This window comes from Onychomys torridus, unplaced genomic scaffold (assembly GCF_903995425.1).
Source record: "Onychomys torridus unplaced genomic scaffold, mOncTor1.1, whole genome shotgun sequence".
NCBI lineage: Eukaryota > Metazoa > Chordata > Mammalia > Rodentia > Cricetidae > Onychomys > Onychomys torridus.
Window position 1 is genome coordinate 1,270,921 of NW_023412870.1, and position 69,786 is coordinate 1,340,706.

Consider the following 69,786-nt stretch of genomic DNA (forward strand, 5'->3'; position numbering starts at 1 on the left):
TCAGAGTTTAAGAACAATCCTGTTTCATGTAGTGTGGTGGCCCATGCCTTTAACTCAGGAGTCAGAGGCAGGTCTGCATGTCTACATAGTGAGTTCCAGGATCGCTAAGGCAGTTTAAAAAACCACTCCCTTCATCAGGCCCACTTAATATCCACCATGCCTTTTCAGTTTCTGAATCACAAGCAAATCTGTTTAATGTCACTGTGTAATGTAATAAAGAAGTGCTTCTGTTCAATAACCCCAGACCAAACCTTAAACTTCCTACTTTATTCTTTAGAAAAAAAGGTTTTGTTTCATTTTTAGTTTTAGTCATATGTTATTCTTTGTGTGAATATATGAACATGAGTACAGGTGTCCTTGGAGTCCAGAGGAGTTGGATCCCTGGAAATGGGTTCCATGTGGATATGAGGCACCCAATGTAGGGGCTAAGAACAGAACTCTGGCCTTCTGTAAAAGCAGCATGCACTCTTACCTATGGAGCCATCTCTTCAATCCCATATTTCCTACTTTCTTTCCTTCATGGAACTCCATCTAGATTCCAAACTTTCTAAGGAGAATGCTATCTCATAGAAATTTCACCAAGCTCTAGGCTTCAGAAGTCAAGCAGCCCTTTGCCTCCCAGATCCATCCAGTGAATGTTTCATGCTGATTGGACCCTCTTAAGGCAGGCATGCTCCAATGCTCCAGTGCAGTGGTATCAGCCGTCACCTGCCTCAATTAGGGTTTCTATTGCTATGAAGAGACACCATGACCACGGCAACTCTTCTAAAAGAAAACATTTAATTGGGTACTGGCTTACAGTTCCAGAGGTTTAGTCCAATATCTTCATGACAAAAAGCATGGTGGGATGTAGGCAGATGTGAGCTGAGAGTTCTATATTCTGATCCACAGGCAACAGGAAAAGACTGAGCCACTAGGCCTTCCTTGAGTGTCTGGGACCTCAAAAGCTGCCCCCACAGTGAAGCACTTCCAGCAAGGCCACATCTACTCCAACAAGGCCACACCTCCTAATAGGCCACATACTCCCTATGGGCCTCTATGGAGGCCATTTTTATTCAAACCACCACACCACCCTAATTGGCAAAGCCTCTTACTTACTCTAGAATCTACATTCACTCTGATGTTCTTCATGATTTACTGATTCCTTGTAACTCTATAAGACTCAGCATCTGTATGTCAGTAGGTCACTGTCAACAAGGCCTATGACAAATTCTCCCATCATCTTGTGGCACTTTATATACAATTATACATTTACTTTTCCTTGATAAACTGAGATTCCTCTTCCCCATCACGTCATTTGCATTAAGGAGAAATCAGTCTAGAGAATTTTCAGAGAGCAACCATTGAGGTAATTTCCTTGTGTAAATTGCTTGCAGTATCTTTCATCTGAAGCTTAGCCCAATGGAAGAGAAAACAGCATGTTTCCCTCAACATCATAACTCAGGACTAATGATATTTCCCCCCCTTTCTTTCTCAGGCAAAAACAAACAAACCAACAAATAAATAACTTAAAAAAACCATATATACCCATATAGAACCTTTCCCCATTATATTTGCTGTACTTACTATTAACATCAGTGGCCTCCAATCTTGTTCAAAAATATTCAGGCCTCTTTCTAGATCCATAATTTAGATTACACATCATGGAGGCCAAGACTTGCTCCCTGCCCCTTTTTTTTTATTATTATTATTTTTTCCAAGATAGGGTCTTATTGTGTACCTCTGACTACCCTAGGATTCACTCTGTAGACCAGGTTGGCCTCTAACTCACAGAGATCCTCCTGTCTCTGCCTCCTGAGTGCTGGGATTAAAGGTGTGCACCCCTATGCCCAGCTCCTTCTTCCCCCATGCTGGCTTTTGAACCCACTATGGAGCTGTGATTGTTACTCCTGTCAGCGTGAATAGATTTAGAACACCTTAGGAGATACAGTTCTGGGTGTCTGTGAGGGTCTTTCTTGTGAGGATTAATTGAGTTGGGAAGACCCTCCCTGAGTGTAGATGGCACCATCCTTTGAGCTGGGAAAAAGGAGAAAGCCAGATGAGAAGCGACATCCCCACTCTCTTGCTGTGGATATCGCTCTGTGTAAATAAAGTTCTGATTGGCCAGTGGCCAGGCAGGAAGTATAGGCAGGACAAGAGAGAAGAGGATTCTGGGAAGTAGAAGGCTGGGGGGAGACACCGCCAGCTGCCGCCATGAAAAGCAACATGTAAAGACACTGGTAAGCCACAAGCCATGTGGCAAAGTATAGACTAACAGAAATGGGTTAATTTAAGATAGAAGAAGTAGATAACAAGAAGCCTGCCACGGCCATACAGTTTGTAAACAATGTAAGATTCTATATGCTTTCTTGGTTGGGTCTGAGTGACTGTGGGACTGGCGGGTAAGAGAGATTTGTCCTGACTGGGCCAGGCAGGAAAACTCTAACTACACTCTCTGCTTCATTATCCTCTGAGATACAACATGTCCCAGCCACATGTTCCAGCTGTTCTGAACTCAACCATGCTTTCTCTGTCATGGTGGATGGTACCGTCTCAAATCATGAATCAAAACAAAAAAAAAAAAATCTTTTAAGTTGCACCTGTCAGGCATTTTTGTCATAATAATGAGAAAAGTAATACAGAAACCTAGATGGACCTTTTGCCCCATTCCTATGGGTGTGGAGGCATGAGCTATCACATAGACCTCAGGAACGAGGCCATAGTGAGGATGACTGCCTGGGGGGCTCTGTGTCTACATACTGGCATCTGTGTGACGCCATCAGCTTCTATACCAGCTTTGTTATCAATTCAGAGAACTCAGGCTCTGCACCACAGCTCTCGGATCGTGTTGAGATGTCCAGGGGACTCGGGTCTATGGGCCTTCTAGACACAGTCCCAGAGCTGTGTGTTCTACTTCAGGTTTGTGCTCTGATGAGTGGACTGAACACTGAACCAGCAGCATTCAGTCCTTGTTCCCTTTCTTTTCAACAGCTAATCATTCACTTTATGATGTCACTCATCTCCAAGGCTTCAAGTATCATTGAATACCAATTCCCAAACCTACTTCTCCAGTTCAGACAACTCTCTCAATTACCAACATGACTGTTTTTCTTCCTGTCAGTTTACAGCAATTCTAAATTTTAAATTTTCAGTGTTATATTTAGCTCAGTTGTCCTGGAATTACAAACATACACTGTCATGCCTGGAATTTATGTAGATACTGTGATTCTAAAGTCCTCATATTGTGCAGCATTTACTGTACCCACTGAGCCATCTCCCCAGTCTTCCTCCCCTATATGAAAGTCTGTCTAGATGTAAAACCCTCTGAAGAGAGTGATGTCTTACAGGAAGCCTGGGCTTTACACTCATGTGAGGCTGGATTGCTACTGACCACAGAACCCACAGCTATGGCCCTGGAAAAGACCAGACCTTTCCCTTTAGAGGAAAGTTGCAGAAGGGACCTGCGGTAAATTCCCCCTTTCAACAGGATCTCTGTTTCCACTTCCTCTCCTGTAAGCCCAATCTAGTCAATAAAGGAAGAAGCAGATTGGATCCAGAAATAAAATTTGACTTACATGAAATTTAACTGCCATAGTTCTTTGTATATCCTCACAACAATGTGCCCTGGTTCACAGCACAGCCTCTTCACATCTTTCTTTTACATTCTGTTACTTGCTATTTCTCTCTGGTTTATGTTTAGACAGAGAAAATCTAGATTGACATATCTCAAGGCAAACTAAAGCAGGACAATTGTAGAGCCATCCCTATAGGTGACTTTAAAGAGTGCCAGGGCCAGTTCCCAAACACCAGAGACGGCACACCTGAAGTAGACAGACGTTTTCCAGGATCATGGATCAGGAACCTACTTCTATCTACTTCCTTCACATATTGTTTTTATTTTAAGCCTCTCTCGTGAGAAAGAGATGAAACTTTTAAGTACTCACCTAAAGTTCTTCCTTCATGGATCACTCATTGATTTTTCCCTCCCTCTCTACACAAGACCAAACTGGTCTTGAATTCAGCTGAACTGTCTTATATGTCAGAAAGCCTGTCAGCATCATAGACAGACTTTTGTCATCTACTTAAATCCTATTCATTGTTCCAAAGAAAATAATTTTCAAGTGGATCCATCCTGTGAGTCCAAGAGACTTTGTCCCATGTCAACTGTAGTTCTCCAAGCTCGGAGTTCCTCTAAAAATAGTTTACTGTTCACAAACATTCTGTGTTCTTCCCACCCCCATCCCCTAGAAAGGGGCACAGAAGCTTGTGTACATGCTGGGTTGTTCTCAACTCACAGCAATCCCGCAGCTCCAGGCTCCTGAATGCTGGGCATAGTGACTAGTGCCATACCTGACTCAGAACAACAGTAGTTGAAGCGTGTTCCACGGACCTCTTGAAGTCACTAAGACACTTTTCATGGGATATATTATGTCAAACTATCTTTATATTTCTAGAATTTGCTTGCCATGTTATTGTGCTGGGCTTCAGAGTGAATCTGTTGGTATCTTGACATGAGTTAAGCTGTGGAAATGAATTATAGTAGCAGTTACTAGTCACACACACTCTCCACTAATTAGTAGCAAGATAAAAAAAAGCAGTTTCAAATTAAAAATGTATTTTCTGTGTGTGTTTCTTCATCTGAGATAGTCTCATTGTAGCTAGGCTGGCCTCATACTTCATATGTAGTTGAAACTGGACTTGAACTCCTGATCTTCCTGCCTCCACCTCCCAAGAGCTGAGATTACAAATGTGTGCCTCTTTGAGCAATAAAAGTTGACTTCATTAAATCAACCCCTGTAGGGGTGGTTGTCTGTGCTTTACCCTGAAGCACCAACCCTAGTGAGGCAGCATGTCACTGCTAGGTACCTGCCCCATCCCCCCGGCCGTGGCCCAGACGGGGACCCTTTAAGACCTTCGAGGAGTGTGAGCTCGCCCTTCACTACCTTGTGGTCTTGGATGTTGGTGCTGAGAATCAAGGCAGAGGAGAACCGCATTGGACTGCACCACACCCCTCCTGGATTCCGCAACCAACTCAATTACTCTTGTTGTGAGTTAAATCCTGAATAAATTTCTTCGACCTTCAAATAGACTCAGTGGAATTTCCCCATTAAACCCCTTGAGCGCACATCATTGCAGTATCTTTGGTGGTATATGAAATACATGCAGTGAATTCTGCTACATTCTAAGATGCTGGTCTCAAGGAAAATAACTGTTGGACAGAACTAGCTGTCTTGTACTGGTCAGGTGGCTCAGTGGGTAAAGGTAAGTACCTTTATCAATCAAACCTGGAGACAAGAGTTCAACCCACAGAACTCATGTAAAGGTAAAAGGAGAAAAGTGACTCCATGAAGTTATCCTCTGACTTTCACAATTGCACCATGTGCATCTACATACATCACGTATGTACATCATCATCATCATCATCATCGTCATCATCATCATCATCATCATCATCATCACCATCATCATCGTCGTCGTCGTCAATAATTAAACCTATACTGCTACAGTCAGTTGCTTTTGGACAAAGATGCCAAAAACCTCTCCTGGAGAAAAGACAGGCTCTTCAACAGATAGTGCCAAGAAAACTGGCTATCTACATGTAGAAGGATGAAACTAGATCACACTCTGAGTATAAAAAGCAACTGTAAATGAATCAAACAGATCAAATACTTTAATGTAAGATCCTAAACTGAAACTGTTAGAGGGAAAATACAGATATGCAAGGACAAAGGAAGGAAGGAAGGGAGGAAGGGAGGGAGGGAGGGAGGGAGGGAGAGAGGGAGAGAGAGAGGGGAGGGAAGGAAGGAAGGAAGGAAGGAAGGAAGGAAGAAAGAAAGAAAGAAAGAAAGAAAGAAAGAAAGAAAGAAAGAAAGGAAAAGGCAAGACTTTTTTTTGAGACAGGGTTTCTCTATGTAGCCCTGGCTGTCCTGGAACTCACTCTGTAGACCAGGTTGGCTGAGAACTCAGATCTACCTGCCTCTGCCTCCTGAGTGCTGGAATTAAAGGTGTGTACCACAAGGCCTGGCTCAGAAATTTCTGAGCAGAACTCCAGTTGCCTAGGAAATACTGCCTAAAACTGAGAAATTGGACCTCATGTAACTGCTGCTTGTAAGGGCCAGTCCTCAGCAGCTCAGGAATTGAAAGGGAGCCATGGAGTAGGTGGACTAGTCACACAATTGACTTCTATCTGAGGGAGAGAAACATAATTCTTTGGGGCCAGCCAAAAAGGGAAACACACACACACACACACACACACACACACACACACACACACACACACCTTTTCAAGGTCTCTCTATCTTCTTTCTATCATCTCCTTCTTTGTTTTTCAAACACCCTTTTAATATTCCCCACACCAAGTTCATTACAAAGAGGATTTTTCCCATAACCAAAAGTTGTACAGTTAACTATGTATGTAACCAGTGTAAAAATATTTTTCTGGGGGCTGGAGAGATGGCTCAGCGGTTAAGAGCACTGACTGCTCTTCCAGAAGTCCTGAGTTCAATTCCCAGCAACCACATGGTGGCTCACAACCATCTGTGATGAGATCTGGTGCCCTCTTCTGGCCTGCAGTCATACATGCTATATACAAAATAAATAAATAAATCTTAAAAAAAATATTTTTTCTGGGCTGGAGGGATGGCTCTGTGGTTAAGAGCACTGCTTGTTCTTCCAGAGGTCCTGAGTTCAATTCCCAGCAACCACATGGTGGCTCACAACTACCTGTAATGAGATCTGGTGCCCTCTTCTGGCCTGCAGGTGTACATGCAGGCAGAACATTGTATACATAATAAATAAATAAATAAATCTTTAAAACAAAATATTTTTCTGGAACAAGTCAACCCCAATACATTTCTTAACCACATCTTTACAGATTTTCTGAGAAACTCATACTCATTTAAACATTTATCCTTTAGACTTCTCATGAATCAGGAGCCTTTCAGCCATAACTGTTTACATAGGGAGTAGTTTTTATAATTGCCAGAAAAACAGGCTATTAGTTTCACTTTTCATATTTAAAGTTCTGTCCAATTACCTTAACTAACCATCCAATTATTTGTTTTCTAGTTACATAATGTCATTATTTAAAGCTCTGTTTTACCTACAATGCACACCAAAACCCGTGAATACATCTCCCAACATTAAAGATTGAAAGGACTCAAGCCTGGTTCCTGGGACTCAACTGTTTTTCTTAATCATTAACCTAAACCACAGTCTATAAGGCTTCTCAAGAAAAACTCATAAGTCCTAGCTGTTGACACTTCCTTGTTCCAATTTTCCATCCTCTGAGGCCCCTGTTTTACCTTTTACCTATATTAATTTTCCCACTAAACTAACTTCTATCACAATCCCTTACTACATTTGTTAAAAAACCTCTAGAATCTAGAGCACCCACAATGCTAGCACTCCTACAGGGAGATGGGAGGTGGAGGCAGGAAAATTACCTGAAAGTTAAATGCCCAGCTAGCCTATGCATCTAAGAACAAAAAGAAACCCTGTCTATAACACTATAACAAGGTGAAAAGTAAGGACTGATACCTAAGGTTCTCTCTCTCTCTCTCTCTCTCTCTCTCTCTCTCTCTCTCTCTCTCACACACACACACACACACACACACACACACACACACACACACACATTAAATAAAATATATGAGATACTGGCTAGGATGTGGATAAAGAGAGCATATATAGTTCTGATAGACATGTAAACCAGGCTGAGGATGTAGTTTGTTTGGAGGAGTCTTGCCTAGCATTCAGAAAGCCACAGGATCTATACCCAGCACAGCATAAAACAGTAATTCAGTTGGGTATAATCTCAGCACTTGGGGACATGGTGACAGAAGGATCAGAATCTCAAGGTTGTCTTACGTTTGAGGCCAGCCTGACTACAGAGACTGTCTCAAAAAAGGAAACAAAAATAAACTAAACTAAAGATGCATATACCATAGAACCCAGTTACATCACTCTTGGATATTTATCTGAAAGGCCCCAAGTCAACATACCACAGTGAGACTTTCACACTAATATTTATTGCAGCATTATTCACAATAGCTAAGTTATGAAACCAACACAAGTGTCCAAATTAGAAGATATAAAGAAAATGTGATATATAAATATATACACAAAGGGACTTTTTCAGACACAGAGAATAACAAAGTTATGTAGCTTGCAAGAAAACAGTCAAATGAAGACAATTATATTAAGTGAATTTAAGCTAGTTTCAGAAAGATAAATTTTCATCTTTTCTATCATTTGTGATCTCTAGATTCTATATAGATAGATAAAATCACAATGTATATATGAAATGAAAACGAAAGGGAACAAAGGAGAATTACAAAAAGGTGGAGAAAGGGGAAGGTGGTGGGGAATGTGTTCCAGCTACACTATCTGCTGGAATGAAAGTATCCTCAGGTAACACATATATACAACGAATACACACAAGGAAAAAAATCTTAAAAAGTGGAAAACTACTTTAGCTTTTTGTTGTTTTGAGTTTTGCAAATTTGGAGTTTGTTTTGTTTGACACAGGTTCCCTGTATCCTAGGCTAGCCCCCAATTTTCTGTGGGACCAATGATATTCCTTTCTTTGTTTTTTTCAAGACAGGGTTTCTCTGTGTAGCCCTGGCTGTCCTGGAACTCACTCTGTAGACTAGGCTGGCCTCGATCTCAGAGATCTGCTGGCCTTTGCTTCCTGGGTGCTGGGATTAAAGGTGTGCACCACTATCACCCAGCTTGGAACAGATGATATTCTTAAACATCCAATACTTTGGGAATCACATCCTGTGAGAAAATTATTGATATGTGTCATCATATTTGGCTTTGTGTGGTGCTGGGGATTGAACCAAGGGCTTAGGACAAGGTAGGTAGGCACTCTACCAACTGAACTATATCCCTAGCACTGTGTGCTCTGTTCTGTTTTCCTTTTTGTGGTTTCTTTTTCTTCTTTTTTTACATTGTGTGTGTGTGTGTGTATGTGTGTGTGTGTGTGTGTGTGTGTGTGTACCTGTCCAAGTATGCCAGTGTAAGCCAGTGTAAGCACCCTCACCTACTTACTGGGCCAAGGTTACTTGATAAGCCTGCTCCGGGAATTAACCTTGGGTTGGAGGAGTCACAGCAAGACTGAGGCTGTGATAGTTTTTGAGAGCAATTAGACTTTTAATATCATTATCAGGAACAGAATACAGTGTCAACTGCTAGGATCAGTACAGTGGTATATGCCAGGATACAATGAAGATTGCAAGCTGTATACAAGATTAATGCCCAAGACCAAATGTCCTGTCAACCTTCCATGCTTTTTTGACTTCTAAGGGAACATACAGAGGAACAGAGATTGGCCTGAATGCTTCACTGCCTGAGGGAGTACCTTGGGAATGGAAAGGCACATTGTGCCTCCGGAGCCATGGACTCAAACCTGAAAAACCTATGATGCATGCCTCTCGAGGCAGCTAGACCAGGCCAACTTCATGATTCCCTGCACCAGAGTGTACATGCGAGGTCAGAGGACAACTTTGCAGGAATCCATTCTCTACTTCTTTTATGTGAGTTCTTAGGATCCAACTCAGGTATTACTATTTGGCAACAATTGCCTTTAACTGCTGAGTCATCTCCTGGCCCCCCCTTTTTTGAGACAGGGTGTACTACAGACTGGCTTGGAACTGTGACAAGCTTCTTGTCTCTGACTCCCAAGAATTGTGGGTACAGTCCTGGACCACCACACCCAGCCTGTCTTAGTGTGTGTTCTCTTGCCTTGAAGAGACACCATGACCACTGCAACTCTTATAAAGGAAAGCATTTAATTGGGGATGGTTTACGGTTTCAGAGACTTAGTCCATTATCATCATAGCAGGAAGCATGGCTGCATGCCAGCAGATGTGGTGGAGAGGTAGCTGAGAATCCTACATCTGGATACACAGGCAACAGGAAGAGAGAGCCATTAGCCATTAGGCCTGGTTTGGTCTTTTGAAACACCAAAGCTCATTATCAGTGACACATATCCTTCAACAAGGCCACATCTACTCCAACAAGGCCATGCCCTCTAATCCTTCTCAAGTAGTGCTATTTCTTGATGATGAAGCAAATATATGAGCCTATGGAGGCCATTCTTATTCAAACCATCACATGGTCTATATTTTACGTTTTTACAGTGGTAAATGCTGATCGATGTCACCTACATAAAATCCCACTGAGGATCTATTTTGTAAAGCCATATAGAGATCCTAAAACTAAAACACTGAGAATTTCTGACTGGCACAGCTCCTAAATGGGACCCAAGGAGACACTGATAAAAAGTACAAGGTACAGGAGGAAGGGGGTGTTGGTAAGGTCCTTGGTCTCAGGTTTTGTCTTTCAGGGTTGGGGATTTCCATCAGCCCTGGATTTCATTTCTCCAGCTCACTTCCTGTGCCAGCTGCCAGGTTCTTCTGCCTTAAACAAGCATTCTTTCTCCCATTGTATGCCCAAATTCTGGAGAAAGCCAATCAGAGTCACCGTGGTCTCATCCCTCATGCAGTGCTATAAAATCCAGAGAGAGGAACAAGGACCCAATTTCTCCAGGCCACTGAAACACCAAGGATGGGAACCCCAGCTCCCCGAGGCTCCCTCCTGCTGCTCCTGGTTGCCCTGGCCCCAACTCTGACCCAAACCCGTGAGTACAGGATCTGGAAGGGAATGGCCTCTGCTGGGAGGAGTGTGAGGATCCCCTGGGTGGGCAGAGGAGGTGGGTGGGCAGAGGAGGTGCCGCACTTGGGAAGTACTGTTGTGTGATATTTTGTTCGTGTTCTGATAAATAAAGCTTGCCTGGAGATCAGAGGGCAGAGGTAGCCACTAATCAACTATAGAGGCCAGGCAGAGGTGGCACACACCTTTAATCCCAACACTTGGAAGGAGGAAGCAGGAAAATCAGGAGTTTCAGGCCACGCTGGGCTACACAAGATTGAACCAGTCAGAAAAACAAACAAACAAAAAACACAGAGCTGGGGTGGTGGTCATGCCTTTAATCCCAGCACTAGGAGGTGGAGGCCAGAATATAAGGTGGGTGGAGACAGGATATCCAATCCCCCAATCAGTCTGAGGACTGGTAAGAAGTTTCTAGTGGCAGCTGCTCTGATTCTCTGATCTTTCAACTTGCACCCTAATATCTGACTTGACTCCAGGTTTTTAATTAATAAGACTGATTAGGATCGCACTTCGGCATTCCTATGGCTGGGCAGCCTCTGCCCCTAGGGTCTCCATCCCCATACCTTGCTTCCCTCTATGCACAGGGTCCCTGGAGAAGGGAGGAGGCTTGGGTTCTTATCATGCACACTGTCCCCAGGCTCACACTCACTACAGTATTTGGACATTGTTGTGTCCCGGCCTGGCCTCCGGGAGCCCCAGTACATCTTTGTTGGCTACGTGGACGACATACAGTTTGTGCACTTCGATGGTGATGCTCAAAGTCAGAGAATGGAGCCACGGGTTCCATGGATGGAGCAGATATCGCCAAAGCGTTGGGAGCAAGAGACACTGGGAGTCAACAAACATAAAGCCGGAGAGCTCCTACAGGTGGCAATCCACGAACACAATCAGAGCCAGGACGGTGAGTGACCCTAAGTCGGAGATCACAGCCCATCCAGGTCCCAGTACCCGCTCTAGTTTCTCGGGGTTCCTGGAACCTAGATTTAGCCTTGAGGTTGTAGGACACATGGAGATCCTCAACTCGGGATTTGAGGACTGTGACTACGTTTCTGTAGTTCAGATTAGGTCAAAATCCCATCCCATGGGTCTGGGCAAGGTGGAAAGAGCTAACTGCGGGGGTGGGGCCAGTTTCTCATACTTTACAGTGCTTGACTGGCTGCGCCATCGGGCCGGACCGGCGCTTCCTCCGAGGGTACAGTCGGCACGCCTATGATGGCCAGGATTATGTAGCCCTGAACGAGGACCTGAAAACGTGGAGGGTGGCTGACTCAGAGCCTCAGATAACCCTGCAAAAGTGGAAGAATTCTATTCCGGCGGAGTTCCTTGGGGCTTATCTTGAGGTGGAGTGCGTGCAGACCCTCCTCAGACAACTGAAGATGGGCAAGGATATACTGTTGCGCACAGGTACATTGGGGCCAAAGGGGCCATTGGGACACTGCCCTTGGACTGGGGGTTCGAGTCTCTCGAGGAGAGAGGAAAATGGATCAGCTGGAATATTGCCTCTCTCTGTCATTGGGAAGGGGAAGTGCTTCTGGGTGTCCAATGTTTTGGAGCCTGACTCTGGTGATGCTGAGTCTCTCAGTCCCCACCCAGTGGGGATCCCAAGTCCATTTTTGCCAGTGGAAGACCTGGAGTCTCCTGGGCTGGTATAACCTCGTTCTAGAATTTGCCAAGGAATAAATTTCCAGATGCCTGGAGCTGGGCTACTGTTCCCGTGTGTACTCCTCATCCACCCGAAAGTTCTCCTGCACATTGCCAGGATGGTCTCATGAGTACAACTGCATTATCTTAGTAAGAACACAAAATGTGTGAACTTTCCAATTCTTCCTCTAAGATCCCCCAAAGGCACATGTGACCCATCACCCCAGACATGAAGAGGATGCCACCCTGAGGTGCTGGGCTCTGGGCTTCTACCCTTCGGAGATCACCCTGACCTGGCAGAGAGATGGGGAGGACCTGAATCAGGACATGGAGCTGGTGGAGACCAGACCTTCAGGGGATGGAACTTTCCAGAAGTGGGCAGCTGTGGTGGTGCCTTCCGGGGAGGAGCAGAGATACACATGTCATGTGGTCCATGAGGGACTGCCCAAGCCTCTCACTCTGAAATGGGGTAAGGAAGAGAACAGGCATAGAATCTGTTGCTAGAAAAACTAGAATCAAGTTTGAAGACCTGAATAGGGTCAGGGCTGAAAGCTGACATCAGGCCTTCACTCTTCCTTCCTTCCCTAGAGACACCTCAGCCCACCACCCCCATCTTGGGAATCACTGCAGGTCTGATTCTCCTTGGGGTTGTGGTTACTGGAACCGTGGCTGCCATTGTGATGAGGAAGAAGAGCAGAGGTAGGGAAGGGGTTGTTTTCTGAGGGTTTTTTGTCTTGCTGGGGAATTTCAATCCCTAGCTAAAATGTGCCTATTTCATATTTTGTTACTACAAGGCACACATGTGCATGCATCTTACGCAATCTGCGACCATGTGTACTCACACTAGCTTTTTGTAAAGCACGTGTGAGAAGAAAGGACAGAAAGTTCATATTGATGATTCTGGAGACTCTTATCAGTGAAGAATCAGAGAAATGTCAGCTAAAGGGACAGCTTCATGAGGGCATTTTGGTCCTCTTCCTGCCCACAAGTCTCTTATTTCCTGACCCTGCTGTACATCTGTAGCCAAACTTAGAAACCTGCCTAAAGTCTAGCCATCAGAGTATTCCTAGGATCCCATAATACTGTGTACTCTTGGCCATTTTTCTTCCCATAGATGGGAATGATATGTTTATGTGCAGATAATGTCTCCAGGAACTGACTTTCCTCATTTTACTTTCAGCCTTTGGCCACAAGTCCCAGCACTTAACTCTCTGCACATTAGGGAATACCCCGCTCACAGTCTAGCAAAGGGGCAAAGCCCAGGTCTCTCCATCACTTTCCCAAACATTCCTGCAGTTGGGGACAGCATGAGTCTTCAGGTCCACAAGCTGAAGGACCACATGCTGGACCTTAACTCTGCAAAATGTGGTAAGGAAAAACTGGAACTGCAGAGAATACATTTTGGGAAGGATGACGTTGTCACATACAGTTTTCAGTAACAGCAGGGAAAGCTCTCCAGGATACAGAGACCAGTGCTCGGGCATCAGTGGTATAATCAGTCGTACCTGTGCCCCATGGATCTTGTGTGGAACCTGGTGTTGATAAGACTGTGGGTTCTGTTTCTAGCATGATGTCTCAAGCTTGATTCTTTGGCTTGTCCCAAAACCAAGTAAGCCCCAATATCATATATAAAAATGTCTGTGTTTAAGTAAGAATATGGATTCCATTATTTCTGCCAAGAAGTAAGTAACCAGTTTAGAGAATTTTCTGATAACCATCCAGAGACTTTTGTTGTGTAAATTGCTTCCTAAATCTTCCATCTGAGGCTATACCCCCTGGGAGAAAAAATCTGCCAGCATAAGAACTCAGGATTGACAGCATGTTATACCTTTATTTTCTCTTAAAAATTATTTAAATGTCCACCCTTCTCCACAAATATTGTTTCAAAATTCCCAGACTCATAATTTCAATGGTGGGTCATGGAGGCCAGAACTCACTTTTTTTTCCCTGACACAGGGTCTCACACTATATCCCAGGCAGGCTTTGAACTCACTGTGTAGCTGTGATGTTTAACCTTCATCATCAACTTGACTGGATTTAGAATCTCATCAGAAATGCATCTGAAATGTACTGTAGGGGGTTTTCACCCAGGATGAACTGAAGAAGGAAACCCCACCCTGATTTGGTCAGTACCATCCATGGCCAGAGATCCCAGACTGAATAAAACAGGAACATTGAGAGAGCCAGTATTCAACCTGATTCCTGATCAGTGGAGATGTGAGAAGTCCCAGCCACATATCCCTAAATGCCATGAGCTCTATCGTATGCCAAGATGGTCTGTACTTTCTAAAGTTGTGAACTAAAATAAATTCTTAAGTTGCTTCTGTCAGGCTTTTGCCACAACAGTGAGAAATTAACTAATACAGAAACCCAGGCTGGCTTTGAAGTCCCAGCAATCTTTCTGCCTCAGTTTCTAGAGTGTGGGGAAATCATTAATGTAACAAGATATAATGGATAATGGATACATGGCCTAGTAGTTCCTTGTCTACATCAATCTTTCTATGTGATCTGAAGACCAGCAGCCTCTGTCTCAAGCCGATTATAAATACAGAGTTTCAGTTCTGCATCAGACTTCCTGAATCTTGTTGAGATATCCAGAGGACTCCTGTGCATAGCAAAGTCTGGGGCTTTCAGGTCTATAGACCTTCTAGATATACGGCTTATTCATATATCTGGAAGTGTTTTTCCCAGTGTTTTCTTCTAGCAGTTTCAGAATTTTGTGTTACATTAAATTCTTGATCTATTTTAAATTGATTTTTTAAACAGGGTAATAGCGATGCAGTGTTATTTTTCTATACCAATTGTCGAACAAGTTTGTTTTTCCAATGTATTTTTTGGCACCATTGTTGAAAATCAAGTGGCTATAGGCAGGGATTATTTCTGCATCCTCTTTTTCATTGGCCTAAATGCCTGCTTCTGTGCCTGTACCATGCTGGCTTTGTTAATTTGAGATAGGTACTGTAATAATTCCAGCATTGCTCTTTCTGCCAAGAATTACTTTGGCCATTCAAGGTCTTTTGTTCTTCCATATGAATTTTAGCATTACTTTTTCTAGTTCTTTGAAGAATGCCATTGGAATTTTTGTGGGAATTACACTGAATTTCTAGATTGCTTTCAATATTATAGCCATATTCAGAATATTAATTCCATATATTCATGAACATCTTCTAGTATGTATCTGTGTGCTCACAAAGGATCTTCCAGTGTCTTCTTCCATTTTTTTTTTAACTGTTTTTGCTTGCTTGCTTGCTTGTTTGGTTGGTTGGTTATGTACACCAGACTGACCCCAAAGCTTTGGCCTCCCGAGTACTGGATTACAGATAAACCACCATGTCCAGGGTTCTTTGGTGCTTTACATATAGATATCTTTAACCTCTTTAGGCCTATTCCTAGGTATTTAGTACTGTTTCATATCAACTATGAATGAGATTGTTTTCTTGATCTTCCTCACTCTGTTTCCTGTTACTTTGCTGAAATTATTTTTATGTATTTTCAAATATAAGATCATGTCATCTGCAAGTAAAGATCATTTGATTTCTTCCTTTACTAGTGTCCTGGTCCCCCTGTCTTACTACCCTGGCTAAGATTTTGGAAACTACCTTAAATACGAGTAGAGAGAATAAGCCAGGCATGGTGACCCATGGCCTTAATCCAGCACTTGGAAGGCAGAGGCAGGTAGAGCTCTGTGAGTTCAAGACCAGCCTGGTCTACAGAGTGAGTTCTAGGCCAACCAGGGCTACAAAGAGAAACCCTATCTTTTAATAAAAAGTGTGTGTGTGGGGGGGGGTAATGTAGCACACATCCCAATGGGTCTTATAACAAAAACCCGGAACCAGATATTGGAGTAAATGCTGAAAAATCAGAGAGACAAAGGAACAAGCCACTAGAGAAACTTCTCACTACTACCGAATCCTCAGGCCAAAAGGGAGGTGAGATCCTGTCTCCATGAATCCTCAGACTGAATGCTCTCGAGTCCTCAACCAAAAGGACGCAGAACTCCTGTCTCTTCCTGCCTTATAAGCCTTTCTCTGCCCAGCCATATCACTTCCTGTCTCAACCTTCCTAGTGCTGGGATTAAAGGCATGTGACTACCAAGTACTGGGATTAAAGGTGTGTGCTACCACTGCCTGGGCCTCTATGTTTAATCTAGTGGCTGGCTTTGCCCTTTGATCTTCAGGCAAACTATTTGTTAAGAGTACAAATAAAATATCACCACTGGGTACAGAGAATAAACGTTCTTTATGTCATCCTAATTTTTAGAGGAAATGTTTTCAGTCCCTACTCCCACTTAGTATAATGTTCTTATGTTTGTTTTATATAGCATTTGTTATGTGGAGATACATTCCTTCTATCTCTAGTTTCTTCAGAACTTAAATTTATCTGAAGGATGTTGAATTTTCTCAAAGGCCTTTACTGCACCCATTGAGATGATCCTGTAACTTCTGTCCTTACATCTATTTATGTGCCATATTACATTTACTGACTGGCCTGTGTTGGGTCATTCCTGTGTCCCTGGAAAAAAGCCACATTTGGTCATGGTATATGACATATTAAAGTGTTGTTTTGATTTGCAAGTATTGTATTGAAAATGTTAACATCCATGTTCACTATGGAAATTAATCTATACTTTTGTTTTGTTGTGTCTTTATCCAGTTTTGGTAGCGAGATAATACCAGTTTCATAAAATGGATTTGGTAGTATTGCTTCATTTTCTACTTTATAGGATAATTTAAAAACACTGATGATAGTTCATCTTGAGATATAGAACTCAATAGTAGGTCTGTCTGTTCCTGTGTTTGTCTTTAAATTTGGAAGACTATATTACTGCTTCAATGCCATTACCCACCACAGGTCTGTTAATGTTGCTTATATCCTTCTGGTAGGTCATATATGTCTAGAATTTACCCTTTCTTCTAGATTTCTAAATTATTAGAACATGGGTTTTGAGGGATGGCTCAGTGATTATGAGCACTGGCTACTCTTGCAGAGGAGACAACCCACATTCAATTCCCAGCACTTACACAATGGTTCCCAGCCACCTCTAACCTGTTTCACAGAATCTGATGCCCTCTTCTGACCTCCACAGGGACCAGGCACACACACAGCAAACAGACATAAATGCAGGCCAAACATTCACACAATAAAAGTAAATAAATATATAAAATTTAAAAATAGAATATGAGTTTTTAATTAACGTACTACTTAATGATACTCTGATTTTGTTACTATCTGATGTAATGTTCCCCCTTCCATCTCTAATTTTATCCATTTGAGTTTTTTTCATTGTTTTTGATAGAGAGAATTACTATGGATCCCAAGCTGGCTTAGAACTTACTATGTAGCCCAAGCTAGCCTTGAACTTCCAACAATTCTCTTGCTTCCACCTCCTGGGTATGTAGGTTTTGCCATTATGCCCAGACTTATTCACTATGGGTATACAACCACAATGGAATGGGAACATAGCAAGCTCTAGGAGCAGATTTGTTATATGAATGAGCAACAGACGCCCTGGAGAAAGTCTTGCACATGAGCTAGACACCCAAGGATAGAATTGTTACTCCTCCTTTTTTCTTTTTAAAAGCATAACTCTAAGAAAAGAGAAATAAAAAATATCAAAAGTGCAAATTATGTAAACAGACCAGGTAATCAGTTTTTAGCATATTCATTTATAGTCCTATATGTCTTCAGGGATGAATTAAAAATATCAATGAATAAAATTTCATTTCCATAAAATAACTGTAAATAGTATCACTTAGGAATACATTCTTGGGTGGCGGACACCATCAAGTCTAGGCATCAACTGCCCTGAATCATAGGTTAGCAGCTGTCACTAGGGGTGAGGGAAAGGGCTGTGAGTACACAGGGTTCCTGGGTGTGATAATGCTCTACTTTTCAGCCTGACCAGTACAGGGTTTTACTATGAAGCCCACTGGCTTCTGGCTCCAGATTATCCTGTCTAAGCACTGGAATTATAGGCATATGTTACCTTACCAAGCTTAAAGAAAATGTTTTCTCTCATGTTTCCTTATCTGAGATCCAAGGCTATGGGTTTCCTCTAGGACTCCATAATCCTGTATCCTCCTCAGTCCTTTTCTTCCCATAGATGGAAAATGATATCCTTACACTCAGATCAGTTCTCCAGGAATTGGTTTTCACCATTCCATGTCCACTCCTGAACCCCATGTCCCAGAATTTTCACTCTCTTCACACACTAGACCAGTGTTTCTCAACCTTCTTAATGCTGTGGCCCTTTAATTCAGTTCTGGATACTTGTGTGGGTGTTTCTGCATGTGGGTGAACTCACCTGGAGACTGATAGAGGAACAGTGTCTCAATTCCTAAGGCCATCAGAAATATGCTTTTATGCATTTCCCACGGTCTTAGGTGATTCCCAAAGGGGTCATGACCCACAGGTTGAGAACCACTGCAGTAGAGCCTAGACATGAGGCAGAGGCCAAGTCTCTCCATCACTTTCCTAAGCATTCCTACAGTTGGGCATGACCACATGCTGGACCTTGCTTCAGCACCTGGTGATAGGTAGAGCTGGAATTGCATAGAATGCATTGGCATTGCCACACTGAGTTTCCAAGGGCAGCATAGAAGTTGTTTCAACCACAGCGGCCAGCTACAGAGTGGTCAGTGGCTCCTGTGCCCTGTGGATCCTGTATGGGACCTGATGTCGATGCATTTGTGGGTTCTGTTCATAACTGTGATATCTTGAGCTCCAATTTCACATATAAAGTCCCTTTCTATCTAAATAAAATTTTGGATTCTACTATTTGTATGTAAAGCAATAAATAATTTTAGGAAAATTTCAAGTAGCAAACATTCACAGACTTTTGTTATATGAACTGTTTCTTAAACTCTTCTATCTACTCCATTGGGTGGCAAAACAAAATATATCTTTTTTATTAAGAAATTTTCTATTCATTTTACATACCAACCACAGATCCCCCTCTCCTCCTTCCTCCCACCCCCTGAAATATATCTCTTAATATGACATTTCCACCCAGATCACAGGGACCCTAAAAAGACCACCACAAAAACCAAATCCCATATGTAAAAGCAAAGAGCCTTTATTTCAAGCTTGGAGCTAGGAGAGCTGAGAGCCCTGAGCCCAGGCAGGGTGGAGTTTTTATCATAGCAGATGTTGGGGTGAGGGGATTTCCAGGGTTCAGGACCATGATTGGCTGACATTTATCTGGAATAGAAGTTTGAAATGTCAGGTATTGGTGAAATTATTAAGGCCACTCCACGTAGTTAAAAGGGAGGTTTATTTTGTGGGGTAACTTACAAGTGAAGAGATAGGTAACAGGATCTGGGAAAGGTGTAGCGCAGTTCAGCGGTGTTCTCTGGAGAACTCTACTTGGTCTACTTCCAGCGTCCAGGGTCCAGGTACCAAGAGAGCTGGCCCATCCAGATCTGAGTCTTCAGGGTCCTCTCTCGGCCCCGCCTTGTAGGTGGTGACAGTTACCGAAGCCTCAATGGGGATCGGAACTTCCAGATCAAAGCTGGAATGGCTACCCACTACAGTCAGGTATTTCCTTTTCCTGGGTCCAGGTATTGCCTGCCAGAAGCCCGGTCTGGGCCTCTAAGCCTGTCATAGCAGCTGTGTGGTCGAGCTGTTTTGCCCCCCCCCCCCAATGATACATGTCCTCTTCCCTTTTACTTCTTGAAAAAAATTAAATGCTCATTTGAAGCTCATCTCTATCATGTGTGCTGTTCTGATCACTAATATCAGTGACCTCAACTCTAATCTTGTTCATATCTTTTCTAAGACCCACCATTTAGATTGCTGAACTTTTTTTTTCTTGTTGTTGTTTCTTTTTGTTTGTTTGTTTACCAAGACGGTTTCACTATGTAGCCCTGCCAGGCTAACACAATTCTCTTTAAGGAGAGGATTACTTTGAGCTAAAGAATACAGGAAATCAATCCCCAAGGAATGCTGGCAAGCAGGGAACAAATTCTCCTTTTCTAAAGGAAATTTACATTAGAAAAGGCCCCATTCTTATCAGCAAAGAGGGCACTTGCTTAAATCTGCATAATGAGTTTTTATTCATAGGCTGGTATTTACCTCTCTTTCCCTGATCTCCTTGTAACACAACTCCCCTGCTCCACCAGCTCACTCAGAAAGATCCACCTGCCTCTGCCTCCTGAGTGCTGGGAGATTAAAGCCCAGCAATTGCTGAGCATTTTTAAAGCAAGGGTTCACACTGTATGCCAGGCTGATTTGGAGCTAATGATGTAGCAATGATGGCTAATCTTCATTGAATCTCCTAGCAGATACACCCTGAGAATGCCCTTAAGGGTGTTTCGAAGAGGGAAGACTCACCCTGAATTTGGATTTCACCATTCCATGTTCTGGGGCTGAATCAGAGAGGAGAAAGAAGAACGCCAGTTGAGTGCCAGCATTCTCTACTTCCTGCTTCCTGACACAGTGAGATGTACAGAGTGCTGGCCACATGCTCCTGCAGTCATGAACTCCATTATGCCTTCCTCTCTTAAATCATGAGCCAAAATAAATTCCTCTTCCCTCAAGTTGCTTCCATCATGTATTCTGTCAGAGCAATGTGAAAAGTACACAATAGTTAATATTGACTTCGAACACTTGGTAATTCTCCTGCCTCTGCCCAAGATTACAAGTGTGAATGACCACAGCTGGCTCTGGGAATCACGTATGCAACAACCTGAGAGGCTAATGCGTACAGCCTAGAGGCTCCTGGTCTACATTCTTGCTGCTGGGTGACCTGTACATCAGTAGCCTCAGTCTAAGCTATACAGAATCTCACCTCTACACCAGACTTCATGAATCTTGTTGAGTTGTTCAAGGGACTTGTGTGTACAGGAAAGCTGAAGCTGTTTTATAGTCCTTCTAGACCCAGCCCCAGGACTGTGTAGTCTACTTCAGCATGTAGGGGCAGGGATTGATCTTAGTTCCCTTTATCAATCATTTCTTTGTTGATTTTAGTCATTTCCAAGGTTTTAAATGTCACTTGGTTGTACCTGTTTTGCAAAACCCCCAGAGATCACCAAAGAGCCAGTTTCCAATGCAAACACATAAGGGTCCTTTTATTGTCAGGTTCAACCTGGGCCACCACAAGGTAGGTGGAAGGAAATGTGGTGGCGGCCGTGAGCCCAGGTGTAGAGGGTTTTTGTTTTTTTGTTGTGTTTTGTTTGGTTTGGTTTGGTTTTTTGAGACAGGGTTTCTCTGTGTAGCTTTGCTGCTTTCCTGGAACTTGCTTTGTAGACCAGGCTGGCCTCGAACTCACAGAGATCTGCCTGGCTCTGCCTCCCAAGTGCTGGGATTAAAGGTGTGCGCCACCACTGCCGGCATGTAGAGGGTTTTTATAGGGAAAAACCACAAGCCAGGAATTGGCAATTTGGGATTGTGTAGAAGGGGCAAGGTGATTCTTTGAAACTATTGGTCTAGACTTTGGGCGTGAAACCACAACCTGCTGTACAGGATTATCTGGACTGCTCGGCAGGATTATCTAGATATATCCAAGGGTCATAAACCACAGACAAGATCTTGTTAAGCTTTCCTTTCCTGTATAAACAGCAGACAGGATGTCTGCAGAGTATCTGGATCCTGTTAAGCTTTCCTTTAAACAGCAGACAGGATGTCTGCTCTGTATCCGAGTTATCATGGCATATTCCTGAGCCTATAACATTAAGTCTAGGCCTTCACAATTGAACATCACAGCCTAAATCTTTTTCTTTAGCCCAACACATCTCCCAAATAGCTCCTAATTCATCTGTCGAGATGCCAAGCCTACTACTTCATTTGAATTTCTCCCCCCCTGTGAAGAGCAATTTCATCCTTAACTTACAGTCTTCCTTTTCCAAGTCTTCCTTTGTCCTTATACTCAATTTAATACAGTAAGAAATGCTGCAATGTCCATATTTAAAATAAATCTGAAATACAAGTTTGCTACTTTTCTTGTTCACACATATCCTAGGGAGAAGCAACCAACATCTCTAGCCTGGAAAACTGGACACATTTCCTAATACCTTCTCCACTGCCTCACGAAACAAATTCATTTCTCAGCAGGGCCCCAGAATTTTGGGCAAAACAAAAAACAACCAAAGTTTTGACTTCCTGAAACGATCTCCAAGCTGAGGCTAATCTTAAATTCATTATGTAGGTGAGAGTGCCTGACCACCCACCTAAATTCTGGGGTTATAGGCATGAGCCACCACTTTTGATCCTTGATTAGTTTAACATGTTCTTTCTCAGCATGTTGCTTTATTTGTAAATAGAAAAACTGCTAGTGTTTACTATGTTGATTTTGTATAATGCTTTGTTGAAATGGTTTATAAAATCTAACCATTTTCTGGTGGAATCTTAGGGGTCTTTTAAGTGTAGGGCTCTTGTGTCATTTGAAAATCAGAAGAAGGTAACCTGTGCCTGACTGTACCCTTGTGTACAATTGCACTCTCTTGCTTTGTTGCCCTGTCACTACATTGAATACTAGTGGAGAGAGTGGTCACTCCTGTCTTATTCTGATTTACAGGAAAAGCTGGGTTTTCATTCACTTAGTAAGAATGGTGGCTATAGTCCCATCATGTAAGGCCTGTTTTCCTGTTTTAGGTTGAGGTATATTCTTTTTTTTTTCTTTTTCTTTTCTGGACTCATGGAGATAGACTGAACTGTGTTTGAATTTGAGATAATCTGTTCTGAATTTGAGATAACCATGTGATTTCTCCCTTTGAGTCTATTTACCTGATGTATTACATTTACTGACTGGCGTATTTTGAACCATCCTTGTGTCCCTAGAATGAAGCCAATTTGACCACGGTATATGACTTTTAGAAATTTATGTTAAATTTGGTTTTCTAAGTATTCTTGAGAATTTTTGTATTCATGTTCACCTAAGAAATTGGGCTTTAATTTTTAGTGTTCTTATTCAGTTTGGCTAGCTTCATAAAATCAGTTTGGTGGTGTTCCCTCTCTATTTTATGGAATAATTTGAGGAACATTTGTCTTAATATGTAAATGTCTGGTATTCAATTCAGCAGTGAGTCCACCTGGTCCTGAGATTTTTTAATTGGGAGACTCTACATTACTGCATCTAAAGACAAATTCAGCTATTTCTAAAAAGAAGTTGTCTACAGCACTCCTTCATTCTCTTTGGGGGTTAGTGAACCTCAGAATTACAAAGGAAGCTAGACTGACACTAATATAAGATGAGCAGTATCTTCTCACACCAGCAAACAGTGCCAAGTACAGAAAGCTGATATGGTGGGGTTGTCATCTAGAAGACAGGAACAGGATTTATCCAGGCTAGACTGCATTTGGTGGGCAATGCCACATGGCAATTTATACTCAACCAAATTAGACACATGTCAAAAAACATATTAAACATTCAGTTCCTCAGGTACACTAGCCACATTTTGAACAGTGAATGGCCACACACAGGAAGTGGCAACTCTCCTGAAGAACACAGATACAGGACCGTTGTATTACTGCAAGAAGTTCTTTCAGACAGCACAGAGCCAGTGGTTTTCTGACAGTGCAGACCCTGGGTTTCAGAAGTGTCACAGACTGAGTGTACATCCTTAGGATGCCCAGGTTTTACTTCTCTGGTTCTCTACTCAGAAACTATGAATTTCTACTTTCTCAACTTTTTGGTATCAAGAAAATGATCTGGGGGCAGGAGAGATGGCTCAGCGGTAAAGAGCGCTGGCTGTTCTTCCAGAGGACCTGAGTTCAAGTCCCAGCTACTACATGGTAGCTCACAACCATCTATAATGAGATCTGGTGCCCTCTTCTGGTGTGCAAGCATGCATGTAGGTAGAACACTGTATGCATAATAAATAAATCTTTTTAAAAAAAAATCAAAAACAAGAAAATGATCTGGTGAGCTGGCTCAGCAGGTAAAGGCATTTCCTGTCAAGATTGGAGACTTGAGTTCAATTTCTAGAACTCATATGGTAAAAAGAGAAGTATCTCCCACAAGCTGTCCTCTAACATTCACATACATACAAACATAGACACACACTCATGAAATAAATAAATGTAATAATAAAATGAATTGATGGGACTGGGGAAATGGTTCAGTCATTAGGAGTACTGATTACTTGTTCAGAGGACCCAAGTTCAAATCCCAGCACCTACATGGTGTCTCACAACTCTCTATAACTTCAGTTCAGATCTGATGCTCTCTTCTGGCCTCCCTGGATACCAGGCATGTAAGTAAGCATGTGCATAGTGCACAGACATACATGCAGACAAAACACCCATATGCATAAATATTTTTTTAAAAAAAGAAAATGAAGCTGGGTATGATGATACACACCTTTAATCCCAATCTGGAGGCAGAGGCAGGTGGATCTCTTATGAATTCAAGGTCTATATAGTGATTTCCAGAACAGCCAGGGCTATATAATAGAGAGACCCCACACATGTGCACACACACACACATACACACACCACTCACACACAAAGAATAAATACAATCTAAAATGTTTTGAAAGGATAATTTGAACAAACACAAAGTAATTAGAAATAGCTAGGCAAACTTTTAAGCTTAGACTATCTCATAACTATGTATGTATGTATGTAACAGAAATACCACCATTCACCAACTTATGCAGACAACCAGAACACAAAAAACAGGTTCACGTAAGAATCATGGTTTCAGCCCAGCAGTGGTGGCACACACCTTTAATCCCAGCACTCAGGAGGCAAAGGCAGGCAGATTTCTGAGTTTGAGGCCAACCTCGCCTACAGAGTGAGTTCCAGGACAGCCAGGCTACACAGAGAAACCCTGTCTGGAAAAAGCAAAAAAGAAACATGGTTTCATCACCAAAGCTCTGAAACTTTACTGATCCTTTATTTTTCCTATTTGAGTTCTCAAAAAGGGTGGCACAGCCAAGAATCGCCTTCCATAAGGTTTTAATATTGTGCTCCCTTTCTCTTTGTCTGGAGATTTTTCCCTAAGAATATCCACTTTAATCCGACTTGTACTGGATGGCTGGAAAAGAGGGTATGCAACAATCTTTTCAAACTCTTTGATCTCCTTCTTCATGCGACCACGCCTCTCCGGTGGTGGAATCTGGCTCTGGCTTTTTCTCAAGATTCTTTCCTTGAGTCTTTGCTCCAGGAGCTCCCTCCCTCGAATCATGCGCTCTTGGTGGCCTTTGATCTGGAGCAGTTCCCTCTCTTTCACCTGCCTTCTTCTCTCTGCTTTCGGGACGGCATGCTCTTCTGGCACAATTTTGGGTAGTGTTATGTCACTGAGGAGCCGTGTCTGTCTCCAGGTCTTACTCTTAAACTCTCTGGCCTGGCCTGTCCTCAGGATGTGCCTTTCTATTTGTCTCTTCTCTCTCTCGGGCACCCAACACCGCAGCTTTTGTCCCTCTGTGCTTGGGGGTGGCTCCTCTTCCACTCTCACCTCTGTCTCTCCGCTGGTGTCCTCTCTTTTCATCATCTCCACTATTCTCTTATTGTAGTAAGACTCTGCTTTCGCAAGCCAGTAGTCAAGAGAGTGGGCTTGCTCCCTGCAGAGTTCTCTGCTCTCCTCTCGGCATTTCTGAGTTACCAAGTGTCTTGCTGCTGTCGTATGCACACCACCAAGACTCTGTCAAAGGGAGGTTCAGAATTTTATCATTTTTCCCTTAAACACATTTAAAAGCAGTTTGCCTTCCTCACTACTATTAAGGAAGGAGTCTTGGGCCAGGAGTAGTAGCACATGCCTTAATCCCAGAACTCAGAAGTCATAAACAGATGGAAACACACACACACACACACACACACACACACACACACACACACACACACACACCCTTTTTATTTACTTTAGAGTTAAAATTTAAACCCCATGCTCCCAGGCAAGTCTGGTTGTTCTGAAAGTATGCAGTACCTGTCCCCAGTAAATAACTAGTTTTTAAAATAGAGAGCCCTGGAAGTTGGTGTTGGGATAATTTACAAGAGTGGAAGCTGCTGCTATCGGAGTACTGCCCCAAAGTGTCCCCAGTGCAGGAGGATTTTAAATCTCAGCTTCCATTTCTGGGTAGCTCCAAACTGTAAAGCATTAATTTACAACTTATTTACCAGGAGCCTTTTCTCCAGTGGAGACTGCTGACCTTCTGCAATCCTAGGGTCTCTGGATGCTTTTGCCCAAGCCAATCTGGAAGATAGAAAACCAAAGGTAGATTGGAATGTGGGAGATGACACATTTGCTCACCAATCCTCAATCAAAGAACTCAAATATTTGGCCAGGAACAAGGGCCTTTTCTCCATTGAGAAATCACTGCATTTTCCGTAGTGCAAAATAAAGAAGATCATTCTTTTTAAATGAACTAAAAGCATACCTCTCCTTTGGACTCAATGTGAACCACTCAGAATCTTGTATTCGGGACTGAAAGAGGGGGGGAACAGGCTCTTTGCTCAGGGGTGGCCTAAGGACTCCCAACCCAGACTGATGGGTCTCAAAGCCTCTTTTGTCTTCGGAGGTGACTCTAGTCTCTCGCTTTGTCAGTTCACTGTCTTTCTGCACTCTGTCCAGCCAGGCCCTCTGTGCCTCTATCAGCACATACAGCATCTTTGCTTTGTTTGTTCTGAAATTCTACTCTTGTTCGATCATCTGGCCCTCTGCTTGACTGACTGACTTTGTCAATCATCCTTCCCTCAATCCATTTTGAGACTACTCCCTGTTAAAACCCCACTGGCAGAGCTTTGTGGCCATCTGTGTTTGTTTACCAGGCTGATGGCACCACAAGTGAAGACCACCAAGTTTTTATGAGTCATTCCTGCTCAAACCTGAGTTTACTGTGAGGTCGTATTTAAGCCACTGAAGCTGTCTAGCACACAGCTTGCAGGTCCTCAAACTATGGTCAAAAGCAAAGGCTTTAAGGACAGGAATAAAAGTGAACCTCAATTCTACTATTTCCTCAATGTATGATGCGGGCAAGCCAACTAACTTCTGTGTCAGTTTCCTTATTTATAAAATAAAGATGTAAGACAAGATCCACCTGTTAGGATTATAAAGAACAAATGTGGTTTAGTGTAAGCAGAGTACATGGTAAATGTCAGCTACCTGTCCTTTACAGCTAAGCTACCTCTACAGGTAAGGCCCGTGGTCTCCATGAAGTTTTCCTTGTATACTTCATAACAAGGATTCTCCCTTCCTCTGAGGTGTTTGCATTTTTACAACTCACTTAAAAAAATCAATCATTATCAGGGGCTGAAGAGATGGCCCAGTGATTAGGAGCACTGGCTGCTCTTTCAAAGGACCTAGGTTCAAGTCCCAGTACACACATGGCAGCTCATAACCATCTATCTGTAACTCCAGTTACAGGGAACCATACACTCCCTTCTGACCTTCATGGGCACCAGGCATGCAATGTGATATACATACATGCATGCAGGCAAAACACTTAAACACATAAGTAAACCTAAAAATATCTGTAAAAGTCACTCTATTATGGTATCTATGGTTATAACAACATTTTGATGTTGAAATTTAAAAGTGTATGAATTATAATATAAATCTACAAGAAATTATTTATAATATTAGAGAGGCTCTAATATCTAATATTTTGCCTCACTGATTTTAGACATTCTTTTAAAAAAGACTTTTTATTTCTATTTTTAATATGTACTGCTGTTGTTCTGCCAGCATGTATCTGTGCACCACACCACAGAAACCAGAAGAGGGCATCAGATTCTCTGGAATTGGAGTTACAGTTGTTAGCTGCCCTGTGGGTGCCACTAGGCCATCTCAAGCCCTTCTTAGACAGTACTTGCTTATACTTTGAGATTGAAAATTATCATCCTAGAACTTGACATGGAGGTTTCATTCATGTAATCACACTTAAGGCTGAGTCAGGAGTACTATGAGTTCTAGGTCAGCCTAGGCTATGAGACCCTGCCTCCAAAAAACAATAATGACCATCTCCCTTGCATTTCTTCTTTATAAAAGATGTATTTTTATTTTATGAGCGTAAGTGTTTTGCTTTTGTGTCTGTTTGGGTACCATTCGCCTGCCAGGTGTCTGTAGAGGCCTGAAGAGGGCATTGGATCCCCTGGAACTAGAGTTAGAGATGGCTGTGAGCACCCATGTGATGTGGATGCCGGGAAACGAACCAGGGTTCTCTGAAGAGCAGCCAGTGTTCTTAACTATTGAGTCATTTCTCCAGCCCCATACTTTCATTTCTTGCAAAAGACATCTAGTATGGTACTATGATTGTAAGTCTCAAAATCGTGACTTTATTACCACATCATAGCTAAGAATTCCCTCATAACTATCTCAGGGTTGGAAATTTAACTCAGTAGTAAATGGCTTACCTACCAAGGCTCTGGGGTCCATCCCAGTACACATACACACCATATTTATTTTAGAAATAGGGGTTCACTACATAGAGGCTGGCTTAGACCTTGCTTTGCAGCCCAAGGTGGCCTCAAACTCATAACCCTCCTGCTTCAGCTTTTCCCTAGTGCTAGGATACAGGCATGTACTACCACACAGGCATGTACCATCACACAGACATGTACCATCACACAGGCATGTACCACCACACAGGCATGTACCACCACACAGGCATCTACCACCACACAGGCATGTACCACCACACAGGCATGTACCACCACACAGGCATGTACCACCACCACACAGGCATCTACCACCACACAGGCATGTACCACCACCACACAGGCATATACCACCACACAGGTATGTACCACCACACAGGCATGTACCACCACCACACAGGCATGTACCACCACCACACAGGCATGTACCACCACACAGGCATGTACCACCACCACACAGGCATGCACTACCACACAGGCATGTACCACCACCACACAGGCACCTACCACCACACAGGCATGCTGTGTTTTTTCACTAGAGCATGCACCTGTCCTCCATGAAGGCTACAGGTATATCCCTGGCTCAAGCACCTACTAGTTTACTTTCTCCATATTCAAACTATTCATTTGTACTGAAAGAGAAAACAGATTTCAACAATGCAATCCCAGTCTCAGCTCTAAACCTGGCACAGGTGTGCAGTATTTATTGGATGGATGGAGCTTTTGTTGAGAAAGGAACATTGTGCCTTATGCTGTTTGTGTTCCTTCTCTGCATTAAAGGTAGCTGTCAAACCATAGAGCATGTCTGACGTCAAACTTTAAGGGAAAGTGGGGCTAATTTAAATTTCTACTTTGAAAGAAAATTTCTCCTACTATCATGGGCTCAGCAACAGCGCTTTGCTAGACAAGCAAATGACACCCAATTTCATCCCTAAGTAAAATGATGTCCTTTTGACATCTTGCCGAGGGTTTTTTTTTTTTTTAAACTCCTTCCCCATGGTTTTATCGCACATTAATTGCAAGCATAGAAAGACAAATGAGGGTCTCTTCTAAGTAAAGAGTAGAGTTTGTGTCCTATAAGACCAGCCTTAGCATGGCAATCAGGTTGGCTGCAGGAGAGCTGGGCACGCTATCTTCAAGATCGCCCTTCTTCAGCACACAAGTTTTCCTTACTTTGTAGGCTTCCAGTGAATGAAATACCCTATTGTTCACTTAATGGTTGGCAAGTATTTAAACCGGGTGAACGGGAGCTTAGGGGAGTGGAAGGTGGTCTGCAAGAGAAAGCCAAATCTAATCCCTAGTAAATCAAGAGGGGCTTTTGATTAATGCTAGCCTCCCTAAAATCCTTCTCAAATGTCTCATTTGTCCTCTGCTTTCACCCTCCCCATTCTCTGCTCCTTAGGAAGCCGACTCACCCAAGTGCTCAGAGCGACAAGCAGTAAGGGGAGTGGGGGTGGGGGTGGGGGAGGATGCGCAAGAAAGCTCCTTAGCTTTGCTTTTAGCCTCTGGGCAGCCGCAAAAGGCAAAGTCTCAGGAACCGGCGGGAGTTGTACTTGTCTTAACGCGACCCAATCAGTTGCTCTGGAAAAACTAGTAGTTTCAGGGGGACGTTCCCACCCGCTCCCCCTGCTAAGCGTAGGGTTCCTACGGAAGCAGGGATCTGTGCGGAGCGGGAAAGTAGCGAGTGGCCTAACGCTGGCTACTTGCCTTTGCTTAACCGACGTCACAGACGTAGTGGGGCCTCCAACCCCCTTTCGTTAGAAGCTCGGCCCCGTCTCTAAAGCTCACTCGGCGAAGTGCGCCACTGATTATGACGTCACTACCCAACGGCCGCCGGGCTATGAGGGCGCTCTAGCCCGCCGCGCGTACTCGCTGCCCGGCGCCTTGCGATCGGCCGCTCTAGCCCGCGGCCGGGGTCTGGGCTCTCGCCACTTCCAGCTTGCGTCCCACCGCACACGGTTCCCCACAGGCTGAAGTTCCGGACGCCTCGTACTGCACACGTAGCTGTCGGAGGACCCAGCGGGTGGTGGACCCAGCGGGTGGTGGACCCAGGTAATTGCTGCCGGGGACGCGATGAGGAACCACCTCCAAGGCAAGACTCTTGTGTCTCACTAATCATCTTTCCGTTCCCAGGTCTCATCCGCCATGGAGCTGACCAGCCCCTGCTCCAGCTTTCAATCAGACTTGGATTTCTGCCCAGATTGCGGCTCGGTGCTGCCGCTTCCTGGAGCCCAGGATACCGTCATCTGCCCTCGCTGTGGCTTCTCCATAGACGTGCGAGGTGAGGGGTTAGCAGGCTGGACCCAGCCGAGGGTCCAGGTGGAGAGGTCGGTGGTGGAGGGTGACCTCAGCACTGGTTGGGCTTAGGGAGGCAAGACCCAGAACTGGAATCTGTCTGTCAGACTGACCCCGGGAAGAAACCCGAAGGGAGGGTGTGACCCACCTGCGAGAGTGTTGCTGGGATTTGTTACCTCCTCGGCCATTTCTACTGTTAATTTTTTTACTCCCTGCGCAGATTTCGAAGGGAAAGTTGTGAAGACCTCAGTTGTGTTCCACAAACTGGGGGCAGCCATACCTACATCTGTGGATGAGGGACCTGAATCCCAGGGACCAGTGGTAAGTTGATTAAGACTAGTTTCCAAAGAACAGTGATTGTGGAGACCTGGTTTTGCGCTCCATTCCAGGAGAATGTCCGGAGGGTGCAATAGTTTGGTTTCTGTACGAAAGCAGAGCCTTATTGTGAGTAGGTCTCCATAGCCCATCTGTTCCTTCCTAGGTTGACAGGCGCTGCCCTCGATGCGGTCATGAGGGCATGGCATACCACACCAGACAGATGCGCTCAGCGGATGAAGGACAGACTGTCTTCTATACCTGCATCAACTGCAAGTGAGACTCTTCCCCTTCCTCTGCCCTTTTTCAGTATTCGCAAACAACAAAAGCAGCGACAGACTTGTACTTGGTCCAGTCCATAATAGGAAGGCTTGTAGCCTTTATTACTTGTGGTTTTTGAGACAGGGGCTCACCATATACCCAGGCTATCCTTGATCTCTCAACCATACAGCCCAGGTTGGCCTCAAACCTTAAGCAGTTCTTCCTGAATGCTGTGATTCAAGCATGTGCCATTCCACCTGGCTTGTTAAAAAGATGCTTATTTTTTGTAGTTATTTGTAGGTGTTTTTATCTGCATGTTCGAATGTGCAGGTGCCCACCAAGGCCAGAGACATTAAATTCCCCTGGAACTAGAGTTACAGGTAGTTGTGAGCCATTGGATATGAGAACTGAACTTGGATCCTCTGCAACAGTATGAACTCTTAACTGCTGAGCTATCTCAACAGCTCCCTTACTCTTTTGACATTTAATTAAATCTTTTTAGATATAAAAGGAAAGCTGGGTGTGGTGACCTGAAGGAAGATCATTCATTCAAAGCCAGCCTGGGCTACACCGAGACTCTGTCACACACATAAAAAACTACTAGAAAAGGAATTTTAAAACACAGACGTTGGTTTGCATAGTGGTACAATATGCTGAAATCTTTCCTTGCAAAGAGGATGACTCTGTGTACTTAATCTTGCGTGATTCAAAGAACAGGGTCTGAATGGTTTGAAACAGCCTTTGCCTTGGTTGTTGTTTGGCTCCACTGCAGAACATTAGCGTGTGGCTTTCTGCAGTTTTGCTTTTTGTTACTGTTTTCCTTCTTCCTAGGGTACTGCCAGCTTTATTCCAGGGCCTCAGGCATGCTAAGGAAATGCTCTTCCCTCAGCTGTACCCTGACCTCCCTTCTTTTAGTTGCCCTGTTTAGGGTTTTAATTAGACTTTTCCTCTTTCTCTTTTGATTTTCTTATCCTCCTGCTTCCACCTCTCAAATGCCACGATTCCGAGCATGTGCCACCACAGCTGTTTCTTATGGTGCCGAAGATTCGACTCGGTTTCATGACAGCTACATAAGCACCCTACCAACTGAACTACATGCCCAGCCCCTTCGTAGGCTTCCTGAAGCCAGGAACTGGCTTTTATGTCATCAACCTTGGAAATGTATAGTTGTTATCGCATTCCAATATTGCCTGTCCGCCATGTCCTCAAATTAGTTATTAGACTTTCACATTCCTCACCTTGTCTTCTATATTTTCCATCCCATTGTTTATATTGTCTTCTGGGTGATTTCTCCAGATCTTTCCTACAGGTCATTAATTCTTTCTCTTTCTTTGGTGAGAGTGTTGTATGTGTGGTGTATTCATGTGTTCATGTGGATGTATGCATATATTTTTGTCCATATGGAGGCCAGAGTTAGGCATTGGGTGGCTTCATCAAGCGCCTTTATCTGTCTTTACTTTTCTTTTAGTTTTGAGACAGGCTTTCACTATATTCTTGGTTGGTGTGGAACTCTGTGTAGACCAGGTTAGCCTCAAACTCATAGATACCCATCTGCCTCTGCCTCCAGAATGCTGGGATTAATGGTGTTCGCCATCACTTCCAGCTCTCTACCTTATCTTTTGAGGCAGTCTCTGAGCCTGGAGCTCAGGCTAGGCTGGCTACCCAATGAGCTTTAGACATGCATCCTGTCTGTCATTGTCCTATGCCTCCCAGCCCAAGTGGAGTCCATTCTGTACATGTGGACCATGACACCCAGCATTTTCTTTATTTTTAAATGGGTGCTGGGAATCTGAACTCAAGTCCTCATGTATGTGCAGCAGATACTTTACCACCTGAGCCATCTCCTCAGCCCTTCAGTTATTACTTGTTTTCAAACCTCATAAATCACTTGAACAATTTAACCCATTAGTCATTTTAAAAAGTTTCATTTTAATTTAACATTTATTTTATTATTGTATGTGTATGAGTGTTTTGCTTACATGTATATAAGTGCACTATGTGCATGCCTGGTACCCACATAAGTCAGAAGAGATGTCAGACTCCCTGGGACTGTAGTTACAGATGGTTGTGAACCACCATGTGAGTGCTGGGAATCAAACCTAGATTCTCTGTAAGAGCAACAAATACTCTTAACCACTGAGCCAACTCTCCAGCTCCCATTAATCATTTTAAATTGCTCCTTTCATTCTTTAAATGTATATTAGATATATTAAACATGTTTATATGTGTGTGTGGTATTTCAGATATCCATTGTTTTTTGTGGGTCTGATGCCATTTCTGCTGACTTTCTCATGGCACTTTTTAACTTTGTAATTTTTGACTGTATGCTAGTTTTTTGGGTTTTTTTAAAATTATTTATTTATTATGTATACAGTATTCTGCCTGCATATATCCCTTCAGGCCAGAAGAGGTCACCAGATCTCATTATAGATGGTTGTGAGCCACCATGTGGGTGCTGGGAATTGAACTCAGGACCTCTGGAAGAGCAGCCAGTGCTCTTAACCTCTGAGCCATCTCTCCAGCCCCTGTATGCTAGTATTTTAAAACTTGAACTTCAGGTTTCTTTAGGTCTGGGTGAATGCTGCATTCCTAGCATTGTAGACTTCTTTGAGATTGATCTGTGCCACCATGTCTAGCTACAACATTTTTAGTTTTTATGAGGTCCAGTTTATCTTTTTCCTTTTCTTGGCTAGTGCTTTTTTTCTGTCTTGGGAAACCTTTGCATACATCAAGACAATGATTAGAAATTAGTTACCTTGAGGTTAGAGTTGAAGGGTTGCGGGGAGCTCGCCCCCCTCTGTCATGAGGAAAAGTCCTTCAGGGTTTTTATCTTACCCCACGGTGCTAGAAATACTTTTTGGTTAAGTATAACAAGTCCTTTCTTTTTCCATAGGTTTCAGGAAAAGGAAGATTCATGACCTTTTTTTCCTGGCAACCCAGCAACACTCCTCCTCCTCTTGGAAGGGAAGACATCGGTCCTTTGATGACTTATCCTTCCCCTCTGGTGCCTTGTTCTCAGAATAAGATCTTCACCCCTAGAGCACTCCTTCCCCCAGTTGAATTTACTAAAGTTATATTTTTTTATGAAACCTTGACATTATGTGTGTTATTCATAATCTTATTCTGGCCAAGCTGGTGGCATATGCCACCAGCACTTCAGGGATGGAGGCAAGGGGGTCTCAAGCTTGAGGACAGTGAACTACATAAGGAATTCAAAGCCAAAGCTACCTAACAAGATGCCTAAAAACCAAAAATAACAATAATCTGTCTTATTCCAAAGGAAATTTAAATGCACTTAGGCTACAGCTGTAAAAAAGAAAGGAAAACTGGTGATAAAATAATGGAGTCTGGGATCACTGGGATTCATGATGACCGTGACTACATTTTAATAAGGCTTTATTAAACACTGGTTCTGGATACTCATGGCACCAGGGCTGCCACCAGGAGCGCTCCTGGGATGCGGTGTCTCGTCAGCCCGAGGCCACAAGGTTGCATGTATTCCGTCCACAAGTGGCAGCATCTAATTTTACATGTCTTGCAGTTGTCCTAGCCACTGAGCAGAGTAAGCAAGTTTGATTACAAAAGCAGAAATAGTAGCTAGTCTTATGAACTACTGTCTTGCTATAACAGCAAATTTTACAAGATCCGTCAGTTTAAGAATAGTCTTTACAAATGGAGGCAGAGGCAGGCAAATCTGAGTTTGAGGCCAGCCTGCTCCACAGAGTGAGTTCCAGGATGTCCAGGTGGGGGCGGCACGCGTCTGGGAAAAACAAGTGGACTAGAGACTTTTTTTTTTTTCCTCTGTTTTTGGTCTCTCAAGCATAGTAACTAACTGTAATGTTAACCATCACAAGGCCAATACAAAAGAAAAGCAGTTAGACATATACATATAAATCTAGTTCCTCGTAAGGTAACCAAAGTTGGGATTTTTGGATGGGTAGTGAGAGATTTAACAAAACCATATGTGTTTGAATTTGCTGCCCTGTCCCCTGCAGCCTAGCCTTTGTATTCCTCAAACCCGGAGCTAAGTGGTAGTCAGGGTATCTCATACTTTTTGATCTTAGGGCTTGCCATGGTCGGAAAATTCCAAGTTTAGTGTACCTTCACTCTAAGACGTACAGACAGGGAGAGGACTAGAACCCAGTGCGTTTCCTGCACCTGGAAAACCATGTCTCGACAGAATGATAAGAAAATGGAACTTGGCCGAGTCCCACTAGCTTTTGCACCCAGGTTTAAGGATACAGCGGACTGGGGAAGGGATACTGAGCACACACAGCTCAACGTCTCCGTGCCCTGCAGCCGGGAGTTGACTCTCCTCCAATGAACTTAGGCCCTGGGCTAGCTGGTCCCGCCCCACAGTGACATCACTTCTGCTAGCTGCGGCGTCTGCGCACTGTTAGAGTACGGCGGAACTAATCTAGTGACGCCTGCGCTTTGGCCCAAGCGGTGCTGGGGAAGGGAAGCTGGTTTCTGCAGGATGCGTCATACCCGGAAGTGAAAGGCCGGAAGTGGGGTTGGACAGGTTATCCCCAGGGGTGGGGAAGCAGAGGCCCTGGAGGAAGGGGGAGAATAAGAAGCCAGAGGATCCTGGCCACTACTCCGAACCGTGTACCCGATCCCTTAGATTTCAGAGGCGCAGAAAAAGGGAAGGGTGTCTCATCCCGCTTCCTGGCTTTTCGCTTTAGCCATGGCGGAGGCAGGGGCCGGGCTGAGTGAGACCGTCACTGAGACAACGGTTACCGTGACAACCGAGCCCGTGAGAAAGCCGGGCGGGGGTGCCTGTTTCGGGGTCTGGGAGGTACTGGGAGGGAAATAGGGGTTTGGAAAGTTGGAGGGTTTGGGGTCTGGGACATGTGGGGTTGAGTCTTGGGGAAATCGCGAGGGACTGGGGATGCTTGGAGTGGCTCTGATCAACTAGGGTATAGGTGTTACGACTTGGCGTGGTGGTCTGTGTACGTAATAAACGGAAACTGGGTTAAGGAGCACGGAGGGTACCGGAGGAAAGGAAAGGCCATTTGAGAAAGCATGGTTTTGGAGGCAGATATAAAGGACGAGTACTTACCAGTTCGTAGTCATGGAATGGGTACGTGTCAAAGTGGAGGGAATGAGGAAGCAAAATAAGCTGAAGGTAGTAGTTTGACAGGTCAGAGAGGAGAGAAGCAAATGAGCAAACAAATAGAATTTTTGCAAAAACAAGTTTAATTGCTTTCAAAGGGAGAAAGATGTGTTGGGCTTAATAATGTCTGGGTTTGAAGGAGCTTAGTAGTTTAGGGATTATTACCAGAGATGCCAGGATGTTAGAGAATAAGTGGGTAGGATGTAGAGAGCCCTGTGGACTTGAAGGTGAGAGAAGAAAGAATGAAGGATTTCTTTAGAGGAGGAGCGTTTTGGATTTTTGTTTTATTTTGCTTGTTCAGGTGTGTGTGGGTGAGGGACCAGAAGTCAACCTTACGTGTTTCGCAGGCACAGTCTACCTTTTTTTTTTCCTTGTTGATTTGAGACAGAATCTTTTTTCCTGGAGCTGCCCAAATTGGCTAGGCTGACTGGCAAGAGATCTCCACATCTCCAGTACTGGAATTACAAACTTGTACCACCACTACATCTGACTTTAAAAAAAATATATGGATTCTGGGAATCAAACTCAGGAAAGCGCTTTACCAACAGAGCTGTCTCTGCAGCCCTGCTTTATTATTTTTTAAAATTTTTATTTTGCTTTTGAAAGAAAAAGCTTTACTAAGTTGCAGAGGCTGGCTTATGACTGAGTCTCCCAAGTGCTGAGATTACATGCGTGTAATCTCTTCAGAGAGAACATGAATAAGAAGTGTGGGAAAGAAAGGGATGCCAAAGACTAGTCACGGGGAACTGAGAAAATAACTTTCCTGTATTAATACCACCACGGACGACGGAAGATAAAGAAACAGGGAGGGTTGTGTTTTCCTTTGAAGATTTACTGGCCCTAGGTTAAGAATCCCCCCCCCCCCTCTCTCCATACTAGTAGTTTTCAAAAGCAGGAGTTCATATTCCTCATGAGCAGGTTAAAAACATGTTCTGTTTTGGCTCCCAGCATCTGGCTCCTCCAGTGGTGTGGTGTGTGGTATGGATTGAGCCAGGGAAGAGGACAGAGGAGGTTCCTTGGGAAATAGGAAAGGGCAAGAGGAGATTAGCTACATGGGCCCATACCTCTACCCTTACAGGAAAATCGGAGCCTAACGATCAAACTCCGGAAACGGAAGCCAGAGAAGAAGGTGGAATGGACAAGCGACACGGTGGACAATGAGCACATGGGGCGCCGCTCCTCAAAATGTGAGTGCTGCTACCCCTCCACCTGAGCCATGGCCTCCCAGACGCCTACAGTTCTCTTCTTGGTTGGAAAGGAAAATAGGTGGGGGTGGGGATAAAGGTACGAGTTACCAAGTCAGGGGGGCAAACCAAGGCAGAGTTGGAGAAAGGTGCTTCTGATTCTCTGAAGAGAAAGGGAGAATGGGTGTCTGATTCCCCGGGGTGAGAGGCCAAGGAAGCTGGATTCTGGAAGGTAGGAGACAGTAGCGGGAGAGAATTTTCACATGCATCTGGTGGAAGTGGAACTGACTGAACATTGTGTTCCTCATTCTTTTTAACTGGGTTCCTCCCTCTGCATCTAGGCTGCTGTATTTATGAGAAGCCTCGGGCCTTTGGTGAGAGTTCCACCGAGAGTGATGAGGATGAAGAGGAAGGCTGTGGTCATACACACTGTGTCCGGGGTCACCGCAAAGGACGGCGTCATGCAACCCCAGGACCCACCCCAACCACTCCCCCTCAGCCTCCTGACCCCTCTCAGCCCCCTCCAGGACCTATGCAACACTAAATCCCTCTCACCTTTCATGTGTCTGCCTGGCCCCAAATGTATCCATCTGGCTACATGGGGACTCAACCCATGGTCTGATCCCTTCTCCTGCCCCCTCTTTCCCTCTCCTGCCTGATAGAGAAGAGGAGGAGGAGGGCGGATAGAGATCCTGGAATTCTGACTTGCTGCTGTTCCAGAACCCAGGCTCCGGGTTCTCCCAGTCCCCTCTACCCTGCAGCCTGCCCCTTGCCCGGGATCCATCCATGGCCCCAGGCCATCCTTTTGTTCTCACTGCCAAACTACCTGTCCTGGGATCCAGCTACCTTGGCCACCTGCACCCTTAGCTTGAGTCCCAAGCACCTAAACTGGGTTTTCAACAGTCCCAGCTTTCACTGCCAGGACCCCAGTCAGATTCCAGGCAATCTTGTACCCCAGCTCTGCATATTAATCCTGGCCTACAGTTCTTCCACTTATGCAGTTATCCTAAATCAGTCCTTGCCTGTGGGATCTAAGGTTGTGGAGACCATAGGGTTCCCCAGCCCTTCTCCTAAGCTTAAAAGGAGCTAGGAGAGGTCTTTATCACACCTCTAGTGGGAAGTGGACCCCAAAATAGTCATGACCTGAATATAACCTTTCTGACAAAGCTGGCTCAGACCAGTGACTTAGAGCCAACGATTTTCTCAGCCTTTAATCTTTGAGCTTCAGCACTGTTGTCCAAGGGGCCTGGGTCCCTAAAAGGAAAGAGGGAGAGAACAGAGATGAGGGGACAGGCCCCTGCAGTATACTCCTACCCTTTCCTGCCCAGGCTTTGATGTCTCTACCAACCCAGGTGTCTTGCTCTCTCAGCCCTCCCCAACTGGTGCTGGGATCTGGGTATTGTCTTCCAGGCCTCTAGCTGTGCACAGTACAGAGATCAGCAAAACCCATGCCACCACTGAGATCTCATTTATTGCCACAGATGCACAAAATAAATAACCCAACATTGCACAATGTGTTAAATACAGGCCGATTTATACACATGGGGAGGATGGGAGACTATACAAAGATATTTGGGATGCCTGGGTTGCTCCCTGGTTGAGAAGGTGGGTAAGCACCATTGGTTCTTTTGTGTGCAATAGGAAGTTCCAAGATGGCATTTAAAGGAAAAAGGCTATCAGCATAGAAAACAGTCATAAAAGAAGTATAGAGAGGGTGGACTGGCTTGCACACACATCCCAAATTTTGTTTTAGGCTTCAGGTCTGAGTGGCTTAAGTTATAAGTTAAGCATCTTATTTTAGGAAAACTTTTTTTTTTCTTGAGGGGAATCATCAGAGAGGACATCAGCAGGAGGCTCCAGACTTCCTGCTGTGGATCAGGCCCTTTAGGGTTGGAGGTAAATGTGGACTGTTTCCCGGTACTGGTGGTACAGAGCCTTTCTCTATCCCTGCCTGGAATGGTACAGAAAGGGAACTCAAAGAAAAGGCTGGGTTAGGGCATGGAGATGCAGGACCAGACTGGCTTAAAGGCACGGATGTACAAGCCAGTTTGAGGTCTTGCTTTGAGAGAAAGAATGTGAGTGGGTAAAGGGTGCTTATTAATACTCCTGCTGCGGCAGGTGTACAGACAAGATCACTGAAATAGGTGGGGATTTCTGCAGGGAAGAGAAGTAGCCTCGAGGCATCCGGGCTAGGCTAGCTAGGCTAGGGTAGGAGGTAGGTGACCAGACCCTCAGCCTTCTCCCGGCACGATGCGCAGAGGGACGCGGGGATCACAGGTGCAGAGCAGCGGGAAGACGCGCTCCCTGAGGGGGCCCGGCGCCTGGAAGGCGAAGAGCAAGTCCAATGAGCGGCCGTCATAGAAGGCCACACGGCCCCGCTCCCAGTCCAAGTCCACGCGAATGCGCTGCGGCGGGGGCCTGGCGCCGCCTAGTAGAGTGGGCTCTGGGGCCGTGAGCGCCCACAGGCGGCCGCCGCGGCCCTCCACGGCCCATACAGCCTCCGATGGGCAAAGCTTGATGAGGCCCTTGCGTGTCATGGATTCCCCGGCTGCTCCCACGGCGTAGCAGCTCTCTCCTCCATCCTCATCCTCCGCAGTAGACTCTCTGGAGGACGCGCCCTTCACGGTCTCTACCTCCCAGCAGTGGCGCCCTGACGCAAAGCCCTGCGCACCCAGCACCGCTGGGAGCTGATCGAAGCGCATGGGACTGTCCAGCGGCTCTGGCGTTCCAGGTGGAGCCAGACTCACGCCGCGGTAGTCAGAGGAGATGAGCAGACCACGGTGTGCAGTGCGAGGGTCAAGGGTCAGATCAGCTGCAGAAGAGAGGCATGGGGGAACACCACATGAGAAATTTCTTGAGTCCGGAACGAGAAGGGTGGAAAAGAGACAAGGAGTGCACTTAGAAGTGCTTGAGTCCCCACGACAGCTCAAAGGGTGACTGGGATCAGAAAGGACTAAGGCACAGAGCAGGTGGAGGCTGGCCACCCTGCGCTATGATGCAGCACCTCTGTGGAACTGGATTTGGACAAGGACCATGCTGGTCCAGGGCAGGGACCACAGCGTGGAGACAGGAGGGGAGGCTGTCTGGTTTGTGGTGTTGGTGGAGGAAGAATAGCTGACCTAGGGAGAATGAGGACTAATACTGCAACCAGCTACAAGCTGCACTGTACACGTCTTTAATCCCAGCACTTAGGAGGCAGAGGGGGCAGCTCTCTGTGAGTTAGAGGCCACCCTGCATAGCAAGTTTCAGGCCAGCTAGAGCTACATAATAAGACCCTTTCTCATGAACAAAACAAAGCATATAACCTTGAATCTGCAGCATCTGGGTGGGGCCTGGGAGCCAGGTCAACAAGACTACAGAGAGACTGATACCTGATAGGAACCAAAGTGTTTAAAGGAGGGGCAAAGAGAGGACTCCAAGGTATCCAGTAAAACCAGCCCACTCACCCTCGAAGGGGCGGGAATGGACAGGCCCATTTCTATAGGAGGTGCGGCCAGAGGAGAGACAGAGAACAGAGTCCGCTAAAGGGACCAGAAAAGCCTCTGGCCTTGTAGGCATGGGATGCTTTAAAGAAATACTTCTGGATTAGGAACTAGAAGCAAACTGGATGAAGTGGGATGGATGTGTGACTAAGGGGTGGAACATCTCTAGGCGCTGTAAACATGGAGAGCTGCTCCGGGAATGGGCAAAGTGGTAGGAGATTCTGGAATCTTGGGACCCATCTCAGGAAAAGCAAGGGGAGAGGGTGGAATGGGGATTCCTGAGAGTGATCTTGTACTGTTCAGGTGTACACAAAAGGATAATAAAAAGTGACTGAGGTCTGAGGATTTTGTTCTGGGTTAAATTGTGCCTCCTGGCCAGGTGTGATGTTAACATACTCACATCCTCAGCACATTAGAGGCAGAGACAGGAAGGGCTAGAGTTCTGCACCAGCCTGGGATATATAGAATGAATGTGTGTGTGTGTGTGTGTGTGTGTGTGTGTGTGTGTGTGTGTGTGTGTGTGTTTAAAAAGGCAGGGGGGATTTCAATTTTGTTCCCCAATTTTTCTGAATTTACCTTATGTGGGAAAAGGATTTTCACAAAGGTAAACAGGTAAAAACTGAGATCATTAGGGTGGACCCTGATGCAGAATGACCACTACCTTAAAAGGAAAAGGAAACACTTGGACACAGAAACAGGCACACAGGAAGCCCAGTAAAATCATATGTGGGTCAAGGGAGTGTTGAGACTTCCCAGAAGCCAGGAGAGAGTCATGAGACAGACTTCTCCTGAGCCCTCACACTTCTACCTCTGTACTTTGAGGTGTGGGTGATTCCTCAAGTCGCCTATTTATGGCACTTGGTTATTTTGGCCCTAGGAAATCAAAACCGATACAGATACCAAAAAGGGCTTGACCATTTTTAACAGCTGAAAGGGAGCAAACAGAGCACAGATTATGACCCCTCCCTTCTTCCCTCCTCACCTGTCAGTCTGTGGAGCATGTTTTTTACCACAGGGTAATCTTCGGGGAGTTCTTCCTCTGAGTTTGATGACTTGGGTGTTGGGACATCAAATCTGGACAGATGAAGGAAGAATCAGGAAGTTGTCAGCATTCCTGTCTTTTGATGCTGGTTCTGATGACCCTATTCCTAACCCACTTGCTCTTAACAGAAACAGGCGAGGCTATACTCCAGAAAGCCTGTTGGTAAGTGGAGACAAAGACAAAGATCTGGGCCTGGAGAGGAGGTAGTGGCTATGGTTGCAGGTAGTTGAAAGGAAGAAACAGTAAAAATGGAACTCACCGCCTCCATGTCTTCCTCATATCCTGGTACGGGCAGAAGAAAACATGGGTGTGAGTGTCAGGTTCATCTTGTGAGGCATCCTCCCTCCACCTCAGGTGAGCTCCGAGTGGTTGATTCTCTCCCCCTCTTAAAATGATCTCTCTTCCCTCCCTCCCTCCTTTGTCTCCTGTTCTCCCTCCTCTTTCACGGTCTTCCCTTCTGTTGACTACAAAATCACTTTCTCCTCACACTCCTCACTCCATCCTCTAAGGGTTCTCCTTTCCTCAGCCTCAACAGACCTACTTCTTACGTCTTGTTAACCCCCAGCCCACGCTCTCTCTCAGTAATGCTATCCTTTCCCAGTTTCTTGTGTCTGTTCCAGACAAATGTCCACCCCTTCGCCATAAAAAGTGAGCACACCCATGTTCCTTGAGTTAAGAGTTGTTATATAAAAGCCCAACAATAAAGCTGCTTCCCTTCTTGTCTTAAAAGCTCCGTGGCGTTTATTGGGTTCTTTGTTTTATGTCATCTCAACCCTGGGGGGCCCCTGAACTCAGAAGTGTCCCAAGAGGCTCCACAGATTTCATAGGGACCCACGGCAGCCAGAAGAGGGCGCTGGTTTTCTCCCCTCCGAACACTGGGGTTCCCCCATCCATCTTTTCTGTAGCCCAGTGAGGATGGCTGGAGAGGCCAGTGTGGCAAGGGGAAAAAGAGAGGACCGCAATTACACCTAGACTAATTAGGTCTGTGAAGCCTTCAAAGCGGCGGAAGCAGGACCCAGGGCAGAAGGGTGGCTAAGAGGAAGTAAACCAGATGTGATCCCCTTGAGGTACAATGAAGGAATTGGAGTGGTTGATGTCCAAAGGGGCCCAGGGAGGGCCCAGTGGGGAGACAGTGGGGCTGTAACGTGGAGACTAGCCAGAGGCCTGCCAGCTGCTCACCCGGACCTCGCCTCTGCCAGTTTCCGCCCCCGCCTGGGGACCTGGGAGGAGCTGAGAACAAAAACAACTCACTGTTCAGCTAGAGCTTGTTAGGGGAACCCCTGCCTCACTTTGGATCTGCCCACCACACCCCCACCCCATTTGCCAGTCTCCTAATTTTCCCATCCCTACACTTCCGCTTTTTCTGCACCCAGTCTCAGCCTTGGCTCCAGTGACCCTGTTCATTCGGTCCTATCACCGCCCTCCCCCCCGGCCCCTCCTCGTCCTCACCCGGGTGCTTAGTTATGTTGCCTCCCTATCCCTTTCTTGCTCCCACCAGTGAGCCTGCTCAGTCCTCGCTCCAAGTTCCCATGCTCTTTGCAGGAGGCTTCTGAGCTCTCCAACGGGCTAAGCATTCTATCTACCACCAGCGTGTTTCTGCCTCTACAACATCTTAACCTCCATCTCCACTGATACCACTCAGGCATCTGTCCAGCCTCCTCCTCCTCCCTCCGACCAAGTGTCAACTCCTTTCAGCTTTTCCTAACTTCCTTTCTCAAACTATTCACTCAAGACTTGGCCTCTCCCTCTTTCTCTCCCTCCCTCTCTCCCTTCCTCTTTCCTCCCCTTCCCTCTGTCTCTTAAAATTTTTATTTTAAATTCGTCTCTCTTTTTTACCAGCCATCTCTGGATTGGAATTCGCTATGTGTACCAAGATGGACTCGAATTTGCAGCAATCCTCCTGCCTCTGCCTTCCAAGCGCCAAGCTGTCCACTACCTACATTTCCATTAGGGCTTTAGATCTAAAAACACGGGTGCCTGACTTTGCTAGGACACCCATAAACCTCTTCTTCACGAACAACAGGAACCCGCAAAGAAGGCTGACCGCCTTACCTCTCCATGCGGGTCTAGGCAGCCCATGGTGGGGATGCGGCCCCCGCGTCGTCTCCCAGTCCGAGCACCGGGCTCCGCCAGTTTCTCACGCAGCCCACGGCTGATGCGCACCTCCACTGCCAGACGCACGTTAGACCTCAGGCTGCGTCGGGGACACGGCTGGCCACAGCAGGGGCAGGAAGGGGGCGCCGTCTCCGAGCCCGGCGGCGCCGGGGTCCCCCAGCAGCGCGCCAAGCACGCGCGACAGAAGCTGTGCTCGCACGCCAGCAGCACTGGGTCCTCGAAGGGGCCCCCGCACAGCGGACACGTCGCCAGCTGCTCCAGACGCTCCACCAACCCCGGGCCCAGCTCGGGAGCCTCCATGGAAAGCCGGGGTCCGGACGCACCCTAATCCGCGACCGTAGCAGCCGCCCCCGAGGGCGCAGGTGGCGGGCCACCCCCGCTGCGTGCTGACTCGATGCCCCTCGTTGCGCCTCCCTCATTCACTTCGCACTTCCTACCTACCCCTCTCCCGGGCTGCCTCGCTTACCCAGATCGGACTCAGCGCGTCTCCTCACCACGTCTGGTTTTATAGGGAGGGAGGAGGCCCCATGCAAGAGGTAAACAGCAGACCTTGCGTAATGCCTCATCTGGTTCTCCTGCTTTCCTAGTAAGGTTTTGGGGAGCAGGGTGTAGAGACTGAGACACCTAGGTCCCAGAGCCTAGAAGGTGAGCACCAGGGCATGAGCTGTGGGCAAGGTGGCAATGTTGGATTTGGTAGCCCCCTGTGAGCGAGTCCCTGAAGAGCATGAATCTCCCCCTTAGCCTGTGGTGTGCCTTTGGTGGGCAGGGTGCCCAGGCTCTCTCTTGGCATGCGTGCCCACATCGCCAGGGCATGAGTCATCCCAGGTGGCTGGCACACCTACATCTGGGGGTTGGGGGCCCGGAAGCTTGGGTCCTGGACTGTGTGGCTTTGGCAGGCCTCTGAGTGTTGGCATGTGGCTGTCACTCCTGGCGCCTCATCTTCCTGCCTTGCCTATTAAGGTCTGGGGACACCTAGTCTTTGGGATAAGGGCTGGAAGCAGGCATCTACATTCCTGCCTCTCAGGTTAGGGCTCTCTCTCAGTCCTTCCCCTACCCTCAACCCCCCCCCCCCCCCCCCCGCCTCTCCCGAAGTTTCTATTTTCTCTATCTTTTTCCTTTTTGTTCTTATTTTCAACGTTCTTTTCCCCTTTTAATTTGTACCTGACAATTACCTGTTTCAGCCGTCCCAGATCTCTGAGGCCCAGAGACTTGGATCTTCAAAAGTGGACCATACCTAGATCTTCTGACTGTGCTATTGAAGGGAATCGACTTGCTTATTTTTGTTTATTTTCAGTTTAAATTGCAGATCCTGGGAGCTCCGTTCTGCTCTCTTTTCTGACCTTTCCTCGTACCTCATCTCACTTCCATCACAGTCTCTTCCTCTTCCCTCTACTCTTCCCTTCTGACGGGTCTGTCTTTCTGCTCTTTCCTCTTCTAGCTCCCCTTTCTCTCTCCCAAGCTTTTCTGCCTGGATACCTTTGGGGATTTCTGAAAAAGCTTCTGTGTGTCCCCACATGTGACCACATACACTGATGCACATGTATCATGCTCCTTGATGCCAAACTCCAGTGTCCAGGAGCCTTTACATACACTCAGACAGTACAGAGATCACAAATGCATCTCAGAATTCTCCTAACACTGAATGTCAGGAGATGGTTGAGGAACAGAAGAACATACCCAACCAAAACATGCAGAGAGGGACCCTATCATTAGTTTTATTGTTCATAACAACAAAACAAGGCATTGAGGCTTTACAGAGCAGCAGCACTTTATTAGGCACCCCTCCAGGCACCCTTCTTCTTCCTCCCCCATAGTTAATAGAGAGGGACTCAAATATGACACCATGATAAACAAACCTCCACAAACAAATACGTGCACATTCACCAATCTCCCAGCTCAACATCAAAATGAGATAAAACTCAGGCAAAAGACTACTAAAATGAGGGTGGTTATGATAGGTCATGCCTGTAATCCAGAACTTGGGAGCATGAGGCAAAATGATCGCCATGAGTTCCATGCCAACTTGGGCTACATATGAAACTCTCTGACACACAAAAACAAAAACAAACAAACAAACAAAAACAACAAAGCAACACAAAAAAACACTACTCCAACTTTTTTAAAAGACCCAAATATGATCTAAATCTGTTTTGCAAAAGATGCATTTCTGCAGTATGTGTGCAGAATGGTACCATGCCCCACAAACACTTCATCCTAATTCCTAGAAATGGAATATATTGCCTTACTTAGAAATGGAAAATGAATTTAAGGTGGTACTATATTTGATAATCAGGCTCCCTTCAATCTTGATTGCTCCAGGCTTACTGAAAATTTGCTGTGTAGCTCAGCTTAGCCTCAAATCTGTGGTCCTCTTACCATAGCCTAGCTGAGTACTGGGATCACAGGGATGTGGCATCACATTAAACTAAGTATGTCTGGTGTTTTTTTTTTTTTTGTTTGTTTGTTTGTTTTTCTAATTTCTGGATTGTATTGCTTCTCTTGGCCACCTTGTGAGTTCCCCTGGTCTCCTATTCTTTTCTTTCTTTTTTGTAAAACAGGGTCTCACTGTGGTCCTAGCTGTCCTGGAACTTACTATATAAACCATGCTGGCCTTGAAATCACAGAGAGTCATCTTGTCTCTGCCTCCTAAGTGGGGGAGATTAAAGGCATGTGCCACTATGCTCAGCTGGATTATTTCATTTGATTGAGTCTATTTCTACCTTCAAAGCCTCTTAACAATGTTTTTGTTTTGTTTTGTTTTGTTTTGTTTTCTGGATCTGAGCCTGGAATACTAGAAAAACACTCTGATGCCCTTCAGTTCAAATGCCTTGCCATGGCCCTCAAGATCATCAGTGATCCACAGCCTTGCCTGGACTTTGAAACCACCAAGTTTCTGGTACCCAGATGACACCTCCAACCAATGGAACAGAACCTCTGGACATGCGTGCCAGGCATCAGCAGTTTCCAAGCTCTTGCATGAGGTCTTGCATCATGAGTCTGCAGTAGACCCGCCCCTCCTCTTCTGTTTTTTCTGCTGCAGTACCCTTCTGTTTTCTGTTCCTTGAACATTCCAAGACTGTTCCAGATGTAGGAACTCTGCACTCATTGTTCCTTCACTTTGGAGAAAGCTCCACATGCCTTTCCCCTCATCTCATTCAGGTCTCAACCCAAAGGCAATATAGTCAGAGAGGACATTTGTTTTTTTCAGTGTTGGGGATGGATGCCATGGCTATGCACATGCTAGGTAAGTAATCTATCATTGAGCTACATCTCCAGCCCTATAGAGGGCTTCGTTAACTTGTGTTTATTTTTTAATTATATATAATATATATATATATATATATATATATATGTATACACATACACACACACACATATATATATATATATATATATATATATATATATATATATATATATATATATATATATAATATGGTGTGCCTGCATGAGTTTATGTGCACATATTCACAGGTTCCCCCAGAAGCCGGAGGGTATCTGCTCCCCTGGAGTTGGAGTTATAGGTGGTTGTAAGCAAGGTGTCAGGTGTGGGTGCTGGGAACCAAACCCTAGCCTCTACAAGATCAGTAAGCTCTCTTACCTGCTGAACTGTATCTCCAGCCTCACTTCCACTTCTGTTTCAAGTCATTTTCCTCAAAGGAGTGAATTGTCCTTTTTATTTATTATCTTCATCATCTTTATCTTTGTCTTCAATAATCCGTTTACTTGTTTTTATTTCTATCCAACAGATAATAAGTCCTACAGGAACAGGAATGTAACCTTCATGTTCACGACTGCCTGACACACACCTGGCCCAATGCCCAGCACGGTGTCTCAATGTCTCTACTCAGTTATTGAGTTACTCATTGTTGATTGGGCAGAGTGAGAAGATCCTCTGACTGATTTTTCTCATCCCATCTAAGTGCCAGACAAAGACACTCTTATCAGTCAGTAGTCCTTCCTCATTGGCAGGTGTGGGGGATGGTCCTAGAGAATGCTTGAGTGATAGGAAAACCAGAGAGCTCAGTCTGATTGCAGAAGCCCATGACTAGCTGTTGCTTCCCTTCCAGGTGACCAGGTGGTGAGGACTCCCTCAACCTTTACAGCCTGCTTTCCACACCTGGTAGTTCTAGGACATGGGTAAAGGAAAGGCATTTGGACCTGAACTCTGCCAGGAAACATTTCACTTCGCAAGACCTTCTCCCTCCCTCTCCAGACTCCCTAATGAGTTTACCTATTAATGATCCCCTGATCCTCCCCTGAGTTCATTCTATGACCATAAATGGAAGGGTAGAGTTGAGTGTGTGTGTGTGTGTGTGTGTGTGTGTGTGTGTGTGTGTGTGTGCTGGCTTGGCTTGCTCCAGTTGACTGTGACAGAATCCTGCCCCTCCTTAAAGTAGGTGCCTCCTACACAACTGTTACCACTCCTTTCAAGAAGCCTACTTATGGCGCTGTGATATAGCACAGCACCTTTGCATGCTGCTGAGGAACGCTAAAAGTTGGACAGGCCCCTTCCTTTTCTTTTTTTTTACTCCTTTTGTTTGTCCTCCATTCTGTCTTTCCTCTGTATCAGTGACATCTCATCTTTTTAAACAGTCCCTAAGTGTTTAAGCCTTCAAGGAGGGGAGGTAGGCGTGAAGAGGTGTTTGGGAGAATGATCTTAGAACAGTCATAGTCCCTGCCCTTAGAGAGTGTGATAAGGCAGGTGAAGTATATCCATCACCACCCCAAATCTATCATTACTAAATTAGGGAGTGTAATGAGATAGACCAAGTGTGCTGAGGTGAGGGGTGGATTGAGGGTTCTTTCTGTTGACAGATTGGAGGACACGTGGAAGTGATCTCAGAAAAGCCTCTTGGAGGAAGTGACTTGTAAATGGAAGGGTTGGGTTGAAGTGAGAGGGAGGACAGTGAAAAGACTGAACAGAGAATTTTTTCACTGAAGGTAGAAAAGGAAGACCCGGAAGAAAAGAATCACAAATGGCCAACACTGCAATCCCTTTTCAATTTCCATTGATGGTGGCCTTCCCTTCCATCTTGACTGATCCAATAACTGCTTATTTTTTAGAAAAGATTCTGCAGTTTTCCATCTTCTTTAGTATACTTGGAAGTTCCCCAGAGCAACTGTTCTAAAGACTCGGAGAAGAATCTTCTCCAACTGATGTGTGGCTTGAGGAGGGCTGGGGTTGAGGTGGAGACATAGGAAGACTGACTGAATCTGACTAGATGAAGCCTGATGCTCACATGTGTGAACTATTGTAGGAATCTCACCCATCCAGCCCTTCTTAGTTAAGCCTAGAATGGCTTGATGAGGAACTTGAGGAGGTTCAGAGTTCCTCAGTGGGAGTCAGGCCAATGTATGATCTACCACTGACTGTAGCTGGAGTTTTCCAGGCCCACCTGGCCCACAGTCAGGACAAATCTCTCTCACCCACCAGTCTCACAGCTGCTCAACTGAGTAAACACACAGAGACTTATATTGCTTATAAACTGTATGGCTGCAGAAGGCTTCTTGTTATCTAGTTCTTATATCTTAAATTAACCAATTTTTATTAATCTATAAGTTGCCACGTGGCTCAGGTATCTTAACATCTTCTCATGGCGGCAGCTGGCAGCATCTCTCTGATCTTCCAGCATTAACCCTAATACCCTGCTCAGGGTTGTTTTTATTAATAAGAACTTTGAAGATTCTTGCTACATCTAGCGCTCAATGTGGGGTGCCAAATGTAGATGTAACAGTCTTTTAAAAATAAGAAACACAGAGCCAATTGCAGAGTTAAAAGCCCAAGAGGTCAGAGCAATAGCTAAGAGCTAAAAACCTTTCTTATCCTTCACTAGCACTGCTGTCCTTCCCCTCAGCAAGAGGCCTACTTCCTGTGTGTCTGTCCTTTTATTGACTTTTTGTTCTGCCTTCTCATTGGTTGTAAACCCAACCACATGATCTCTTCGTCATTGCCTGTTTGTACAGACCTCCAGGTCTTCTATGGTTGGTATTGAGATTAAAGGCGTGTGTCTCCATGCTGGCTGTGTCCTTGAACACACAGAGATCCACCTAGCTCTGCCTCCCAAGTGTTGGGATTAAAGGTGTGTGTCACCACCGCCCATCTTCTGCTATGGCTTGCTATTAGCTCTGACCCCCAGGCAACTTTATTTATTAACATACAAATAAAATCACATTTCAGTACAAACAACCAATACCTGGCTCAGGTTTGTTTTTATTAATAAGAACTTTGAAGATTCCTGCTACAACTGACCTCTATTGAATGTCCTGTGCTCTTTCTCTTAAGTGTCTTTTCTTCTGAGACTTCGCTTCCTCTTTTCAGATGTGAACCCAGGGCTGTGCATCTGAGGCGCGTCCTACCACTGGCCTGCTCTCACTCCTTCGCTTTCTTTTCTGCCTCTTTACAAATCTTCCCTCCTTCCTTTTATCAGGTCCTCTAAGAGTTGGGTGTTCATCTTCATGGATGCTCATTCATTAGCCCCCTTCTTGCCCATAACTTTCCTGTCAATGTCATGGGTACATCTTTATCCAGCCTTTCAATGTCTACTATTCATTCTTCTCTCTCCAATGTTCCCAAGCCTTCTTTTTTCTCACAGCCTCTTAACAGTATTCCTAAGAGCTGACCATTCACTCACCCATAACATTTCATCATCCAACAACTATTTTCTAAATACCAGTGTTTGCCTAACATTGTTGAGGAGCTGGGGGTATAAAGGAGAAGTCACAGGTGGTTTCTTGTCCTTGGGCAATTTGAATTCTATTGGCAGGAGCTAATAATGAGCAAGTAAACAAATAAATTAGCAAGTTAATTATAGATTATGATAACTGCTTTGGGAATACAAAGTGGATAATATACAAGGGATTAACCAGAGGAGGCATGGAGTAGCTTTAATAAAGAGTAGATGAGGCTCTTCTGAGGAGGTGACATTTGAGCTGAGCCCTGACAGATGAGAGGGACCCACAGTGAGAAGAGCTAGGGAGGAGTCATCTAGCTAGCAGCCTTGTAACTAACCAGGAAGGTCCAACAAGGGAGTGGAGAGATACCAGAAGCAGGATCCTGGGGTCAGAATAAGAACTGACCTTGTTCTGAGCCTTACATGGAGGAATTATCTGGTCCAAGTTTTCTGTGTTTGGAAGCTCACCCTGCTTTACCCTCTCCATTCCTTTTCTAAATCCAGTTCCCATGCAGTTTACATGCAGGGTGGACATCTCTCTTTCATATCCACCTCATCATCTTCCAAACCATTTTTTTCACCTGCTCAAGATCCCTAAATTTACCATGTTCCACTGATTTAATCTGGCTCCTGATCATTAGAGATCATAAAATAACACACACACACACACACACACACACACACACACACACACACACACACATATTTATATATATATATATATATATATGGAAATTCACACACACACACACACACACACACACACACACACACACATGTATGGAAAAACCTTTCTAATCCTCATCCCTTAGAAGTGAGGAGCAGGTTTCGTTCTGTCTCATAGGCACCCAGTTTTAGATATTCATAATATATGATATGTCCAATGTTGACATCTAGACTCATAGGACACAGAAGGAGCAAAGAGATCCATGGGCAGTGACACTTGGATTTGATGCTCGGGCAGCAAGAGAAATACTCAACAGGGCTGGAGATGGAGCCCAGTGATACAGCTGCTTGTCAAATATGTATGAGGCTCTGGGTTCAACCCCAGTAATGAAAGAAAAAAAGGAGTATGGGATATTAAGCAATCACACATGAGATGAAGGAAAATTCAAGGTGGTGAGAGCTGTATCATGTCAGGCTCAAGGCAGGAAGCAGAAGCCCACTGGGTATTTTTAAACAATGAGATTTGACTCAGGGAACTAGATGATAATAAAGTCATTGAAAGGTACAGAAGATTTAAAGTCAGAAGGTCATAGTTAGATCCTAAGCATCTAAGGGACACTTTGGGATCAATCCCCACAGTTCAGAAGCTGCAGCTACTACTAGCACGTCAGGCACTGTCCCTCTGTCCTTCTGCCATTGACCCACATGTCTACTGGGACTTGTCCTTCTTCCTCTGAAGGGCAAAGACATCTTCTGTACTTCCGTTCTTCAAACTCATACAAGTTCATTTATTTGGAAGAACTTTAATTCTTATTCAGAATTCTAGCCTCAAAGAATTCTGAGAAGTAAAGTGTTGTACTTTCTAATTTCTTCAACTAAAAGGGGAATGAAGTAGCCACCTATCTAGGGTTGGAAATAAGATATAAGGCATCTAGTTCCATTTGAATTCCAGATAATAAATATTTTAATATGAGTATTCTGGAAATATCATCTGGAACATATTTATCTCAATAAATATTCTTTTTTTTTTATACCCCAAACTCAAATTTAAATGGAGACCTTGTATTTTTATCTGTTTTTGTTGTGGTCTGTTTGTTACAACAGGGGTTTGCTGTGTAGTTCTGACTGGTATCAATCTCAAGTTCCTCCTCAGTCTCCCAAGTGCTGAAATTATAGGCATGGGGCACCGTGCCTGGCAGTGATTTGATAAATCTAAGAACTCCACAGGTACCCAGCACAGACACTGACAGAAGAGACCCTCAGATGTGGAGGAGGGGTGAGAGAAGGCTTTTCTAAGGAGGTGATGCTAAGGGGAGATCTGAGAGAGTAGTTCATCACATGCAGAGAGGAAGCAAGGGCTTCTAAGGAAGAGAGAACAGCTTTGGCAAGGACACTAGGCTAGTGTAAGCAGATCTGGTGCTCAATGAGCAGGATATAAAGATGGTTCAAGATTATAATGAGGGCTTATGCAAGGGATAGATCTTAGGTTCTGAGGAGTCAAGTGAGACAAGGATGGGAAAGACCTCAACTCCTTCATGCTGATAGCTGCCCTCAGAGTAACACAAGGTGGTCATCCTGAAGAGAGAAAAACATCCTTGTAATTTAGGTGGGGAATGTTGGCTTGAGGTAGTAGGAGTGAATGAAGCTGGAATAAGGAGGTAAATCTGAAGCATAATTTATAGACAGAGCTGACAAATGTGTCATCTTCAAAGGATGAGGGTAAGGAAAATGAGAGATGAGTTCTTTTTCTTTCTTTTTCCCTTTTTGTTTGTGTTTTGAGACAGAGTCTCTCTGTATAGCCTTGGCTGTGTATGTATGTTTCACTGCGTAACTCAGGCGGGCCTCAAACTCGTGGACACCCACCTACCTCTGCCTCCTGAGTGCTGGGATTAAAGGCGGCATCACCATGCCCCAGAGGGTGAGTGCTGCATCCACACCAGTGCTGTGACTGAAACTCGGGAAGTGCTTAACAAACTCCAGCTGTCTAGACAGACTCAGAGAGGAGGTGAGTGGTGGGAATTCCCGTCTCTGTCACACAGCTGTGCACAAGGACTGCGTCCTTCCTGCAGAATGTTCTTTAACGTGGCCTCACCTGCCTGTGCTTTCCCATCTCCCTGTCCTCTCCTCCTGTCTTCTTCTGACTCTTTTCTGTTTTTCTGTCCCATGTCTCGAGCATTAGGAGTGGTTGGCACTCAAAATTTCAAATTTGGAGGCATTTGCAATTTTAGATTTTGTTGGGGGTAGGATTAGGAATGACCAATCCATATCTTCCTTCCTAGGAAGGAAGACAAAGGATGCTGGGCAGGACACCTTCTTTACAATTTCAGTAGGTGATAAACAAAGATTGGAAGAGGGCGAGAGGAGGAGACAATTGCTCATTTGGAGGAAGCTTGTCAGGACGGAGGGAAGGGCAGGCAATAGGTCTGAAGCAGAAGCTGCTGAAGCAGCAGGATTCAGCATAAAGATCACGTGGCTGTAGTAGAGGGAATGGTAAAAAAAATCAGAGGTGGCATGAGGCAGGGTCTTTGTAAGGACTTTCTTTAGTGTCGGTGAGATGAGACAAGGGGTAGAGGTGATGAGGGGGGCTGGCTGAGGACGTGTACTGAAGGCAGCGGCATGATTGGCAGGTGGACCGGATGTGGAGTGAGAGCAAAGGAGGAGTTGAGAAGTGGATTAGCCCTGGGGTCTAAAGAGGTGGCTCCAGGACTGAGAGAACAGGGTTCAGTTCCCAGTTCCCACACTGGGGTGGCTCACAACTACCCGAAATTCACGTTCCAGAGGATCCAGCTGCTCTGTGTGCAGCTTAACCCGTGCGGTGCACGTACAGACAAGCAGGCACATATATACACATACAAATAACACTTTTAACAATTTTTTAAAGTTACAGATTGAACTAGGCATGGTGGCACACCTCTGTCACCCCAGCTCTCTGGAAGCTGAGGCAGGAACCATTTCTGTGCACTGGTGGCTAACCTGAACTATGCAGTAGCACCCAGGAAGGAGGAGGGGAAAGAAATGGGAGGGCATGGGGTAAGTGTAGTCCAAGGTCATGATATATCCATGGGATGATGCCTATGAAATCTATCAATATGTACAATGACTATGCAACAAGGAGTTAAAGGTTGGGTAGGTGAAGCTGATTTGTCTGTCATGAACCCTGTGGCCCTAAGGGAAGTGTATGGCATTGTGAGCAGCGCTGAAACCTAAAAGCAAAAATTGTTCCAAAAATTGTTCCTGTGAACATTAACCATTTGTAATTTTCAGGTTGTTTTTATTTATTTTTTCTGCTCTCTTGCCTGCTTCACAAGAATCTAAGTATCCCCCTTACTGTAGGGGAACTGGGAGGGGAGTCGGGGAGCAGGCAGAATAAGAAGCTCATTTGTACAAGATCAAAGTCAGCCTTAGGGACAGAGCAGCCTGCAGAGATCCTTCTCCCCATAGTGTTAGAACCTTGACTCCTGACTTCCAGGGACATAATGACTCAAAGAGTATCAGGGACGTGGACTGTGAGTCAGACACAAGAAAGAAACGCGGCGGCGAGGCAGAGCAGGCTCAATGGGAAGGGAAACGGCAACACAGAGAGTGACCTAGAAAAGCCTCTTGAGCCGAGAGCCAGTCTACGCGCCTCTGGGTCTGGCCCAAAGAACCAACTCTCCCTCCCTCTTTCCTTCCTCTTCCCTGATGACTTGTGGCCAAAGTATCACAGGCATGCTGCTGGCAGCCAGCCTGGCAATTAGCGCAGCCTCTCCCTCTGACTTCCTCTAGAGCCAAGCCTCCAGAGATCCCCCAACTCACCCCTCCAGCCCCGCCCCACCCTACCTGGCATCTCTGAAAGGAAAAAATGACCCCAGGACCTGCCTTGGCCTCCCGGCTCCCCTCCTGGCTCCCTTCCCGGCACAGAGGTGGCACCTAGCACCCTTTTATCTTCCATCTTGAACACCTTTGTGAGCATCTTTGAAACCTGGGCTTGGTAGCTGTGTCCACACGCATGCTGGTCCCTGTCCCAGGGACATGAGGCATGAGGAGTGAGAGGGATGGACACCAGGGAGGCAGAGGCACAGGAGCCCACAGAAGCGCCTGAGGGGGCTTCAACAAGGCTGCTACTGGGAGGAGAAAGATGAGGTGGACGCTGGAGAGGGACTTAGGGAGGACAGTGCCCACCGAGGCAGATGGGGAAGGGAAGGCAGTGAACGACAAACAGCAGAAATGAATAAGGCATCAGCAGAGGAGGAGAGGCTGAATCTGGGAGGGAATTTCTCCAGAAGCGTTTCACATTGTTACAGCACCCTCAAGTTTCATTTCAGCGTTCATTCCACATCCGTCGTCTTTATCATCACTCCCGTTTTACAGATCACACATAGAGAAACCGGGCTGCACATGGGGAGAAGACTGGCAGGTCTCTGGGGCTGACTGGCTGACCAAGTGGCTGACTTGTCAAGCTGCAGACCAATAAGAAACCTCGTTTCAAACACCAAGATGATAGCTCCTGAGGAAGGACAGTTAAGGCTGTCCTCTGGAACACACACACACACACACACACACACACACACACACACACACAATTGTACTCACAAGAGCAGGCACATACACACAAACAAAGGAAAACGCTGGACCTGGTGGCTCATGCCTTTAATGTCAACAGGCAGGCCATCCAGGGCAACATAGAGAAACCTCGTTTCACAAAGCAAAACAAAGCATAGGGAGAAGTATCTTTCTCTTTCCTACCACAGCAGTGTCTGTTAAAAGGGGAGAATAGACATCTAGGAAGTTAAACCCTCTCACCCTGCCCGCCCACCACCACCTGATTTAAAGGTCTCATTGTAGCCAGGGCTGGCCTTGAACTCTTGATCCTATTGCCTTCACCTCCCAAGTGCTGGGGTTATAGGCGTGTGCTACCATGCCTGGCTCCTCCTCACCTCTTTTTATCACCTGCTGACAGGCTAAGTGCTAAGATTCTAAGACGATTTGCCTCCCAAAGATGGAGCTACTTGTCCAGAAGTGATGTGATATAAGTGAGACAACCAGATAGGGGTGTGGCCCGGGGCTTGAGGGTTTCTCTGGGGGAGGGCAGTTTAAGAAAGCTTCACAGGGGAAGTCTGGGAAGAAGGAAATGCACCAGAGGATGGTGGGAGGAGGCGGGAAAGGGCCTGTCAGGCAAAAGCCAGCAAGCACAGTGTGTGGGAGAACTGAGTAGGTTCAAAGAAAACAAAGGAGGGATGTGAAGGGAGCTGGATAGAGAACCTATGGGAATGAGGTGGAGACAGCAACATTAAATGCACGGGGCTGTGAGGGGAGAACAGTGTTATGGGATGCTGAAAACTTTGGTGACATCAATAACATTCATTAATCATATCCATACACCAGGCAACATGTAAAGCGGTTTCATGCACATTATGCAAATTAATCTGTGCTGCAGTTAAAAAATAATGAGGAGGGGCTTGGAGCATAGCTCTGTGGTAGAACAGGCGCTTAGGCTGTGTGAGGCCCTGGACTCCATGGCCAGCACCAAAGCAAAGCAAACAAACCAATAAAAAGGGGTGAGGAAAACTCATGTGGGCTGACACGAGAGGAGCTGCGGGACGCTCGGTTAAAAGAACAAAGCGCAGAACACTGTGTGCCGTGAGTTATAGCCCATCCTACAGAAGTGCACACAGGGAATGGCTTCGGCTTGGCAAAAAAGGGAGTCCAGAGCCCAGACAGCTGTGACACAGGGTGCATCTGGAGGTGGAAGGGAGAGGATTAGCATGTGTTGACAGTGGCACTTCATGTCTGGGCCTGGCACCGAGAGGCACTCAGAGCTGGGTGCCTCTTGATCCTTTACCCTGGGCAAGTCTTAGTTTTTAATTTAATTTTTTTAAAAAATCCCTGAACAGGGTCTTATGTGATCCTCCTTCTTAAGCCTCCTGAGTGCTGGGACCGTAGGTGTATACTGCCACATACAGCTCAGACAGTCTTAAAGTGGGGGTGAAATCTGACTAAACATGTTACTGAGAGGATTCTGGCTCCAGGTAGAGAGCAGATGGGTGGAGGTGTGAGAGAACAGGAAGGCTGCAGGATAGGCCGTGGGAAAGGAGGGGAGGAAGGAAGTGTGAGAATCTCATGCGAAGGGGTGGGTGAGCCGGGGATCCTTGTTGTGATTCCTCGGGCAGGGGAGCATAAGGACCACACAGTGCAATTTATTATTCTCAGAGTTTGAATAGAAGTAATATGTGGAAATTAAATGTCAAATAATTTGGAAGAAGTAATTAGACAAAAATGCCAACCCTGTTCTCTGTCTCTACTACTTTCAACTCTTTTAGCTAATTTGGAAGTTTCTTGGAATTTAATTCTCAGTCTGTAACTACCAGAATTATATTCCTATTACTTGGTCCTTTCAATTTTCACCATTACATATGGATTTACTTTTAGGAAAGATAGCCATTAAATTTAAAAAAAATCCCTCACTTAGTCCGCAAACATTTCCCATCCTCATTATCTTACTTAGAGCTATTTCAAAAGCATACATATCTGTGCATATTCATGTGCATGAACACTTGAAAATATACAGAAAAAATGACCTGCGAGACCTCATCTGATGGTGATTCAGGAAGACAGTAGCCAAGGAGACTTTTATTCTTCCTGTTCAAATTCTTTATCAATGAACGTATGCATTGATTACTCTCATAGTTAACATAAAATAATCCACACAGCAATACTAAAAGATCATTATTTTGCTTGGTTTACAGATGTGAGGAAATAAAACCTGGAGTATTAATTTCTTCAAGGTTTTACAACAAGCGAACACATCTGATTAAAAGCAGGTATGACCTGTAAGGAGGAGAAGCCAGGGCAAGAGGTCCTGAAAAGGGAAGCCAGATGTGTGTGTGTGTGTGTAAGGGGGTTTGTTTGGAGAGCCACATTTGGTCAAAAATCTCTGCAATCCCAGAAGACTAGAGGATTGTGAGTTTGAGACCAGCCTGATGTACATAGCAAGAACTTGTTAAGAAAGAAAGAAGGAAGAAAAGAAAGAAAGAAAGGCAGAGGGAGGGGGCAGGAGGGGGGAGGGAGGGAGGGGAAGGAAGAGAGAGAAAGAGTCAGAGTCCAGCCTTGGGTAGAAAGGAGTAATGAAGACAGAGCAGCACCATCGCAGCTGTGTGGTTGGAACATCGAAGGACATTTAAGGTCTGTTCTAGGGAAAGCTTTACCAATAGTCAAGAGCATTGCCCCAAGGATGACCAGTCATGGCCCACATCCTTAGAGAGCATTCTGGGGGAGCTCAGGAGCCAGGCATGTGCCGGCTGTTGATTTACTCCACAGTGAGTCACTGGATCCCTGAAACTGACAGCCGGGGTGAGGTCACCACCCCACAAGACAAGAGGCAGAAACAAGAAGGCCCTTGGGGACTGCAGAGAGGAACCTGTCTGGTCAGAGGTCACCATCACAAAACCAACGAAGAATTTATCTCTGACAGGTTTTCCTTGGGGCTCAGATGAGTAGGTCTGGGAGTCACCAAGCTGTGGCAAACAATTCTGAAGAAAATGACCTACAGTTTGCCCTGGGAGAACAGACACATTAGGCAGAGGTGTCCACGAGGCCTCAGCCAGGCCACCAAGGCAGCTTGCTATTATATTCACAACTCAGCTTTCCCAGGGTCATCTGAAACCTTTCATGGACTTAGAAGTGGTGACTTTAGGGATTGAAAGTGTTTGCCCAAAAAAACAAAAAAACAAAACAAAACAAAAAAGTGTTTGCCCTGGGGCTGGAGAGACGTTTGGTGGTTGGGAGCACTGCATGCTCTTCCAGAGGACCCAGGTTCAATTTTTGGCATCCACATGGTGGTTCATAGCCATCTGTAACTCTAGACTCAGAGGACCTGTTAACCAATTCCCTTTTCTGGCCTCCAAGGGCACCAAGTTCACATATGGTAAACAGACACACAAACATCCATAAACATAAAATAAATAAATAAAATAAAAATATGGTACCCTGATTCTATCCACTTATAAAAAAACAAGTAAAGAAAGAAAATGCCGCTGGGCAGCGGTGGCACATACCTTTAATCCCAGCACTTGGGAGGCAGAGGCAGACAGATCTCTGTGAGTTTGAGGCCAGCCTGGTTGTACAGAGTAAGATCCAGGATGGGCACCAAAACTACATGGAGAAACCCTGTCTCAAAAAACAAAAACAAAAAACAAAAGAAAAAGAAAATGCTTGTCATATGACTTAAGATTTTATGGCCATGTTGAGAAACCTCATAGATGAACCCAACACTTGGCTATTTGAAGAGTTCTTAGAAATGAGTCTACTCTATATGTATAAACACATATGTCCTAAATACACTAATACACTTCCTCAAGTCTCCATTGAAGATTCTGCTATTCAGAACTTGGCTAAGGGATTGTGAGATAGCTTGCTTGGTAGGTAAAGGTGTTACTGCACCGCCTGACCACCTGAACTCAATCATCAAAACCCTCCTAAAGGTGGAAGGAGAGAACCAACTCCTACAATTTGTCACCTGTGCCCCACATGCACATCATCAAACACCCCCACTACTACTACTACTAAACAAATAAATGAAACAAAAAAGTTTTCAAAGAAGCTGGCTGACAATCACACCAAGCCCTGCCCTCCTACACATAAACTATCCTACATCATGCCAGCCTCAGACAAGTTTACTCAGAGACCATGATACAGTCATAGCAAGGTATGGTCACATGGTCAGTGATCCACACACAAAATACCAAATGCCTCTTCTCTCAGACAAAAGGAAAATAATATTTTGACCAATTTTTTGAAATGACTGCCACCTTTATTTTTTTAATCAATTAAGCCTCATCTTCATTTTAGTCTTCCCTATGTATAGTTAAGATTGCTTGAGATAGTCAGTCATATGGTCTATGTCACTCTATGACAGTATTGATATAGCATACTCTCTTCTCTTGCTTAGATCCACCACAAAATTACCTAACTAACCCAACTACAAGACACTCTCTCATGCTTACTAAGAACTCCCCCAATTTCCAGTGTGTTGCATTCTTACTCCCTGCAAGAAATAATCAAATCAGCCTGCTCAACTATAAACATGTTTGGGGAATCTTTGGCTGAGGACATCAATAATACCCAATGTTTAGGTTTTTCTTTGTTTCTTTGTTTTAATTCACTGGGGTGCACAGAGAAGAGCTACACATATACTGGTGGGAGAGGATGGTACTAAGCAGTGTGTCGGAAGAAGCTACAAATCCACTCAGTTAATATTTACAGAGCACTAATGTGTACCATAGACAATGGTAAATATGGCAGGATTCCAAACTTTTCAGAATACACTCAGTTGGGATGTCAGGGAGAGACATATAAGCATATTGTTGTTTGTGGACACATGCCACTGTGTCTGGGATGGGCTCTGTGCTCACCTAGGAGGGTCATCTAAGGATCTGTAGGATATGAGGTAGGGCCCAGGAAGGGCTCTCTGAAGAAGAAGGTGAATGAGGTCCTAGAGGCTGATGACAGGCCCTTAAGAGGAAATACAAAGTCATGTGTGATAAAGCACACTTGTAATCTCAGCACTTGGGAGATGGATGCTGGAGGATCAGGAGTTCAAGTCTAGCCTCAGCTACACTGTGAAGCTGAGACCTGGCTGTATAAAATCTTGCCTTGGAAACAGACAAACAATAAACAGGGCCAGGGGGAGAGAAACACACACAGGTCAAGAGGATGTTAGATATCTAACAGTGCAGGGAATGAGCATTTGGTGCAATCTGGTCTTGTTAAGGTGAAGCATAGCAAATAGGAAGAATGAGTGATTAGGTTGGAGACACTTGCTAACCTCAACAGGTACTGAGACCTTATCCTTTAGAGAAAGGCGACGTCATCACAAGTCCAGAGAATGCTGACATGATCAGATTCTAATAAATATAACCTGTTGGCATATATAGTTTACTTAGTGTTGCTGTTCTGGGCCATCAGACTTGCCTGAGCTCCATTTCACACACTTGGCATAGAGTCTCAGGAAAGCAAGAAACAGGCTTATCCTAACGACCTTGGGGCTAAAGTGGGAATGTCTGTCCTAAACTCTGTCTTCCATCTCAGCTTCAGTCAGGATATTGAAACCTTATCCATTAGTTACTATTCCATCTCTGGGAACAACACCCATAGAGACCGACTCAGGAGAGGACAGGCTAACTCTGACTAAAGGTTTGAGTCCATCATGCTGGAGGAGGCATGGCTGAGGAGTTCATGGGGGTAGGAGTGTGTGGTTGGGACTCCTCGAATCTTGGCAGACTGGAAAAGCAGAGAATAGGGAATGCTTTTGCTCAGCTAGCTCTCTTCTGTCTCCATTTTCATTCACCCCAGGACGCCAGGCCATGGGATGCGCCACCAGCATCAAGAATGGGACCTCTCCCTTCAGTGTAACCTTATTTATTTTAGTCTTTTAGAGATTTATTTTTATTTATGTGTATGTGTCTATGTAAATACATGACACATGTATACGAGTGCCTGAGGGGGCCAGAAGAGGGTGTTCAATCCCCTGGAGCTGGTTTTTCGGGAGCTGGTGTTACAGGCAATTATGATCTTCCTGACACAGGATCTAGGAAGCACACTGGAGTCCTCTGGAAGAGCAGAAAGTGCTCCTAACTTCTGAGCCATCTCTTCAGTATTATTTTTAAAATATATTTATTTTTATTTTACGTGCTTTGGTGTTTTGCCTGTAGGTATGTCTGTGTAAGGGCGCCAGATCTTGGTGATACTGACAGTTGTGAGCTGCCATGTGGGTGCTGGGAATTGAACCCAGGTCCTCTGGAAGAGCAGTCAGTGCTCTTAACCGCTGAGCCATCTCTCCAGCCCCTCTTCAGTACTATTTTAATTAAAAAATTTACTGTGTGCATGTTTATGGGGTGTGCGCGTGTGTGCGTGCGTGTGTGTGTGTGTGTGTGTGTGTGTGTGTGTGTGTACACATCTGTGCCTTTACCCATATATGTAAGTGGAAGCCAGAAGTTGAAGTGCAGTGTTCTCATCAATTGCTTCCTATATTTGTTTTGTGAAATGAGGTCTCTCACCGAAACTGGAGTTCATTGACTAGACAGGCTGGGCAGCAGCAAGTCCCCAGGCTCTCTCTGTCTCTGACTCCCAGCACTGGGATTAGTTCAGATAGCTATCCCTCGTCTCTCACACAGGAGCTGATGTTCCAAACTCAGATCCCCATGCTTGTGCAGCAAAGTATTTTACCCCTGAGCCATCTCCCCAGGCCCTCTGTGTAATTTAATTTAAAATGCATGGAGTTATATGATGGACTAGGATGAAGGACTGGGCAGGAAGAATTGAGTGTAATGAAATGCAGATGCTACAGTCTAGGTTGTAGATGTCCGGGGAATCATTAACCATTGCAAAAGGCTTTCAACTCTTCACTCTTGAAACTGTTGAAAATGTTCATAAAATGGAATTTGGAGGAAGGGTTCACATGGGAGCTAATGGCCTAACCCCAGCAGCAGCAGGGATGGAGGGCAGTGGATGGAACCCTGAAGTAGAAGCTGCCAGTGGACAGAGCCGGGCCTGGGGATTGTCAGTGAGGAAGGACAACTAGGTGGGACAAGCCACTGAACAGTGGTTCTCAGCGTTCCGAATGCTGTGACCCTTTATCCGGTTCCTCATGTTCTGGTGACCCTCAACCCTAAAATTATTTCTTTGCTACTTCATAACTGTAATTTTGATACTACTATGAATCATAATGTAAATATCTGATATGTGACCCCAGAGGGGTCAAGACCCACAGGTTGAGAACCACTGCACTAGAAGATACTATCAGCAAATTTAGACAGGATAGAAAGACAGGAAAAAGGAACTGGAGAGATGGCTCAGTGGTTAACATCCCTGGCTATTCCCCAAGAAGACCAGGACTGTATTTTCAGCACTCACCTGGTGGCTCATAACCATTTATTGCTCTATTCCCAGGGGATTTGACAGCTTTTTCTAGCCTCCAAAGGTACTGTACACATATGGTACACAGACATATATGCAGGCGAACACTCAGATATTTAAACATAACTTAAAAACCAAAAAGGCCAGGCATGACAACACATGCCTTTAATCCCAGCAATAGGAAGGCAGAGGCAGGTAGATATCTGACAGTTTGAGGCCAGCCTGATCTACATAGTGAGTTCCAGGACAGCCAGGACTACATAGAGAGACCTTGTTTTTTTTAAAAAAAAAAAAAAAAAAAATGGGAGAAAAAAAAAAAAAAGAAAGAAAAAAGGTGGGGCATGATGACACACACCCGAAATTCCAGCACCCAGGATACAGAGAGATTGCCACAAGCTGGAGGCCAGCCTGATCTGCAGAATGAGTTCCATGCCAGCCAAGGCTACATAAGACTTGTCTCAAAAACAATGACATCAATGACAAAAAAAATTGAGAGGTGGGGTTAGAGCTGAGGGAATACAGGAAGAGAGGGAAGTGCCTCATATCTGTCTCAAATCTGTTTTGTATTTCTCTGGCTGACAGTCAAGAACCAAAGCACAGCTGATAAAATCAAGCTGCTATTACTATGCCTACAGAACCAGTATTCTTTTTTCTGAGATGTCTCAAACAAGCATGTTAAGACAGCTAATAAAGCTGAGTAAAGCCAAAGCACAGGACCTTTAGTTTAACTATATCCGCACTCCTCTTTCATACCTAGAACTAGATGGCATGGCATGGCTGTAGGGTAAAAGGTCCTAGAGGACGTCCAGGTTTGAAAACCTACCAAAACCCACCAATCCCTGAACTCAAAGTCCCTCCAATACCTGGGCTTGACTTGAAATCTCTGGATGGCACTACCCTGGAAAACACCTCCCCCAAGAAACTCTGTATAAGCTTGTCTCCTACTCAGTTCCCTGTCAGAGCAGAGGCAGCCACCCCTTGTGTTCCCAATAAATCTCTCTGTGAGGCTTGCTGTGCGGTGTGACTTCGGGGTATTCATTCTGACTGCCAGGATGCCTTTCCCTTCAGAGCTGCACCACTTCCATAAGGGAAGCATTCCCCCTCAAATGCTGCAGTGCCTACATTGGTGAAGCCTTTTCCCCCAGAGCTATAACATCTCCACTGGGGAAGCTTTTCCTTTTAGAGCTGTAACACTGTCATAGGGGAAGCCTTTCCCCCTCAAAACTGAAACACTTACAGTGGTTACATGCACTAGTAATCACAGAACTCAGAAGTTGTAGATGGGAAAATCAGGAGTTCCAGGCCACCCTGGGCTAAATGAGACCCTGTCTCAAAGAACAGAAGAAAAAAGGAGCTGGACAGATGGTTCTGTGGAAGAGAGCACACTGCTCTTGTAGGCAACTCTAGTTTGGTTCCAAGCACCCACATCAGACAGTTTTCAACCTCCTATAACTGGCTCCATGGGATCCAATGCTTTTTGGCCTCTATGAGTACCTGTACTCACAATCATATGCCCACACAGAGACTCATAGGCACATACATAATTAAGAACAAACTTTAAAATAAAACCCCTTGGCCTAAACAATGTACTTCATAATGCAGCTTATGATTTCACTTACAGAATTGTTTAAGAGAAATAAGTAAAGCAGGGTCATTGAAATGGTCCAGTGTAATATAGGCATTTGGTACCTGAGGATCTGAGTCTGATCCTCAGAATCCACATGGTGGAAGGAGAGGATTATCTCCTAAGTTGTCCTCTGACCTCTGCACATGCACAGTGGCATGCAACTCAACTCCCTGCTCCACACCTACAAAAAAAATGTAAAAACTAGTAAAAGAGAAACAAGTAAACAAGATCATTTTTAAAACTTAATTTTGAAACTTTGACATTTGGACCTGGTTGAAAATTATATCCTTTGAGCAATGTAACTTCAAAAGCCACAAAATCATCTATACAGCCATTGTTCAGGCAGCTAGATGTGTCTCTTAATGCCTGCACTTACATCTAAAACATTATCCTTTCTCAATAAATCCCCACCTTGCTTCATGCTGGCTCATCATCAAATTCTTTTTTGTGGTGTAAGATCCCAGCGTCACATTCGTGGCAGTCCTTAGGAGGAGACCTCCTCAAGGTACAGACAGTACGACAGGACTGAGTCTCCCCAGGCAGGGAGGCCCGTGACAAAATGGATAGGGAACAGGGAGTCAAGAACAGATTTGGGCAGGGGACAAGTGACTGTGTGGTCTTTAAGTGTCTGTGGGCATTTTGAGCATCCTGGTTCCTTGTGGGGACTAGGGCTGTGGCCCTTCTCTCTTGATGGTGATAACAGTTTTCACTGGGCTCCTCAGAGCAGGGGGGCTCTTGTCCTCTCACCTTGCTCTCCTGGTGCCTGTCTGCTCGACTCCCACCATACTGGTTCCTCCTCAGTTGGAACTGGCCTATCTGGCAGGGATGGATGTACTCCAAAGGGACACATGTGCTCCTCTTGGGCTTTCAAACTATGGAAAGAATGGACCTCAAGAATCTCCTGCTGGAGAAAAAGAAGTATAAAGTCTGGGGACACCGCATTCTGAATGCTCTCTTGCTTTCTGGCTAAACTCCACCCTCATGTCAGGACCCTGGAGATAGTGACTGGATCTCTGTCTCTCTTTCCAATACAGCCACAGTGAGTTCACCTCCTTTTTTGGCCTTTCTCCTCCCCCTCACCCCTCCACCCCCCACCCCCAGAGCTGAGGACTGAACCCAGGGCCTTGCTTGAGCTTTCTAGGCAAGTGCTCTCCCATTGAGCTAAATCCTCAACACCAGGCTTTCCAGTCTCCATTTGTTTTTACATTGGCTTATTGAAGCTGGGAGGCTGAACCTGATTTGATGTTCATGCTGTGACCTCCACGTTAAATAACATTATCTCCCCACTTCTTTTGCCCCTAGCTGTGGGAGACCAGCTCCTACTTTTTCCCCAGGGCACTCTTGAGGAGAAAGGGATGAGAGATTTAGATAGAAATATGGAAGGGAGAGAGATAGAGACACAGAGTAGCCTCGGGAGGGCCTGGATCCTTTTCCACTGGCCCCTCTGTCTCTTCTAAAGGGTGTTTTATAGGAATGCCAAGGCGTGAAGCAAAGACCTCTCTCCCTAGCACAGCCAAGTGCAGACCCTTCCAATCACCTAGAAACCACACATGTAGCCAAACAATCCTCTAATGCAGCCCTGCTGAGTGAAGCAAGTTCAGATCTCACTAGGAAACCTTTGTGGGCCTTCATACCTAGCCTTGGTGCTTCTCAAACCTACTCATAGGAAATAGTTCTTCCATCCCGAGTGTGTGTGTGTGTGTGTGTGTGTGTGTGTGAGTGTGTGCGTGTGTGAGTGAGTGTGTGCGTGTGTGTGAGTGTGTGAGAGTGTGTGTGAGTGTGAGAGTGTGTTGAGTGTGTGTGTGAGTGTGTGTGAGTGTGTGTGTGAGTGAGTGTGTGTGAGTGTGTGTGTGAGTGTGTGTGTGTGTGTGTGTGTGTGTGTGTGTGTGTGTGTGTGTGTGTGTGTGTGTGTTGAGTGGGTTTCTCTGTGTAGTCCTTACTGTCTTGGGAACTTGCTCTGTAGACCAGACTGGCCTGGAACTCAGAGAACCACCTGCCTCCCTAGTGCTGGGATTAAAGGCATGCACTACACCACTTGGCCTCCAAGATATCTTAATTTCTTTTTGTCACTTTTCTCAGGTCTTGGCCTTAGTTCTTCTATTAACCATGAGCAATGATCACCCTCTTTCTCCACTTCCAGGGGCAGAGAGAATTCTCTCTTTTAGAGCCTTTCAGAAACTATCCTGTTTTTCTTGACCTAAAACTCTCTTTTATGCTTTCTCAGAAATGAGCTATAGATAGAGTTGTGGGTCTGCCAGAAAAACACAATATTTTGAATACTTAGTTTAAGGTACCTATGAATGTGATGCTATTTGAAATTGGGTTTGCTTTTGTTTTGTTTAGGGGTAATCAATTAGAGTGGAAACGTATCCAATATGGCTGGTGTAATATAAATAGGAAGTGTGGACACAAAGATAAAGGAGAGAAAACCAGGTGAAGATGGAAGCAGAGATGGAATGATATAGCCACCACCCAAGAAGAACTAGATTTCCTCAGAAGAAAGGAGACCCTTTAGACCCTTTAGAGGAACTAGAGCACTGTAGTTCACACTCACAGTTTCCAAAACTAGGAGACAATCCATTTCTGTTGTTTTGAGTCACATAGTCTGGGTTAATTTGTTACCGTAATTCTATGAAGCCAATAGAGGAGTTCTCGGTGTTAGAATGGAGTGGTACTAGGAAAGCTGACTATTCATTATAACTATTCTATCATATATTTTATGAAATTTTATCTTTTTGTCTGCTTGCTTGTTTTATTTTGAGGCAGGTTTTTACTCTGTAGCCCAGGCTGGCCTCAAACTCAAGGCAAACCGTTTGCCTCAGTAATGTGAGGATTCTTTTGTTGGGGAGACATAAACAACACCCACCCCCTCCTTGTAAGGCCACAATGAAAACCAAGGTCGGATTTCATCAGAGTTCTCCCCAGTGAACCCAAGTGTTTATTGTGCTTGCTTGTAGAGCACATGTGAGGAGCTACTTGCAGAAGCATGGAGGACCCCAGAGCAGCCACATTGCCAAGTCTTCACCTAGCGTGGACAATCACTTCCCCATAGCTGCCGAGAAGGAGCCCCTTTAGGTCACCCCTTCCCAGCCTATATGCTGTAGCACCTCCTAAGACTCCAAGGCCACATGCAATTAGGGCAGAATTACATACAAATGGCTGGGAGGTGTGGCTGGAATCTCGGGTGAGGGTCTGCTGACCCTCCGCATCCCTCTTTCTATGAGGGAATATCAAGAGCCCACAGACCCATCCTGATAATCTCTTAAAAGCAGGTGCAGCTGATCTGATAAAGATGGTGGCTGTTTTGCTCTAGAGTACTCAGCCCCTTGAATTTGGGATCACAGAGGTGTGTCACCATGGCCAGTTTCAAGATGGCTTTCACATATATGCTTCTGGTGAGTTTAGGGATATTTGCCATATATATAATGTCAGAGTGTAGTGATACCTAAATCTTCAAGATGTGATGAGGAGTAACAGAATAGTGTCACTGTAGGCTGAGTTTATCTGTATCTTGGCAGCTGCTCCCAAATAACCACTAAGAGACTTATTATTAATTATAAATGCTCGGCCAATAGCTCAGGCTTATTAATAACTGGCTCTACAACTTAACCTATTTCTATTGATCTATGTGCTGTCCCAAGGCTTGTGGCTTTCATTTGCCCTGCATGTCCTGCTTCCTCTCCATCTGGCTTAGGACTCCTCTCACACGTCCCTCTTTCTTCCCAGCATTTTTCTCTGCCCAGAAATTCCTACCTAGCCGTTGGCCAATCTGCTTTTTATTAACACAGAGCAATACATATTTACCATATATAAGGATTGTCCCATAGCATGTCACTACACATTTACTAAACTGTTAAGCTCTAGAAACAGTCAGCCACGTGGAGGAGCAGAATTTGGATTTGGTGAGCCCTTTTATAAATATTTGTTTTCCATTTCCTGCCAGAATGGCTGGAGTGGACACTCTTCTGGGAAATTTGGCTTCTGAAAGGCTTTGAAGGAAGGGCTTTCTTCTTACCCAGTGGGTATCATGGTTCATCTTTATTCTCAACTTCACCTGGGAGATTATCAAGAGACACCCATGGGTGTGTCTATGAGGACATTTGCAAGAGGAAATTAACTGAGATGGAATTGACCTATGTCAAATGTGAGTGGCACCCTCCAGTGGTCTGGGGTTCAGGACTGAATAAAAGGTAGCTCGGAACAAGTGAACCTGACAGCCAGCACTCCCTTCCCTGTTTCCTGGTCTGCAATGATGTGAGCTGCTGTCTCACCACCGCAATGAACAGAAACTTCTGAAGCCCTGGACCAAACGAACCTTTCCTGTATGAGATTGTTTCTGACAGATATTTTGGTCACAGAGATAACCACAGTAAACAATACAGAGCCAGGAATGTAGCTCAGTTAGTAGTGTTTGCCTAGCATGCATAAAGTCCAGAGTTGGTTCCCCAGCACTGTACAAGCCGGGCATGGGTTGCAGATCTGTGATCCCAGCACCCAGGAGACAAA

General features: G+C 45.1%; 5 protein-coding genes across 6 annotated transcripts; 3 read left to right on the forward strand and 2 right to left on the reverse strand.

Annotated features, from left to right (window-relative positions):
- The first annotated feature begins 10,551 nt into the window (after nucleotides 1–10,551).
- LOC118575937 (patr class I histocompatibility antigen, A-126 alpha chain-like) lies at nucleotides 10,552–13,019 on the forward strand. The gene is made up of 5 exons (XM_036176288.1): nucleotides 10,552–10,624; nucleotides 11,294–11,557; nucleotides 11,785–12,060; nucleotides 12,491–12,766; nucleotides 12,886–13,019. The coding sequence occupies exons 1-5, from the start codon at nucleotides 10,552–10,554 to the stop codon at nucleotides 13,017–13,019; spliced, it is 1,023 nt and encodes a 340-aa protein (XP_036032181.1).
- Nucleotides 13,020–25,113: 12,094 nt separating this feature from the next.
- On the reverse strand, nucleotides 25,114–27,066 carry LOC118576022 (putative uncharacterized protein ZNRD1-AS1). Its single transcript, XM_036176424.1, has 3 exons — nucleotides 26,613–27,066; nucleotides 26,353–26,428; nucleotides 25,114–25,879 (listed from the first exon to the last, which is right to left on the reverse strand). Exons 1-3 carry the CDS (start codon nucleotides 26,840–26,842, stop codon nucleotides 25,121–25,123), a joined length of 1,065 nt encoding a protein of 354 aa, XP_036032317.1. The 5' UTR covers nucleotides 26,843–27,066; the 3' UTR covers nucleotides 25,114–25,120.
- Nucleotides 27,067–30,448: 3,382 nt separating this feature from the next.
- On the forward strand, nucleotides 30,449–34,577 carry Polr1h (RNA polymerase I subunit H). The gene is made up of 5 exons (XM_036176423.1): nucleotides 30,449–30,663; nucleotides 30,745–30,892; nucleotides 31,127–31,227; nucleotides 31,388–31,497; nucleotides 34,376–34,577. Exons 2-5 carry the CDS (start codon nucleotides 30,757–30,759, stop codon nucleotides 34,398–34,400), a joined length of 372 nt encoding a protein of 123 aa, XP_036032316.1. The 5' UTR covers nucleotides 30,449–30,663; nucleotides 30,745–30,756; the 3' UTR covers nucleotides 34,401–34,577.
- Nucleotides 34,578–35,884: 1,307 nt separating this feature from the next.
- On the forward strand, nucleotides 35,885–39,292 carry Ppp1r11 (protein phosphatase 1 regulatory inhibitor subunit 11). Of its 2 annotated transcripts, none has more exons than XM_036176439.1 (3): nucleotides 35,885–36,238; nucleotides 37,677–37,785; nucleotides 38,124–39,292. In XM_036176439.1, the coding sequence occupies exons 1-3, from the start codon at nucleotides 36,170–36,172 to the stop codon at nucleotides 38,324–38,326; spliced, it is 381 nt and encodes a 126-aa protein (XP_036032332.1). In that variant the 5' UTR covers nucleotides 35,885–36,169; the 3' UTR covers nucleotides 38,327–39,292. The 2 variants fall into 2 exon arrangements, with proteins under 2 accessions (XP_036032332.1, XP_036032331.1); XM_036176438.1 differs by having other exon boundaries at nucleotides 35,962–36,280.
- On the reverse strand, nucleotides 38,853–44,916 carry Rnf39 (ring finger protein 39). The gene is made up of 4 exons (XM_036176437.1): nucleotides 44,359–44,916; nucleotides 42,566–42,588; nucleotides 42,247–42,338; nucleotides 38,853–40,594 (listed from the first exon to the last, which is right to left on the reverse strand). The coding sequence occupies exons 1-4, from the start codon at nucleotides 44,719–44,721 to the stop codon at nucleotides 40,014–40,016; spliced, it is 1,059 nt and encodes a 352-aa protein (XP_036032330.1). The 5' UTR covers nucleotides 44,722–44,916; the 3' UTR covers nucleotides 38,853–40,013.
- Nucleotides 44,917–69,786: the final 24,870 nt, after the last annotated feature.

Bases quoted from the DNA above. Each gene is read 5' to 3' on its own strand.
- Ppp1r11 (XM_036176438.1), top strand. From the start codon at position 36,170: ATGGCGGAGGCAGGGGCCGGGCTGAGTGAGACCGTCACTGAGACAACG. The intron at 36,281-37,676 runs GTACTGGGAGGG...CTACCCTTACAG, and splicing joins CCTGTTTCGGGGTCTGGGAG to GAAAATCGGAGCCTAACGAT. The intron at 37,786-38,123 runs GTGAGTGCTGCT...CTCTGCATCTAG, and splicing joins GGGGCGCCGCTCCTCAAAAT to GCTGCTGTATTTATGAGAAG.
- LOC118576022 (XM_036176424.1), bottom strand. From the start codon at position 26,842: ATGCTGTATGTGCTGATAGAGGCACAGAGGGCCTGGCTGGACAGAGTG. The intron at 26,429-26,612 runs GTATGCTTTTAG...TCTATCTTCCAG, and splicing joins ACATTGAGTCCAAAGGAGAG to ATTGGCTTGGGCAAAAGCAT. The intron at 25,880-26,352 runs GTAAATAAGTTG...TCCCTTTGACAG, and splicing joins CACTGGAGAAAAGGCTCCTG to AGTCTTGGTGGTGTGCATAC.
- LOC118575937 (XM_036176288.1), top strand. From the start codon at position 10,552: ATGGGAACCCCAGCTCCCCGAGGCTCCCTCCTGCTGCTCCTGGTTGCC. The intron at 11,558-11,784 runs GTGAGTGACCCT...GGGTGGGGCCAG, and splicing joins ACACAATCAGAGCCAGGACG to TTTCTCATACTTTACAGTGC. The intron at 12,061-12,490 runs GTACATTGGGGC...TCTTCCTCTAAG, and splicing joins GGATATACTGTTGCGCACAG to ATCCCCCAAAGGCACATGTG.
- Polr1h (XM_036176423.1), top strand. From the start codon at position 30,757: ATGGAGCTGACCAGCCCCTGCTCCAGCTTTCAATCAGACTTGGATTTC. The intron at 30,893-31,126 runs GTGAGGGGTTAG...CTCCCTGCGCAG, and splicing joins CTTCTCCATAGACGTGCGAG to ATTTCGAAGGGAAAGTTGTG. The intron at 31,498-34,375 runs GTGAGACTCTTC...CTTTTTCCATAG, and splicing joins TATACCTGCATCAACTGCAA to GTTTCAGGAAAAGGAAGATT.
- Rnf39 (XM_036176437.1), bottom strand. From the start codon at position 44,721: ATGGAGGCTCCCGAGCTGGGCCCGGGGTTGGTGGAGCGTCTGGAGCAG. The intron at 42,589-44,358 runs GTAAGGCGGTCA...TGCCCGTACCAG, and splicing joins GCCTAGACCCGCATGGAGAG to GATATGAGGAAGACATGGAG. The intron at 42,339-42,565 runs GTGAGTTCCATT...TCATCTGTCCAG, and splicing joins ATGAGGAAGACATGGAGGCG to ATTTGATGTCCCAACACCCA.